Source organism: Vanellus vanellus (assembly GCF_965231255.1).
Source record: "Vanellus vanellus genome assembly, chromosome: 20".
Classification (NCBI taxonomy): domain Eukaryota; kingdom Metazoa; phylum Chordata; class Aves; order Charadriiformes; family Charadriidae; genus Vanellus; species Vanellus vanellus.
The window spans coordinates 7,997,430-8,069,518 of record NC_138925.1 but is presented as its reverse complement, the minus strand read 5'-3'; the positions used below and the strand labels follow the sequence as shown (position 1 = coordinate 8,069,518).

General features: G+C 39.6%; 3 protein-coding genes across 5 annotated transcripts in view; 2 read left to right on the top strand and 1 right to left on the bottom strand.

The window, feature by feature from the left end:
• GABRD (gamma-aminobutyric acid type A receptor subunit delta) overlaps window positions 1–7,198 on the bottom strand; it is a gene marked incomplete at its 5' end in the record, with an annotated part of 18,350 nt that extends 11,152 nt beyond the window's left edge. Inside the window, one exon of the mRNA XM_082493556.1 lies at window positions 7,131–7,198. Coding sequence (XP_082349682.1) covers window positions 7,131–7,198 — 68 coding nt within the window. The remainder of the gene's footprint in view (window positions 1–7,130) is intronic.
• Window positions 7,199–16,885: 9,687 nt separating this feature from the next.
• On the top strand, window positions 16,886–64,321 carry CFAP74 (cilia and flagella associated protein 74; the record flags this gene model as incomplete). Its single annotated transcript, XM_082493522.1, has 38 exons — window positions 16,886–16,985; window positions 17,978–18,068; window positions 19,422–19,568; window positions 20,363–20,461; window positions 22,273–22,377; window positions 23,548–23,721; window positions 24,145–24,255; window positions 25,489–25,591; window positions 26,330–26,487; window positions 28,418–28,628; window positions 29,735–29,917; window positions 30,976–31,149; window positions 32,286–32,404; window positions 35,118–35,184; window positions 35,630–35,719; window positions 37,157–37,327; window positions 39,207–39,381; window positions 40,685–40,797; window positions 41,655–41,777; window positions 42,916–43,037; window positions 47,022–47,150; window positions 50,228–50,315; window positions 50,919–51,092; window positions 52,414–52,547; window positions 53,172–53,448; window positions 54,032–54,139; window positions 54,777–54,931; window positions 56,205–56,339; window positions 56,712–56,821; window positions 57,206–57,261; window positions 57,983–58,102; window positions 58,357–58,509; window positions 59,339–59,468; window positions 60,016–60,170; window positions 61,365–61,503; window positions 62,286–62,413; window positions 62,906–63,040; window positions 63,899–64,321. 38 exons carry the CDS (start codon window positions 16,886–16,888, stop codon window positions 64,010–64,012), a joined length of 5,076 nt encoding a protein of 1,691 aa, XP_082349648.1. The 3' UTR covers window positions 64,013–64,321.
• Window positions 64,322–69,479: 5,158 nt separating this feature from the next.
• The window catches only part of TMEM52 (transmembrane protein 52), a 6,056-nt gene continuing 3,446 nt past the window's right edge, over window positions 69,480–72,089 (top strand). The window contains exons 1-3 of one of the 3 annotated variants that reach the window (XM_082493382.1): window positions 69,480–69,685; window positions 69,897–70,054; window positions 70,430–70,551. In XM_082493382.1, coding sequence (XP_082349508.1) covers window positions 70,529–70,551 — 23 coding nt within the window. In that variant the 5' untranslated portion in view covers window positions 69,480–69,685; window positions 69,897–70,054; window positions 70,430–70,528. Of the gene's footprint in view, window positions 69,686–69,896; window positions 70,055–70,429; window positions 70,561–72,089 lie in introns of all 3 variants that reach the window. The other 2 variants (XM_082493380.1, XM_082493381.1) reach the window with 2 other exon arrangements.

Genomic DNA, 72,089 nt, shown 5'->3' with positions numbered 1-72,089 from the left:
ATTTTCAGCTACATAAATTGGAATAACATAACTGATTTAGACAAGGGCTTTAAAGATTTATAACAGAAGTTGACACAGTTTTTTCCTTCTTTATTTGGTCTCATCAACTATATAAGCACTTCTTCCTATCAGATGGCTGTTTTCTATGTGCTGGTCTTTCAATCATCCAACTGTCAGTATTTACTTAAATGAAATTATAGTTTCATAATACTTGGCAAGATCCAGACGCTAAGGTCTGGCTTTCCCCTGCATTACCATCAAACATTGCTGTTCAGAAATTCTTTCATGTATTTTCTTTTACATTCACTACCCTATTTCTGGAAAGACTAAGGCCATCAGCTAATACAGAAAACAATTTTTTTTTTTTTAATTAAGGCCTTGGCAGATTAGAGAATATGAGACTATGTTGAAAGTATTTTGTTTAAAAATGTACTTATTTGTAACTTGTAAGTCTCAGCCATAGATATGCAATGGAATTCCTAATCAGTAAAATATTGGAGCTCCTTTCATAGGTAAAGAATGATACTTTAAGTCTTCTCATAATTTGAGTAAATAACTAGAATACACTCAAATGAATATATCTGCCTAAAATCTCTTTGCCTTTTCAGTAGAAGATGGTGCTTTTCAACTCCTGTTGCTAAAACTGCAGTCAAGTTCTATAAAGTGGTTTGAAAACAATACTCAAGTCAAAAGGTGACTACAGCGTAGTGACCTATCTTGCATGCCTCATCTGTGAGGGTGGGAGGATCTGGCTTATGCTTCCTACATACACAGTAGTACGAAAGTGCTAGGTACAAGTCATTGTAAAATTAGAATACCATGTATATTTGTGAGTACTCAACCTGAGAAAAAACAAATTCCGCCAGTCCCCTTTCAAAACAGGTATTGTTACTTGCGTGTATCAAGAACTCATCCCCAGATAACTGACTTACAGTCAGTCACTTGCTATAAAAGAAGTAACGTCACTATAAGAACTGCCAGGAGCCTCAGCTTTTTTGAAAAAGCATTTACAGCATGCAGCGCTTATCCTGTGTCAGTATTCTAATTTAATGGCATTAAGGAGAGCCATAGAGCTCAAAAGAAGTTAAAATGATGAGAGTTGGGTTAAAAACTGTAGGCTGTAGCTTGCCACATGTTTTAAGCATATTACAATCTAGAGGGAGTTTTACTTAAATATCCATGACACAATTAAAAAAATCTTGTTTCTATTATTAATAAGGCCTTAGGGTCAGATCATCAGTGTAACAAATGTGTTGAAGTTAGTGGAGATATATGCACTTAATACCAGTGGGGATTATTAAAGTATTACAGCTGAAATAATTTTATTGCTAGATTTACTTTGTTGGTGTTTATACTACTGGTTCATTTTTAAATTTCTTTGAAATGGGCAACAAAATTACTCTTACTCAGTTACTGCCATTCTCACACACTAGCATGGCGCTCACAGAATGGCTCCTACATACTCAAATAGCACATATGAATCAGAATAACCTACAGTTTCCTTTACAAACAGTTATCACTGAGTTACCAAAAGCTTTTGCTAATATTAGGCTTTTTTCATGCAGATGATTAAGGGACTGGAGCATCTCTCATATGAGGAAAAGCTGAGAGAGCGGTGACGTTTTAGCCTGGAGAAGAGAAGGCTCGGGGGGGGTCGTCTCAATGTACATAAGTAGCTGAAGGGAGGGGGTGAAGGCGGCAGAGGCAGGCTCTTTGCAGGGGTGCCCAGAGACAGGACCAGGGGCAGCGGGCACAAACTGAGGCACAGGAGGTTCCACCTGAACATCGGGAAACACTTTTTCCCTGTGAGGGTGATTGAGCACTGGGCCGGGTTGCTGGGAGGGGTGGTGGTCTCCCTCCTTGGCGACGTTGAAATGCCGTCTGAACATGGTCGGCGGCAAATGGCTCTGGGTGGCCCTGCTTGGGCTGGGGGGTGGACCAGATGACCTCCAGAGGTCCTTTCCAACCTCAACCATTCTGTGATTCTTTGAACCTCTACTGTACCTTTAAACTACCCAGTGATCACAGAACAGCCATATTCTTCAGATTACATTTTGTCAGACTGACGTGGAGGCTGATGGAGCAAGGGAAATAGTACAGACGTAAGAACTAACGTAGCAGGGGCTGTATGCTTGCGTGTACAATTCGGCATGGTGTAAACGAGTCCAAGTTCTGCTTGTGTCAGTCTGATACATGCTCTTTAGGTCTAAAGTCATCCCGGGTCCTCCAGCATAGTAGAAATCTCCCATTCCCCTCTTTTTTGGCCCTCAAGAATATTGAGGGAAAGGAGAAGTAACAAACTCAAGAATATTATTCCGCTTATAGTATTTTCATTTCTTTTTTTATCTGGTGAAGACAAGAGTGTGAATATTAGCAGACAGTACAGCAGTCCTCAGTCAAAAATGATGACTTTGGAAAGCAGACCTTTATTTTCATGGCGCTTTACAGGCCAGTTTATGATAACTCCTTTGAGCCATTCCTCTAGACTTCCGTACATCAGATCCAGTGCTTTAAAGTTACATGAAGGACGGTGGGACAATGTCATTCATCCTTGATAAGCAGTTGGGATTATATATGGTCTAAAATATTATTCATTTATTGTACCTGAAAAAAGAAGACCAGCATAGAAAAGACGCATTGGAAGGGATTAACTTTTCATCGTGTAAGCAGTAAAGATGAAAAGAAAGGAAACTACTATTAGTTGATTCAGCAACTTCACTTCCTGACGTAAGCTGCTGTAAAGCTTGTTTTAGTAAGAAAAGGACTTTGTAAAATTAAGCTATTGGTTTGTAAAATTCAAGGGGCATAACAGCTCATCAAAAAGCTTATCTTTACTTCGCACCAGGCCAGAGGGGGGGTGCCTCGCTGTAGTCATGTGTACTAATACCACTCTGGAAGTCATTCCCAAATCTAAAGCTGAAGAAGATGTTTTTTCATCCACACTTTGACTCTGCACACATCTCACTTCAAGCAGATATTCGGTGAATATATTTGCATCTGTTCATATCTGGAGTTTAAGCATTGTGAGAACTTTGACAGAGCTTGTTGTTAGCAGTAGAAAACAGATTACTGCTGGTTAAACTATGAAAAGACTAGTTAGTTCTCTTGCACACTAGACAAAGGGGAGAGGAAATCACCATTGATAAACCTGGCAAAACTACGAAGTTCTTTGCCTAACGAAACTGTCCTTGACGCAGGTTAGGGAAAGCAACTCCAACCAATGAATCTCAAACAACAAAGAAATGCATGTTTTTCAGAGCTAAGTACTATCAGTTCTAGAAGAAAAAGTACATATATCCCAAAATCCTTTCTATCCAAGCTGACATCTTTCTCCCAGCTGCTGCAGGACCACTGCGTTCTACTAATGTGGAGTGATCTGGAGGAGAAGCATCAATCAGTTTGGGCAGCACATCTTTAAAGGGCTTGGCAGGCAAGTGAGGTATTAGCCCGTCTTCACTATCTTCCAGAACACTGGAACTACACCGCAGTTGCTAGAAATTTATCAATATTTCTAGAAAAAAAATTAGGAAGTATTTAAATTACACCAAGGAAAGAGGCAATCTATATGTTTTGTGTGAATGAGTGCACTACAGCAGCTGAACAAAAGATAACGGTAGCAATATTATTTTTGCACAGCAGTGCCAAAAGCTCCAGCAGCAGTGCAAAAAGCTCAGCAGCATCTTTAAGTCAGTGGCCAATGAGATACTGATTTCAGGTCACACTTGTAGGGAGAGTGCACGAACCTTTTGACAAACACGTATAGCAGTAAGATGTGGAAAATCCCTTTTTGCATCTCCCGTTTCTTCTTTAAATCTGCTAACCTGATTCTTTTGGGGACTGTGCCATAGTTGGTGTATGAATCTTTTAACCTGGTGGATGGAAATAGCAGTTTGACAGATACTGAGGGCTGGGATGGAGTACATTTCATTTTCTTTGAGATAATCTTTTGGGGGCAAATGTTGCAGATGTCATTGCCACTCAAGAAAACTTTTTCTTGGGAAAAAGACAAGGAATATCCTGCAAGGCCAGTGAACAATCTGGCCTCCGTCAAACTCCAGGATTAGCCAGAGCAGTATGTGTATCCTTCCCATCTGCCATTCCTGACTACGTGAAGCTCACTGTAAATATGTTTTGTATTTTGAAATGTAATTGAAAAAGCATTAGGCTTAATTCATGGCAACCTTTTGAACATAAAAGCCCTTATTTCCTCTCTGTGAGTTTTAAGCTACAGAAAATGGACCACTCTTTGCATATGTTCACGTGTTAAAGCTGCTCTGTTTCCATGAATAGAATTAAAAGGCTCAGGGAGACGCACAACAGGACAATTCTATGCAAACGTATAAAAGTCATTTAACATAGTAGAATCTTAAATAAAAAAGATACACCTATTTCTAATTACAGACTTAAAATCTCTTTCAGTAAAGAATTACAAAGTATGGACGTACACCCCAAAACTCCTATCAATAGTACTCGTTCCCCATGCAAATGAAGAAATATTTCCCTAAGCATATTTCAGCAGATAACCTCATTCACTATGACACATTTATTATTGCAGCATCCACAGCATATCAAACTCTGATAAAATAATGGAAGCTACAGTCTTTGCCCCAAAGAGCTGTCAGTCATACAAATGCCAAATTTCTTGCCGCTAATCACTGCCTCAAGCAGACCAAAAAATACGACTTACATTGTAAAAGTGTTAACCTGAAAACAGCACTGGCATAAGTGGGATGGGCTGACTTAGGTTGAATTTGGCTCATTCACTTCAGTCAAATAGCACACATGCCAGAAACCGCTTCAAACACAGCCCTCTAAAGCACCCTGGAAGGATATTCGGAAATGCTGTGAGGAAGCAGGCTACGCGTACGCCCTACTTCCATCCTCTGCCAAACCCTGACGTTATTTGGGAAGTCTGATGTCATACTGAGTTCAGAACTCGCCGAAATGTTCTTCCTTATTTGAATGTGTTTTTGCTTACACCTGTCAACATAGAGTCCACAGAACTCACAAGCAGAGAGCTCAGTGGTTTTGGATGGCTTCTGTTGGCATAACCATGAATCACATTACATTTAGAAAACAAAATCTGAGCAATAAAATGTAGCTATTGGCAGTTTTGCCCATTATTATAAAACCCCAGGATTAATAAAATACTGCTTTTCATAAAAGCATCTCTTACCAAAATATGTGTAATATCACATTCCAGAACCCCAAGGAAGAAGAATAAGGAAGTTAATGTGCTTCCCGGGCCCTTACAAGGGGAATTATTTCATAGGTCATCTAGGAAATCACTAGTGTTACTGATGCAAGCATAAAATTTTGGTTTAGTTCTGTTTAACTGACCAAAAGTACACAAGTAAGCAAGGTTACTCACTTTTTACAAGATTAAACAATGTTCTGCAATAGCCACACTAAATCCTGAGTCTGCAGGAAACTTGTATTAAACAGAGCAGATTTCTTTGGCCATTGAATGTCGCACACTTCGGCATGTTTGGAAAACCACCACAAAGTGACCAGTTGGAATTTCACAAGCTGGAATTTGCCTTGCCTTACTCTCTGCCACAAATATTTATATTTCTAACAAACACTATTTCACTATTGTGTAATTGGAGGAAGAAAGTCAAGTAACTAAGTAATTCATTCAAATATAAAATTATTTATCCAACAAATTAGAGGTTGCACATATCCTGGCAGTTGCTATGCCAGAAACAGACCCTGAAGAGAGATGCTGAGAAGGCTGACTCTGCCTTAAAATCCTTTTTTTTCTTCTTTTATATGCAAAACACCACTTTTCAACCAAAATACTTAATGCTAGCCCAAGCACAGACAAACAGGATCACTGAAGTTATGGGCAAGATCGTGGTGCCCTTAGGTCATAAGCAGTGTTTTCTCTGCCTTCACTGTAATACTGGATCGCTTCAGAGCATGAGGGTGTCAGGATCTGACCCTGGATAACAGATTCAAGGTCATAGGATAAATCATGATGTCAGTCCTGAACAGGAGCAGTTGACTTGACACTTCCTCTAATGCGAGATCCTTTCCCTTCCCAGTGAAACAAATCAGATCTCACTAATTAATTCCAAAAACTGTAACAGCAATGTTATGTCTTACTACAATTACCCCTTTGCTTCTTATACTCCTCTGAAGCTATTAATAATGTCTATAAAGTAGAAGTAGGAAAACCCCTTTAATACCACAGCCATCTCTGCTGTGGATGATGTGGGCATGTTTTTACATGCAGCAAGTTCTTTTTTACTCCCCCTTATATTTTCATTGCATAATCATGGCAAGCTTTCGCCACATACAGCCTCCAGATCTGTAGAGAATATATAGAGAACAGAGCCGGTTGCCTAGCTAACACCTTCAGAATAAATGTGACTGAGAATCGCAGACGTATATCTTTACAATTTATTATTTTAAGAAATGGTTGGCGTTCTTCAAACGTTTTTTTCCAAGATCTCTGCCAGTCTCTTCTTCTTACCTCAAGTTCAGGAGACTTAATGAACCCATTAGAAAGGAATGTCTGTATTTGGGGTTTTTTTTAATCGTGCCCATGGAGGCCCTAAGCAAAAATGTGCAGTTAGTACCCCACTGGTCGTGCTGGGGTTTCTGGAAGAGTTTCATGTTCAAGCAGGCCCCCTACAGAGCTGTTTCAGGGGATGAGGCTGCGCTGGGATGTGCAGTGCCCTTACAAAAAGTGATTGCCCCCAATTTAGAGTAAGTGCCCTCAGGAAAAGGCTTCCACAGGCATCCTGTTAAAAACATCCCCCTCGATTAACCCAAGGAACTGCTGCTCAGTTGGCAGGAGCGCATCCTCTGCTAGAAAAATAAGAAAGAAAGAAAAAGATGGGGCATATTGAGGGAAGTCTTCAGTCAAGACCCCTTTTGCTGCCGAACACTCACTTGAGCAGCCGTAGCCCCTGAGCGGTGCGCAGCCCTGGGCCGAGGCGGGAGTGGGAGCTCCGGGCAGGGGGTGACAGCTCCGGGCTGGGGGTGACAGCTCCGGGCTGGGGGTGACAGCTCCGGGCGGGGGGTGACCTCTCCAGCCAGACCCTGCACTTCTCACCCCAGCCACACCGAAGGAACGGCTCTCCAAGGCCAGGCTACAAAAGAACGATAAGGCGTTTCCTTACCTGATACACCTGTGCTGTTGGGTGCATAGTAGAACCAAGGCAGGAAAAACCCAGGTAAGAAATTCCATTTTACTCCCATTTATTAGACAGCGGCAAACGAAACCCAGGTTCCCTGGCTCTCTTGGCAGCTCCAGAGCTCCAGTAGCGTGTCCATCCTCGCTCGCTGTGACAAGTTGAGGCTTAGTTTCAAGCTCCGTATTGTGGCTCAGCAGCCGCGGCCCCCCCGGGCTCTCCGGTGCGCGGGGGCCATGCCGGCGGGCGGCGGGGGCAGCTCTGCTGCTGCGGGGCGGCCCCTCGGCTGCGCTCCCCCCGCTGCCCCGCTCTGCCCTACCGCCGCCTCTGCCGCTCCGGCGGCGCCCGGCTCTTCCTCTGCCCGCCCGCAAGGCTGCTCGCCGAAAATAACCTCCCAAAGGAGAGATTAATCCCACCGAGCGCGGGGGGGCGGGGGGAGCAAACTAAAAGTGCGGCGGAGATCCTAGACATGTCCTGCGCACGGGGAGGAGGAGGGAGATGCAGCCCCGGCGGAGGGCAAAGGCGGTTTCGCCATGGAGTGCGGGGGGGGGGGGGGGGGGGGGGGGGGGGGCGGAGGCAGCTGCAGAGCGGGTCTGGCCGGTACCGAAAAGGGGGTGCCGGGGTGGAGGGACCGAGCGCGGCCGTGTGCCGGGAGCACGCCGCCGCCTCCCCCCGCCCCCGAGCCCCCCCTCCTCCCGCCCGCCCTCCGCGAACGCCGCCTGCACGGCTCCGGGCGGGCGCAGCTGCAGCCCGGCTCCCCGCCGCTCTCCCGGGGAAGAGGGAGCGGAAAGATGGGGGGGACTCTGGCGAGGGGGAACTGCCACCTCTTCGCTTCCTATCAGCTGTCCCAGGCTGGCGGTACGGAACCGAAGGAGGCAGACTCAAGGTTTTACAAACTTCTGCCTCGTCGCTCTCAGCTTCCTAAGGGGCTGCGCTAAAGTGAGACGCTTCGGGTGTACTCCAGCAAGCCGGCAGCCGGGAAACTGCCTCTCCAACGCTCCATCCCGGGGTGGCTCGGGGGCCGGCAGGGTTAGCGGCTCGGTACCGCCGGGCCCCTTCCCGCCGCCCGTGCCCGGCCGAGCCCCGGCACCGCTGCGCGCTCCGGAGGAAGGGACCGGCCGCCGGCGGGGCGGGGGCGCCCGGCCAGAAGGCTGCTCGGGAGTTGGGCTTCGGCTTGGCTTGCAGGTCAAACTCGGTTTTCTCCTCCATATTCGCTCTTTTCTTCTCTCCTCCTCCGCCTCCTCTGCTTTCTGGTGCTGTTCAATCCAGAACGACAATTTTAAAAGCGAGCCACAAAGGAAACACTGTGAAGAAGGCGTTTTAAAGAAATTGTGTTGTAAAGCAAAAATGAATGTGCAGATCCCTTAAATCAAATGAAAGGATGCACCTGGGGTAAAGTGTTTGATTTATCTTTTTATATGCTTAATTTTGTATTATTATTTAATACCAGCATTTCAAATGGCAACTGAGGGGTGGCAGGTGAGGGGAGTAACAACTCTGTGGGATCCAGGAGAAGAAATGTACATATTATCTATGGATTGTGTACAGACATACACAAAACATACACAAACGTACGTACACACACATATAAGATCATATGTGATAAACGTGTCAGAATGATGTGGGGGGTTATCTTCTTTCTGATCTTTTCCTTCCTCTGCACATTTCAATGGTCACACCTGCAACTAATGCATGCTAAGGAGGAAAAGACCTAAATTTAAACTCAAGTAGTTGGATTGTTGTGGGAAAACTGGTTTTTTGGAGGAGGGAAACCAGAAGATTTTTAATGGAATTTACAGGATGTCATACAGAACAGAATGGTTTTGTCTGTTTGTATAACAGAACAGATTTACACCTTTCAGAGTATTTTCAGTTGACATTTTTTCATTTTTTTTGTACTCTTAAGGATGGTGTTCCAATGAGCTATGTACCTACTCTGAGAATTCCTTGGTGGTGTTCTTCTCTGGCTAGACAGCTGTCATCTAATTTTCTAGTAAAAAAGAACAGTTTTCTATGTCTTCAGCATACACCTGTAAAAATAGCAAAAATCAGCCGATCAGGCAAGTTGTACATTCAGAATGAGTGTATAACACATATGTAAGTGTGAGAGTGTGTGTATCTGTGTGTTGGTGTAAGTACATCATGGCAACATGTGCTCTAAAGGGATAGAGACGTTGGTACAAATTTGACCATTAAAACAAGTAAAAATACAATGGCAAACCTCTAAAAGAATGATTACCAAATGAATGGTATTTCTACAACTACACTTTCAGCACTTACTCACTTTGATCCCATGGAAAAGTTCTTTGCTGTCAGTGGTTCTGATATTGCAAAGAAGAAAAAGAGTATCGTTGACATATTTTCTCTAAATTCATTAAGCTGGTTCTCTTCCTTACTTCTCCTTCTACCACTATGCTCCTTTTTCAGCAGCTCTACAGCCAAAAACCAGTAAGATGACTCCCCACAAAATCAATTCAATGCAATTGCAATGGAAACATGTTTAGCTTCAGGGTTTTAATATTTTTTCTGGAAAAATCTGGTGCTCAAGGTATATTATCAGGGTTCTGATTAGCCCTGGAAAAAATTAACTGTCCCATTCATTTCACTGGGCATTGCATAGGGATATTTATCCAGTTGTTGAAATCATCTTGAATGATCGAGGTTTTATACTATCGAGTTGGATTAATAATGTCATCATGAATGAAAGAAATATATACGGGGAGTTTTCCATCGCCACCCTAATAGTGCCTGGGTTTAACAAAATCTCGTGTTATTTTCATAGGACTGATTTAGCTATTGCTTCGTGTCTGTACTTCAGAGAAAGTGATGTTCTAAGATCCATTCCCACAAAATCCTAAAATAAGTGTGTAACTTCTCTCAGATAAATAAGTTAGATTTGGTGTATATGGGCCTTAATTATATCCTCTATATTATACAGAGGAAGGACAAATGCTAGGTCATTCAGCCTTGGGTTTAGGTGATTCTGCATACAAATAGATAATTAAGCAAAATAGGCTGTTACATATATATAAACACATATATATATGTACACCCCCACTCCAAATTAATAATTCCTATTAGCCAAAGGGAAGAGAGGGGATAAAATAATAATGATCAACAATATATTTAATTTCCTACTGTTCTAGCAAAATATCCCAAACTCTTTACAGTCAATGACAGATTAAAATTGCTCAAGAGATAGATTAAAAAACAATTAAAATTGCTATTAATACATCAAAACAAAACAAAATAAATAAGCTCCCCAAATCTTTCTCATCTAATCCTCTTGAAAATAATTAAAGCTTTCCTTTAGCTACTGGCTTGGAACTGTCAGATATTCTTAAAAAGATGGCCCATGATACTGTATTTTTCTTAAGCCTTTTTGTCACTCTACTAAATTACTCTCTCTCCTCAATCCGTATGGCTGCAGGCACTCGCTTTTATGGAAATACTCATCCTATCATCTGACCTGGGTATGGAGCTCAGCTGCATCACCAGAGACTGTGTGAGATCAAACCGTGCTCCAACGCAACCAGGTTGTCAGGTCAGAGTGATGCAGTTGGGAACAAACTTTCATCTTTGCTGTTGTACACATAAAGCTGTAGCAGATCTGGCGAAGCAGCGTAATAATGACCCACGGGATACCTTGGTCTGTATTTCCATATTATCTGACCCTTCTGGTCTATCAAAAGTTGATGGGCTCTGCCCACATCTGGACTATTTTACAAGTAAATATCATTTAAACATTATTATTTATTAAATCATTAGTTGGTATTTTAAGTATATTTACAATTACCAATTTTTGAAATATTTACCCTTTCTCACGTAGTAAGCAAAGGTCACAACTTTGAAGTAATAGTTTACTATAATTAAAACCAGAAACCCACATTTCAAAATCTGTCAAGTATTTTTCTTCTGGAAAGTGCAACAGGTATGACTTTTTCCTGATCATACTCATCCATGTTTTTGTAACTGCTACTGTAAAATAATTTATTGGAGGGCATAACTTGATGGGATTGAGGAGAAATATGCTCAGTGATTTGGGCCAAATAACAAGCTTTCATAGTCCTTTATTACCTCAGGATTTTGAGAGCGTATCATTATTTAAATTTATTTTACAGTTGCACTGCATTACCTGATATTCTTAATAGATCGTTTTCTAAACAGGACAGGTGGTTTTACTGCCTGCAAAGTAAAGATGTCATATTGTCACGTATAATTTTTAGAGGCAAAAAATGTACCACATGGATAATTAGTTTCACTCTCCCACGATTCCACATAAACAGCTCGTGAAAGACTGTTGTGGCAACGTCGCCAAATGTCTCTAGATATATAAATTACACACACATATGCCTATTTTTATAAATGAGATTTGGGAATATCAGTAGCAATCGCACGGTGGGAATATTTAGCTCATTCCAGAGGCTGTACTGTACTTGCACTGTATGAATGCCCCATCGCCCCTGGTATTTAATAAATATCAGTATAACCACAACATTAATTTTCCTGTCACCTAAAGCGCTGGCTAAGAACTCTAGTTTTTATCTGTTTCCAAATGTTGTGTAGAACATCCAGTTCCCCCCTCAGTCTGCATAGATTTTTTTGATAACCATGAAGCGCGGTGCGGCCAGACACTTTGCCCTCTTTGTCTTGTCTCCGTGTGACAGATCTGGGATGAAATTCCCCACTTTGCCCCTGCGCCAGGGCTAGTTCCAGGACTGGGGATGACTGTCTCACTCCAGATGCGTTGCTCTCAGTGGTGCGCTCCCAGCTGATGCCATCCCGCGTCTGTGGGGTGCTCGGAGAGCAAATGCCCCTCTCATTCTTTCTTACTACATCTGTAAAGATCTCTCGGTAAAATGCATGCCAATGTTTTGCCATTGTTTACAGTCCAGCATTGATCCGTATCAATATACACCCAAATAGGAGCACAGAAGTTGTTTTATGTAATCTGATATGAATCACACTGCAAAAATTAAGATTCCATTATTGGCATATCTTCCTGCCTACAAGCTAGAAAGCTCCATATATGAGCTACTGTCACCTTGGAAACGTTCAGAAAAGAAATACCAACCGCCTGTAGAAGTGCAGTATGGAACCGTATAGCAAACTGAACTGTCCGGTTCTACTAAGTTTCAAATTGATTGTGAGGTGGTACTAAAACAACCTCACTGAAGTGCGTCTAAATTTAACTTCACAGTAAGAAGCCAGCAGGATTTTAATTTAGGCAAGCTCGCTCCGTTACCCAGCTTCTCAGAGGTGTATCACTGGTGGTCAGTGCCTACAAAGTCTAGAAGAGCAGTACCAACCAGTGCCTTTTTGTAAATCTCCTGGAGCTTGACGCTGGAACAGATACACTGACTTTTAGTGCATAGACATAAATTGTGGATTGGAAGATACAAACTTGCCTGGGGAGCCATAATTTAGCATCTTCAGAAGAACTGCAGCTATCTTCTCTCTTCTTGTATCTATACGGGAGATGAAAATCTCGATTGCCTTTCCCTAGTGACAAAGTATTCACCTGACACACAATCGTGACCAGCGGCCACGAAATCATGCCGTCAGATGTAACTGTCAGCGTACACTCTGAAATGACTGGTGCTGACTGGAAAGGGGCTGGTGTAAAACTTCAATAACAAAACATCTGGTATTTCTGTATTAAGTTGGATTGGCAATTTGAACTTTGTTCCAGTTCAGAGTGAATACTTTGTCAACATTTCCTATGGAACGACAATTCAATTTCTAATCATCTGCGAACGCCGAGCCTCTGGCTGCAGCAGTGGTTATAATCCGATATGGTTCACAGCAAAGTTACAAATCACCTATTCTTTTCTGACTCAAGTGCTGGTTAGGTTTCCAGGAAACTTAGAGGTTATCCTCGGATTTATTTATTGCTAAAACTACAGTCACCATTTTTTTGTTGTTGTTGTTACTGTTATGGAAAGCATCCAAACAGTTGTATACTGGGACTGAATAAATACCCTGAATAAAAACAACACGAGAAACTGAAAATCAGTGATATTACCAGGTGTTCTTACACGTGTTTTCTTGAGGGAAAAAAACATGCTTGAATCTTTTACATCCTGACTCTAGGAGTGTGAGAACTGGCAGGTTCAGAGTTAACAACAGTTTTATCTATTCTAGATCTGCAGAGAGAGCTATACAGTTAATCACTGCATATTTTTAGCCTACATCTTGTAGCTTTAATCCTGCAAATGTCTGTATGTAATTTGTTTTATGTAATATGAATAGATGCCATAAAATCAAGATTCCACCGTCTGTGGAGCTAAGAATGTCCGTATATTTCTAAAGAATGAGGACCAATAGCATACATGTAGGACAATGAATTGGTCACTGTGAGTAATATATATGTTACACTGTGGGGACCAGTGAAAATAAATCCTTAGATTAGCAGCATGTGCTTATATCCATGCTATCAAAAAAAACAGATCTTACTTCTCATGGCAACTATAAAAAATTACACACATATTGCTTACAACTGAGGAACATTTTCAATTAAAGAACTCCGAGATTGCCTTCTGTCTCTGTGTATGGATCCGTGTATATTTTGGTATAGAGCTCTGCTTAAAAAATAACATCCCAATATTTTAATAACCGAGTCACTTCGCATCTTTGAATAGCTGAATTTCTCCAGCATGGCCTTTAGGCCTGGTGCCAAGAATAAGGGGACAAGAATCTGCTTTTCTGTGAATCGAACTGCACTGTTCCTTAACTTTGTCAAGGTAATACGTGGAATAAAATAGCAAGGAAACCTCGTTAATTACCAATTAAGAGCTAAAATCGGATAACTGAACACATGGGAGCAAATACGCGGGTTCAGAAGATTCCTCTGAAGAACAGAGTATTCCAACTGAGACACATTTTCCAAATACAGACATTTAGCTTTACTACTTAAATTACCGAAATATCATCTAAATACTTTTTCACTCGGTGATTTTGTGCATACTTGTAACGATTATTAAAGTGCTATAAGGAACCTCAAAACCTGCAGTTTCTGCTGAAGCCGGAGGAAGTATTCACAGTGTGGCATTATAAATGGGCAGCACGATCAGCACACATGATTTTTGCTGTAATAACCTTTAATTAGTAACTAGTGGTGACATCCTATTGTCAGAATAGCACAGGCTTATTTCTGAAAGGACATTTAAGACAGCTTCGTTCTGGATTGAAACTGGGAAATCTTCTGTATTCTGGAAGGCGGTCACCGCAGCCTCCAGCCTGCCTGACTCCTGCGGTGCCCAGAGTCATGTCAATTTCATTAATTGTTTTTTAATCACAATGCCACCAACTTGCTAAAAATTTACAAATGGATGTAGAACAAATAGTAAGCTGAAATTTCGGTGCAACTTCACGTGGAGGAGCCCACACCAACCCAACCAGGTGCCACCGGCGCTCCCGCCCGGGGCCCTCAGCCACATCAATGCAACCGGAGCCTTAACGCCACCGGGTTTTTAAAGTATCACTCATCTTTTATGTATTAGAGAACATGTCAAAGGCTCACAAAAACCTATAAAAAATCCTTGCCAATCAAATCCGGAAAGACGACGCGTGTCATAGTAGCTCAGATTTTAACGTACACTACTAAAAATAAAATAATCGTCAAGGGAGGGGTGAGGGGGAACCCTGACCAACTGCTCATCTGGTTCCGCTCTTTGTAACTCATTGGCTTGAATAAGCGCCTGAACACCCGCCCCACATCTTGTAATTCAGCTACTGATAAGAGCGCCAACCCGCCTCCCAGGCACTCCGCCGCCATCGCTCGCCCTGAGGCGCTGCCCGCGGCACCGCCCGCCCCGGCACGCACCACCCCGCGGGGCGGGAGGGGGGGACACGCTGAGCCGCTCCGCCCCCTCCAGCGGCTGCGGCCGCCCGGGCTCTCTGCGGCGCCCCTGCCGCTCTCTCGCGGTGGTTCGCTCCGTTGCCGTGGCAGCGGCTCCAACGGCCGCTGGGCGCAGCCGCGGCGGTGGGCGGCGGTGAGGCGGCGGAGTGGGCCGCGGCCTGAGGAGGGACGGGGGTGGCCGTGAACGGCGGGAGTGGGGTGCCGCGGTCCCCGCGCCCCTGCCCCGCGCAGGAGGCAGCGCTGTGGGCCGGCGGTTAGCTGAGGCGCCCCGGGGCCGGAGGGGTTGCCGCGGGCCCGCCGCCGGCGGCCCTGGGGCGGGCTCTGGCGGTTTGCACGGTTGTGCCCTGTAGCTGCGCGAGGAATTGCTGGGGTACGGCGGGGCTCCGGGGTCGAGATGGTGTTTGGAGGAGGTGAGGTTGAGGTGCCATGTGGCGTTCTGTGGTGTGAGGAATCGTGGGAGCAATGTGGCTCTTGCTGTCTGGCGTGTGATCTCCTTACAGGAGGCCTTCGGGCCTTCTGCCATACTGTAGGTTTTGGGCTGATTTAGCCAAAGTTCTGTTGCTGTGTGAGCCAAAACAGGCAGGACACGGGAAGAACCACAAAACCACAGATGAAATACAAAGAGCAAATTTAATCTCGATACCTTGCGAACGGGGGGAATCTCTGAAGCAGCACCCGGGCAGAGGCACACAAGTGGGAATGCAGCACTGCGGAGCGCGGTCCTTCCTAGAGAGAGTTTTTGCTTGTGAGAGAGTGTGTTCGAACCTGCTGTACATCAGGGATTCAAGCAGGTGTAGTTCTCCACTGTGCTTTGATCTTTTCCGACAGCAGGGCAGGGATCTCAAGCATGTGCAATAAGGTGTCTCTGAGCCCATCACAGGGCTGTGGTATCTAAGTGTAGATGCTCTACTTGTTGAGCACACAAGACTAAATGATGAGTAATGTGATATATGCTGTTTTTGACACCCCAGGGGCAAGTCACTTGAGTGTGTTTACAATCCTTCTTGCCAGTCTTCCATTATTTTTCCACAGTTGCGTTGGAGTTCCTCTGCCTGACAATGCAGTGCCTTAGCAGAAAGTGTTTGGGCAGCTGCTGGTGCATTGGCAGCTCGTTCTAAGTCTGTGTTACTTCTTAGTGCCACTAACATCTTTAAATCAACCATAGCTCAGTGTAGGAATTCTGGCTTGGTTTTAAGGTGGTTCTTATTATTTAGTTAGTCTATTCCGTACTTCAAATTCCATGCTATGTTTTCTCTGCTCCTTAACTAGAGAAAATAGATACTCGCTTCTAGTTTATGTTTTTGAGTTCTGCAAAAGGATTTACATAGATGCACTCAAAGCTGAGCCGTCACCTTCATTAAAATTAGTCATATGTGCAAGCCTTTGTATGAGTAAGATCTTGATGAAATGCTCAACCATGTGGTAATAACTCACTCTAGATGACATGGAATTTACTGAATTCTAATAAATTGTATCAACATTTGAGAACAGTTTACTTAACATCGAAGAACTGCATAAGGCACAAGAGCAAGTAGTGTTTGTCGGAGGTGTTCCCTGATCATCCTGGGTAAACTGGTTGCCTACGTGGATAAAATAGATTCAGAAGTCTTATTTTATCATCAAACTAATTGTTATTAAAAAAATAAAAACATGGTTGTGTCCTTTTTTTTCTAGAAGAGATTTATTAAAGTTGATACTGAAAATGTGTGACTACTACAAAGGTGTGTGATTGTATCCAGTTATTTCACATGCATTAAGTATTTACTGAATTCATCTCAAGATATAGTCACCATAAATTCTTGGAGATTATGTATGTAAAACGTGTGCTCTTCTCTTTCTTAGCCTGGTTGTTTTGAAAAAGCTCAGTATGGAAGATAAGGAGATGAATTACAGTAAGGAAGAAGAGCAAAAATCTCTTCTACCATTTCTGGAAGAGGAAGAAAAAGCCCATCAGTTCTCTAATGTGGAAAAACAGTGGGAAGGTGAAAATAATGAATTGTTTGATAACTCACAGAAAACTAACATTAATGCAGCTTCTAACTTAGTAGCTGGGAACAGTACGGTTCTAGGGTTGAATGATATTCCAAGTAAATGCGATGACTCCAGTAAGTGTTCTCTAGCATGTGCTACACAGCTGTAACTAATCCAAATCTAACCCGTTCTGTAGCGGTAAATTCTCTACTTTTTACCTCTGTGAGGCATTTTGATTCAGTTATTGATGGTAAAAATCTAATATTTGACTGTATGGGCTTGATTCAGTTGCTCGTACGTTGGCGTCTAGTGCCACTTGAAGTGGTCCAGACTCTCTCATCTGGCTCCAAAATGTCATAGGTCTTCCACAGATTGAACTCTCTGAAGGTCTTGGATACCCTAAGACATCAGAACTGGCACCAGATACCTCTCAATAGGCAGCTGATTTCTCTATTGTGTCCAAGAGTATTTTTCAGTATATTATGTGAGAAAACATATCTGCCATTTTAATGATTATTATGGATGGTGTAGTGCTGAATACTGATCTTTATGTTAAAAGCAGTTCTTAGGCTATTATTTTCTCGTTGTCACTGTCTTGATTGTATAAATACTTAACAAAAATCTTCTATCTTCATGGTACAGTAGGATAAGGTAGTGTAAGATAAATTAAACAGGTTGGCCAAAACCTGTCAAAATATTAACCTTCCCCACTCCGTGCTTTTGGGGGTGTTTTTTCCACATACACTGGCTTGTTGGTGACACTTCGATAATGAAGGCAGGGAACATTTTCCTGGTTTGGTTTGCAGCTGTACAATAGTAGTCCTGTGTGTTTTGCCATGTGATTTTTTTTTTTTTTTTTTTTTTTTTTTTAATATATAGGCTGCAGGAGTGCTATAAAATGTCATCTCTGATTCTCCACACTTTGACTTGACAGCAAGTATGCCAGACCTTTGCGTTTTAAAGCTTAAAGTCTCTGTTAAACTGTTGTTTTAATATCTGTTAGACTACAAGCGTGAAGAAGAGTTGGCTGGTGGTGGCAAGATGGGAAACAAGGATGCTTCTGAAGGAGTTGGAGACAAATCTGATTCTAGCATGTAAATAACTTGTTTTGTTACCAGTTTAACAGTGATTTCCTTTATAGGATTAACTTACCTTTTCAAGGGAAGGTTTGGTTAATTCAACTATGCATTATCAAATTAATTATAGGCAACATAGACCTTTCCACAAAAAATAAATTGGTCACTACTGTCAAAACAATGAGCTGAGTAAGAAAAAGACAGACTTGGGACACTTTTTAATCTGAAGCCATTATGGGTATGTATGTATGTACAAGACAATGATTGCACCACATTAACGTGGGCTAATTGGCTCTCCTCAAAGGAGCATTACACTAACCAAGTTACACTTTTTTGAAAACCCAGCCAGCTCTTTGTAATAATGTGTAGTGTTGGGTTCATATCCCTCAGTACTTGTAGAACATCAGGAGCTGTTGGAAAAAGAGCAGTTTTTCTGCTGAAGATTATCAGTGTTGGATTGTAAGGTTTTTTAATATATATTGAGTTTTGTAGCCCTGTATCAAGTCAGTTAGCACAGAATTGGTATGATGATAGATTAGTACTATGTTGATTTTACAAGTAGGTGATACAGCGGATTTATTCCTGAAGAAATAAATTTACATCAATGGGTCATGCATGAAAAAGAATTTGGTGGTTTGAATGTGGCCTTAAGTAGTTGCTGCTCTGCGCAAAGATCAAAGCACAGTTTGGCTTACTTTGACCAGACTGTTAATCTCTGCCCTGGAATGACCTGGCAGCCGGTTATAAGGCATGATGAAAAGCTCAAATAATGTTTATTAACATACATCTGTGGGAAGTTGCACAGCACATATGCCTACTGCCAGCAAAGGTTGACAGCGTTACAATTATCAACAGAGAAATTCAAAATACAGCAAAATGATTTAAAAAAAACAAACCAAACCTTCAGACCTCCTCTTGCTATATGTTTAAGCAGACCAAAAAGGTAAGAGATTAGCTCAGCTCACAGACCGATCAGCTGTATATAATGTTTTAAGCTAGTTTAGAATGTTCCCTTTAAAGTTTAAAACTATTGTTCTGGGAAACCAGAATTTGCAAACCCCGGGTATAATCAAGAGGAGCCGCAGGCATTTCAAAACAAAGACATATAACTAATGCATTAAATGTGGGTACAAACGTTCAACATTAGATATCCAAGTCTCAAAATCCTGGCTTAAGTATATGTATGTAAACATGTATGGACTATGTTCATTTTTTCCCCGTTATTTATATTGGTCATATTTGTAACAGTTCTGCTAGAACAAGAGTAAAATGGAAAACACCATACAAAGGCATGAGTGGATGACGTACAAACTTCATGTAACTTTTCAATTTCTCATTATGTTTTCATTAATTGTGTGTTTCAATTCAAAGGGAAAGCTTGGAACAGTGTTTGGGTGACATTAATAATATTCAGGCTATGAAGTATACAGATAGAATGTCCACGTTAACCTTCCGGAGGAACCTGAAAGAGCTCAACGACATAGCCAGAGAAAAGGAGCTTGTGGTGCAAAAAGCCAGGTCAGTGTTTAAGTGAACTTAATCCATCAGCATAAATCACCATCAAATACTGGGATACTGTATCTGTTAAAAATATTTGAGTTTATAGAATTTTTCCATGAAAGTTACAGGATGCAATCACTTGTTTAATATAATATATTTGGTATTTCCCCAAGCCCTTGTAAAGAATTAAGGATCAAGGATAAAAATTAATTACATACTTCAAAAAATGAAACACATAATGAATGAATAATGAATGTTAAAGAAGAGGGAGATGTTAAATTCATCTAGGAGAATTAGATGCTAACGTCTGCACAATCCTGCTGGTTCAACAGTCAGTTGGAAACATCACGTAGAAAATTCATTATAGAGATTTTCTGAACTGTGATGGAAATAGTACATTAGAATCAGTGAAGTTATTCACATGCTTTAAGATAAACACCTGTATGAGTGTTTTGCTATGTTAAGGTCACAAAGCCATTCTTTAGCAGCAAATATATCTGAAGAAGGCTAATGTAAAAAGGTGCTGTTTATGCTGTTGTAATTTTTGATATCTGAACTCTGGATGAAGTCAGGATAAACTCTTGTTACATTTTTTTTTTTTTTTTTTTTTTTTTGGTGAAAATGATTGAAATTACCAAGGGCTTCTGAAGATCATGGTAATAAGACCTGAAAAGGAAAAATGGGATGGTGGTGGGAGGTGGGTTGGGAAGGTCGAAGGAGTCCTAGCTGTGAATCTTGCCCCCAAAAGGAAGCATTTCATGGGATAGAGTAAAGAACTTACAAAATGTAAGTAATCTGTTTGTTTCTTCCAGAGACAAGCTGAGTGCCTGTCAGCTGCAGATCAGGCTGCTAGCAAAGCAGCTGGAGTACATAGACATTGAAATAGAGACAGAGGAGGCGGCTGGCAATGTGTAGGTAGAGAGTATTTCTGGATACCAAAGATTACAGGCATCTACTGTGATTATCTGTGTTACTAATAAGATAAGCTTTCCTGTTTTCATCTCTTCATGTTGTTGAACAGTTGATAGAATTTCTGAGCACATATATTAAAGATGTTCATAGATCAGTGATGGCGCCCACTGCCATTCTCAGGTTAAGATGTGACTGCAGTAGCTTGGAAGGCTGTTCTGATACAAGGGTATTGTGCTTTTGCGTAGTGAGCAGAGCAATGCGCTCGCTCCCATCTTGGGGAAAGCTAATGTCGCAGTCACTTTCCAGCTGATGTATTCTCAGCCATAATTCCTCCTTTTGAAATACAGAATAATGGTGCATTGCCTTGGGAATCATCGATCTCTATGCTTTCTGGTCTAGAGGTAATATTTTATAAGGTGAATCGGTGCAGAAAGCTGGAAATATAGGAATGGACAGGAAAGAGGCTTATATTTTAAATACCACAACAGGCTGTTAAATCAGCCTATCCCACTACTGTCAATTATGTTTATCAGGGTCTCAGTCACTTCTATTTGGTACGATGAACCAACCCCAATGTGCTATGGCAGTTTTAGAGGTTGTGGTTTTGCTTCTGGTAGCTATTACAATCAAGATTTTTATATATATAAAATATATATATATATGCATGAATGCCTTTCAGGAGTAGTCCTGTGTACAGGAGCTGCTCTGAAACACTTTTGCTATAAAGTGGGAGGCAATTTACTGTACTCTTCACATTTGGCTTAAATAGAAAGAAGTGGGTGGCTTGTGTACCAGGAGCCAGCGTATTGTGAACAAACTTCACAGCTGCATTTTATGACCTGTGTTAGTCTTCGGGTTAGTATATTGATGAATGATAAAGGTAGATTAACTGCCAAAATGGAATAGCTGCTTAAACAAAAATGGTGAGTTGAATGCTCATGAGACTCCTGTGATGGGTGCTTGTACTCCCTGTTCAGGATATCAGAAAAACAGTCTTCGTAACAAGAACCAACAAAGACAGAAAAGCATTGTAGTTTCTATGCTTATGATGGATTGAATTGTGAGGTCTGGATATGCAGAAAAATAGCAATTCTCACATTCTATTATATTTAGCAAGTGAGTAGTGGACTAAGAAGACTTGATAGATTTCTGGCTTAAGAAGCTCAAAGGCATCATGTTTTAGCAATAATGAAAATGTTAGCTGCCATTAGCATTACTGATGCCTGATAACAAAAAATTCAAAGTTAGAGTAGTAACTGCAGGTAGAAGAGCCATTTCCAATTTTCATTTTGAGGGAGGGTGTGTATGCTAAATGTAGTCACTTCACTGTCTGTTCATTCTGTAGCATATGGTCTACTAGTTTTCCTGGCTAGAGAAGACCAAGGAAGGTAATCAACTGTGTGGCACCGCTGCCATTGTAGGCAAAGTACATGGAATATTGTAATGCCGCTTTAAAAGCAAAATCAGTCTAGGTTCTCTAGATTCACCAAAACTTATTTTCACTAATAATACTACTTTTATCAGCTTGAGAAATGAATAGTTATGTTAAACTACTGGTCAGTGCTTTTGAAACAAATGCTCCTCTGTAAATTTCAACCAATGTCTAATAGTTTCAAGCTATGCCTTTGAATGAGGAAGGGAGACTTAGAAGACTAAGTGAGACTTAATAAATTAGTGAAATTCTAATACATAAATCTCAGCCTCAAAGCTATTTTTTATTGTCGCTAATCTTGGTGGCGGGGGGGAGGGATTTTTTTTAACCTTTATTGGTTCCAATTTCTTTCTGATTGTTTCTTTTTAATGTTAACAGCGCAGCCTTGTCCCGCCTTCGGGCAATGCAAAGACGACTGTGCACTGAACTGGAGAAAGAGAAAGATTTTGAATTGAAAATTTCTTTGACACTAAAAGAAAACATGTAAGTGGAATGAGAAGGGAAGGGAATGAGAAAACAGTGTGATTGGAAGTCACTCTTTATTATGGTCTTCATGTGCTGTTTAATGGATTCAAAAGTTAATCGCTACAAAAGTTGCTTGCAAATACTGAGCTATGTAATTTGAGGTCGTGTGAGGTTGACCGCAAGGCAAAGGATCTTGAGAGCAACTTTTAGCCTGAGCAGTTCATTGCGTAGGAAATTGGTTGCTGTGGCTCAGCTCCTGAGTTTGTCTTGCACACAAATGAAGTTTTGATTTTATTTGGAGTTGTGCATACATTGTGGACCTAAATGGGTCTCATTTTAAATGGAAAACAAGCTGGACCAAAGTAGACCTGTCTGTGATAATGATCTCTGATTGAGCATAAACATTCCTCAGTGTTTTTTATAGGGCATGAAGGAAAAGATTGAAATTGAGAATGATGGAGACATTGTGTATTTTTATGCTAAGCTAATATTGCTGCTTGTAATTAATCATTCACATATGCAGAATTATTTATTTATATAAGACAGAATAAAACTGTCTTTTGCAGAAGGCAACAGCCGAGTATGTTTATATTGTGGCACCAAAGGTACAACTACTGATGCCACCACATCAAAGCAAGAACACACGCCTGAGCTTATAGATGTGATTAACCAGAATACAGTATGTTCTGTTGCAGTGGTGTATAATAGTGTTAAAATGCTTGACTTGTTTATTGTGTTATTAGCAATAACTATATTAATCTGTTTATAAGTAACCCTATCTTATCTAAATTCCTTCAGTAACCTATAGAAGAATAAAAGCAACAGCCTGTCCCTGAAGTTATTTAATGTTGAAGAAAAAGCTGTTTTTCTAAGTTTTCTTGTTTTTAATATTTTCTTCTGGGTAAATGTGTATTTGAGAAACAGAACCTTGAGCTTTAATTTTTTTTTTTACTTTTTTCTTTACCGATATGTTTGATGTCTCTAAAATGAAATATGCTATTAGTTATGAGCCTTAGTCTGAAAGGTAAAATACCTGTGTCACTAACAGGGTATGATTTACAATATAATTTAATAAAATAAAACATGGCTAGATATTAATTTTCACCATAGTCTTACCTACTCAATAGCCTTAAGTAAGTGAAAAAATCTCAGTATTTTAGAGAAAACAACTCACACTTTGTTTTAAAGGCTTGAGTTGTGGCAGATAGAAACTGAGCAGGGAAAATATGAAATCCTCCACGACCAACTTAAAAAAGATGAGGAGGAGCTGGAGATGCAATACCAAGAACGAGCCAAAGTGCGGATTTGGAAGGAAAAAATAGCAGCACTGCAAGCAGAAGAAAATCAGCGGTCTAGAGAAAAGTAAGTGCATATAAGTCAGACTCTGCTTCCTTTCAGTGTGTTATTTGTAGCCAGTTCACTATTTAAGGTCTTGAGAAGATTAGCTAATTCAAATACCAGGGGTATTGTGTTTCTTAGCTGGGTGTTGCTTCTGGAATATTTTATGAGGGAAATGGGATTAAAATAAGGTTTGCCCACATTGTTGCAGTTATGCAGGTAAAGATTTCTGATCTATGAAAATAAACTTGGTAAAGACAAAACTGTGAATGCTTTTTGTCTATGGAAATTAAGTCTATTTGATCAGAATAACTGCATGTGTCTGTGGTGGTGTTGGCCACCAGGACATTATTAATAAAGCCCCAAACTCCACTGTTAAATGTCATTGTGTTGGAATCAAGGTTTCCGTAATCCTGCTGTGCCTCTTGGTTTGCCTGTGTTTTGCAGAAAAGAAGAGGAAGCCCAGAAAGAATATGAAGAAAAGCATAAAAAAATGCTTGATGATGCCAAAAGGAACCATGAAAAAGCAGTATCCTTCCTGAGAAAAACCATGGCAAGGTTATTGTCCACTCCTTTTCTGTCATTGTACATTCTCTGGTGTACAATACTCTATCCTTTACTCTTTGAAAAACAATTTTTCTGCTCGGTGTATCTTCTCTTAGATTTGGCAATCTTCTGCCACAGTACCAGTGCTGTGACACATTCAAATCTTAAAAGGCACAAAGGACTTGGAAAGAAGAAAACCCACTTACTGTCCTGGTATGGTCTTCAGATTCCCTGTAGCTGAAGGGACTGTCATTTTGATGAGATGCAGAGGGGTTTGACTACTTGTAGACATTAATAATGATTTGACACGTTTTATATATGCGTGTGTCATGAACTGAAGTAGTTTGAAGTAGTATAACTAAATTCCAAGTTTGGACCTTGCATTCTGCTATTCTATACCCCCTCTGAAATGTGGAAAAAACCTTTCTCGCTGTCTGGGAAAATTGGTTGATAGGTCATTTCTTTGTGCTCCTGTTCTTTCCTGGTTGATGGTAAAGGAAATGTTCTTTGCATAGGTTTATGTTTATATAATTGCTGTGGTGTTGAATTATTTTGCTATTAAGGAAAGTGTGAACATTTGTTACTTCATTTTTCTTGTATATTAGGACTTAATTGAAAAAATGATTGAAATAATTGTACAGTTTCTGTGTTAGTTTATTTTTCATTAGATGGCATGTGCAAACTTGTAATAATTAAGAAAAACAAACACCCAAATAAGATTTTTATTTTTTTTTTCCTGAGTAATGTATCAAATATACATCTTACTATTTTTTTCTAGTTTACCATTATATTACTTGGAATACTCTTGGATTTGATTCATGCCCACATATTTCCAGCTTTTAGAGTTTCTAGGGTTTCTTTTTAGTGTGGTTACAGGTGGTCGGCTCATAAATTTCACTACGTATTTGTTTAGCTATTCGTTATATGAGCAACACCTGAATTCTTGCTTTATTTTAGCAACTAGGCATATGTCATAATGTGGAACACATTCTTCATATTCAAAATTTTAAAAAAAAAAAGTTGTTGAGCAAACTAGTTGAAAGCCTGTTGGCACTTGTAGCTTGAGAGGTACCATATATAGAATAGTCTTCCAACTGTTCCACTTTACCCACACCCAGTATCATAGTAAACACAGCGGCTTACAGGAAGAATGGTGACATTGACAATTACTACTTGTCAGGTTAAACATTCTAATACTAAAAGCTTTCCGGGATATGAGCCTGAAAGATTTTACTTTGCTTACAGAATTCATGAAAAAAATGCAAAGGAAGACGTGAAAACTCAGGAGCATATGGAGAGAAGGATACAAGCTGTGCTTTCCCTGAAAACCAGCATAACTTCCAATAGGGTACTGCTGCTGTGCCTTAGATGGGGAATGGAGAAAGTGACTTGCTAGACTGCTAGGCTTTAATGAAAGTAATTTTGGTTTTCATTGCAGAATTGTTGTGTGATGCTGTCGGATCACCAACCAAATCTCTCTTGAAACTGGGGAGAATTTAACTATAGGAGTAATGGTGTTAGATTTGTACAGGCAGAGTTTGACACTTCTGGAATTTTTTTCTGTCAACAGTCTAGTTGTTCTGGTAGGGTAACTCTCTTGAAAATAATGCATACTACAAATAAGTTCTCTGAAATCTCGGCCAGAAGCATTTCTCATTATTTGGATGCCAGTGCACAAGTACTTCATATGGAGAAAACATATGGAAGAAAAACAGCTACTTAAGAATTTAAGTAAATTAAGAATTTCTAAGCTATGCTACTTTGCTCTTCTACTTATGTTCTGTAGAATCTGAAGGAAAGTTCTTAATTTAATACTAATTTGATTAGAACTGTATCTTTTCACATTGCTTCATTGAGTAGCATTTCCAGGACAGGCTAGAGAGGTAAAGAAGTAGCCCTGACCTGGTCAGAGCTTTCTGTATTTCAGCACACCATGACTACTGTGCATATTCAAACCAAGAAGTTCTACTTCGGAGAAATCTACCACAAACTTATACTTGGATAAGGGGACTAACACTAGATTCTCTGTTTTATATTATATAATATGTGAATCAAATATGTAACTGGGGTTTGTATGGCTTCATAGGAAAAACTCCAAACTCTCCAGGTTTGGAACAAAGCAAAGGCCTTTGAGGTAAAGAAGCAGGAGATGAAAATGAGGGAAGCTATCCTGGCAGAAGGAGGCAATGTTGCCAAGGAAATTTTTCTCCATAAACGACTGCTAGAGCATGAAAAAGAGAAACAGTAAGTATTTGTATCTACATCAAACTCAGCTGCTTACTGATGCTCGTGCAGGAATTGGTGCTCTTAGTCAAATTCTGAAAACATAACATCTATGATGCTGTCTCAAGGGAGTGAACTCATTCTTATGCTCTGTCTGTGTGATAGTTGTATTGTCTGTTTTAAGCGACTTGAACTTCTAGCTTAGGCGTTATTCAGAGAACCAAAGTTAGGAGCCCATGTTCTACGGTTAGTGCAGAGAAGTTAAAACTACTCCAGGAGGGAAATTCAGTGACGTAACTGTACTTCTGCCTTTCCTGAACGCTGTCCCTATAAAAATTGAGTATCTTCCTTAGGCTTTTAGAGACAATCCCTGGGAGACTGCACTGCAGTAGGGTCAGAAGCAAGGTACTCACCTTTGTGCTTTTTTTTTTTGATTGAAATTACTCCTCTACCTTTGTAGTAAATTTGATAGAAATGTGTCTGTATCTCATCTGCTGCAGTGCAAAGATTAATTATTGTTTTTAACCATTTAAGAAGATGAATCTGAGCTAAGATACCAAACAGAGGGGCGCTGAGGTATGTGTTTCTGCTTGTTGACTCTACTACAAAGGCACTACCTGTAGCAAATGTTAGAGATTTAATAAGTAAAGGTTCAGTAAGTCTTGAGTTTTCATTAAATAAAGCTTCAGCCTTGATAGCTGCATAACAGTTTCTGCTACCCCTAAATATCTTCTAAAAATCATGTTAAAATAATCATATCGGTTTGTAGAGATCTGCTGGAAATATCCTTCTCTAAGTTTAATCCTTTACACCTTGCTTGCTTTTTCCCTTTCACTGTTTCCTTTTGCAGGCCAACGTAGATCACAGTTTTAGTCTTAATGCGAGCTACATCATGCTTCTCACAGCAGTTTTTTTTCTAATTTGAGCTACCATCCTGCTAATCTGAAGAACTGCTTAGTTCTTTCTCCCAGAGTACTACCTTTCTCCTCTTCTGTGAAGGGATATCCTCTGTCTTCTCTGAGTATATTTCAACCTGAACATATATTTCTGAATTATATGCAAAAGAAAATAACTTTTTAGTCATTAAACCCATTATATCACCTGTAAAAAGATTCTTAAACAACTGATCATAGGAACTGAGGATGGCTTTATACTTAAGACAGATAGCACTGGAAGCTGGTACCATTGCTGTGTCTTTGTAACCATGATTATCTTCTTTGTACCATGATTTTCCAAAAATACATTATAAATACAATGTCATTTGTTTGCTGCAATGGGGTATCATAAGGCTAAATTCAGACAGTAAAGTGCTTCTGTAGGCAGTAGCCTGTATTTAAATGAGAGGTGATATTTTCTTTACTCCTGTTTAGAATGAGTAATCACTTATATGGATTAGTTGAAGAGGTGAAAGTCTATATTAAAAGCGATCATTAGGGTGGATAATATTTGTTGCGGAAAATTGCGTATTAAACTGCTGATATTAAAACTGAGATTAAATGATCTACTGTCACTTTTGTCCCACTACCCAGTGTGTCATGGAATTGGTAGTCATGTATAGCTTTGGATTCCTGTCTTCCAGGGTCAGTACTTGTGGCCTTACCTTTAACCATTCTTCCTCCCTGTAATAAATCCACTGGATTTCAGATGGGCGGTTTTCTTTAAATAGCTAACTAGTTTACGAAAATTATTTAATTAGCTTATTGTTTTCAGTGACAACGACTGGTATGCTTTGTCAAATCCTCAACTTCTAAAACACTGTAATTGAGTATATTTAGTCTGCAAAAATGTATAAATAGCCTCTGAATTGCCTGGTGTCTTGACACAAATTACCACTGCACCCAATTTAAAGACTTGCTATTTAGCTTAAAGGCTCAAAAATAATGGACTGAAGTTAATATTTTTAGTAAACAACTATGGTTGGTTTAATATTTCTTACAACATTGGATTACAGAGCTTCCAGAGAACGGCAAAAATCAAGAAAAATTGAGATTGTGTCTCAAATTTTGCGAGAAAAAGCTTCTGTTCACAAGCGGGAAAAAAGCCAGTCCTGTACTAAGGCAGTCAAGGCTGGTGGCAAACTTGAGGGTTCTTTACGGTGGAGAATGAAAACATGGCAATATATTGAGAAGACGTGCAAACATTCAGCTGGAGCCATATCACAGGTAAACAAAGGCCTTAGAATTAACTGTCTTTAGATTATTATTATTTTTTTTTTGTCAAAGGTGCAGTGAATTCTTCTGCCTGTGCATAGCACAGGCTACAACCAAATACCAGACAGTACAGAACAAGTGCGAATTCCTCCATAGACCTCTTAATAGAATCATAGAATCGCTGAGGTTGGAAGGGACCTTTAAGATCATCAAGTCCAGCCATTAACTTACCCTGACAAAACCACTTCTAAACCATGTCCTCAAGTACCACATCTACCCTTTTTTTAAACACCTCCAGGGATGGCCAATCCACCCCCTCCCTGGGCAGCCTGTTCCAATGTTTGATAACCCTTTCAGTGAAAAAATTTTTCCTAATATCCAATCTAAACCTCCCCTGACTTAACTTGAACCCATTTTCTTGATTATTGGTGCTTGTATGAATAAAGACGTTGTCCTGGTTTTTAAGGGCATTTGTAAGAAGAGGTGATTTTTTGAACACAAGTCACAACAGGCATCAAAAAACCACTTCCACTTTAATTACCTTCATCCCTGAGTAAGGATTCAGATCACTTTGGTAGCACAAGATAAATGTTTCGACTGTATTAGAAAGGAGGCAGTGGTTCTCTCTAGACATAATCTTCCTGCATGGTTTATCTGCACAGCATTCCAGGGAGTTCTAGCCTGGAAAGTGGAGGTGGAATGAATTGAATTCCCTGCTGAAACTAGTGGCTTCATGCAATCTTTAGGTATTTAAAAGAAAAGGGGTGGGGGAGAGATATTAGTAGAAATAATCTTTAATCGTATGAAACAACAAAGTCCTTGGTCATTCTGTGGTATACAAAACATTTAAAAAGTACAGTCAGTATTCCCATGCCTGAGGACTAGTTTCTAGCCTCCTATGGTATACAGTTAATGTCATATAGATGCTTTTAGCATAAAATTTTGTCTGTATTCAGTGCTTTAATAAGGGATTGACCTAAGTTGTCATCTTTGGCCTCTGAGATTTATAGACCTGTCATTTTTGTATTAAAAGATCTCCTCAGAAACTCTTAACTGTTGAAGTAACTATCCTCTAGTCATTTTTAACTGTCTTCAAAATTTATGTTCTTTCACAAAAGTCGTGGTGCTCTCCATCAGCTTGTTCCTCAGCCAGTGAGAGAACTGCTTCTGTAGGAGAGATTTCTGAAAAAATACCCCGTGATGTGCTCCGTGAAAGTGGTGAAGATGAGACAGAGAGGGACAAGACCCTAGTAGAGCCAGAGTTCCCGGGGCTTTGGAGTCAGGAACGTGACTTGTATAAGGTAAATATCATGATATCTCTTATTAGAAATAGAAAAGAAAAAAAAAAGTGGATGAGAACCTTTTGTGTTTGACTCATTGTGAAGTTAGTCTTTACCAAATTTTGACAGTATCCATAAAAGTATTTTAATGGAATAGAAGTTTCATTTGCCTCTCTAGTAGCTGTATGTATCTGAAGTAATGACACTGGCAAGTGCTGTTTTCAGGACCTCCCATAAAAACAATAATTACCTGTTTTGCAATTAAAACGCAGACTTTACTACATAGATGTAGAGATTCAGATACGAGAATATCATCAGAGTAATTGCTGTTTGATACTGTTCCTGTAGCGTTTGCTGTCCTAATACTTCAATTTTAGTTCAGAGATACGTGAAGACATACATCATGTTCACTTGTTTGAGTTTAAACAAACTAAACATGACTTTCTGTTGAATTGGCAACACTGATTGCTTGATGCGGAAACAACTTTTTTTGTACCATACTAGGCAAAGAAAAGCACATCTAGCAAAGTAATAGTGTTCTGTACTCTAAACAGAAGTAAATAATGTACTCTTATAAAGTGGAATTGTGGAGTTAAGATACTGAGTGTTATTCCAAGGTATACTTGCCTATACTGCTTTTTTGAGATGTGGAAGACCTTTAAGAGCAGACATTATAATCAATCAAAGAGAAGTAATGTCACTATATATACTTATACTTGCATGAAAGAAGCACTGGACCATAACTGAAATGTTCCAGTGAAGTTAGCTGATTTTTTTCTGAATGAGTATTTGTTTAAGAAGTTGAGGGGAAAAAACTCTTTAAGTGCATAAGAGCTAATACTGTCATTAAAAACATTATGTCATAGTGTGGGATGATCATAAGCTACGGAACAGGCAGCTGAGCATAAATTAAATTCTTCATACAGAAGCTGGGAGGCTGAGTTTGATCTGGAGAGAAACGGACGAAGGCTGCCCAGATACTAAAAGATTCCATTGGCTGCCTTTGCTACTTTGAACTATGGATTTTGTGATCGTACTGATTTACAGTCATGGTGGTTTTTACTGCTGTTCCTTATTAGGTATGCAAAGAAGAAATGGATCCAAAGCAGCTGACTACAAGGGTAGAGAAAAAAGAAACTTTTGAGAAAAAAATGGAGGAATTCCAAACTGGAGTTATTCACAAGCAAATAGTGTCTGGTCGTGAATGTAAGGGACGTACTTTCTACAGTAAACCAAGCTGCATTCATTTCAAGGTTAGTGGCCATTCTGCATAGGATCTGTAAGGATGATGTGTACGTATCTACTACATCTATATACTGATGTTTTGATCAGAACTCTGTTGCACTGGGAAGAAAAAAAAATATTGTTGTCTTTAATAGGTCTTTAGTCAAACCTGAAACAGTACTTGCCTTTTTCTCTAGCAGTCTCTTAGGTAAGTTTATAGTCAGATTAAACAAACTACTTAGTTTTACTATTTAAGTCTAAATTATGAAATATTTTCTTTATGTAGGGGAGTTTAAATACTGCCAGAAAGGTGAGCAAATGATGAATCATCTTGTTAGACTGTGTTCCGTGCCTTTTAAAAGGCAGCATAACTGTCACTTATGTATCGTTTGTACATACATTATTACTATAAAATAATGTCCTTAAAGAGGTCATGACTACAGTCCAGTTAAGATTTCAGTTTGCAAGTGACCGTCATATTGTACTGGTCATGAGGAAAAGGAGCTGCGATTTGTCTCTGTATTGTAATTAAGAAGTGTACCGTGAGAAATTATAACGCTGCCTAGTTCTTCTCTGTACTTGAAATAGCGCTAGTGTGGCGTATCAGACAAGTCTTCGCACTGCATCAGTGTTTATGCTGCCGGTTCGCCTGCAGGACGCTTCTTGTCTGTGCGTTGATGGATGCGTGCAGGTATACAGCAGGGCGTTCTGCTTTTACTGGGAGCTGCAAGCCTGTGCCTTGCATGGGAACAGCAGACCTCCACTGGAAGACAGTGGCATCTGGCTCTGCATTCAAAAAATCTGTATTGTCTTTGCCACACACAGTTTAAGTTGTTAACAACTCTGTTAGACCACGAATGTGACACAATGTCTTTGACATTCACTGCAGGAAAAGACAGAGCAGCTCGGCGCATTAGCTGCGCATAAACCTGGGTAATGTTGCCCCATCCATGACGCACGAGTTCCTGGCTTTATGGGCTGTATGTTTTAAAAGGGGTTGTTTGGAGCACGGCAGTGATTTATGGGTTTATACGATATTTTGCACACAGGGCTGTGATCCCAGTAGAGACTGTGAGCACAACTATGGTAAAAGTAGTTGGTTTTGTCATTACGTGTGTAAATCCTTCCTGTAATTCACACCATCTGGTATGTTTGGTGTTCCAAGGATTTTGATGTTGGTCAAATCTACAAAAAGAAGATAGTTTTGATAAATGCATCCTACAGTGTTAATTTCTGCAGACTAGTGGGAATCAGTGAATGGCTCAAGGACTTCATCAGTATTCAGTAAGTAAAATTAGCTGTAGACTCGTTGCTTGTTTTACCTTTGTACCACAACAGGAGATGTAGACAAATTCTGTAGCAAATGAAATAGATTTCAGTAAATACATCTAAATTATTATATTGCATTCTTGTGTGATGCAAATTAATCTTGGTTTATTGATAATTTTATTTGACTGTTTATAAACAAACAAATGGAAATATCCCAAAAATGTTTCTTTTTAAGAATAATTCAGAGACTAGCTTTCCCTGGAGATATTTTAAGCCTTTAAAATGATAAAATACTACTTTTCATAACTTGCCTTAACCTAAAAAATGAAGTCGAGAAAATAATATGTTTACTTGGAACTCTGTGAAACGAACAAAAAATTGATTGTAGTGTAGCCTAAAAGTGAAGAAATGCCAAAGCTCTTGTTTGTGTGTAAGTGAAACTTATTGACAAATAGGAGACATCAGAGCGAATTCATTTGGCTTATATAGAAAGTTAAGGTTTCAACTCTTATGGCTGGCTGACCTGAAGAAACCATTTCTGCGACTGTGTGATCGTGCCCCAGTGAAGCGAACGAGTTGTATTACCACATTGACTGATTTCAGACTCTGGAGAGAGTTTCACAGTTCATACCCGCTGCGCTTCGTAGTGATAGATTGCCCTCAGAATGTCTAGCTAGCTTGGTAAGAAAAATTATGGCGCCTAGTTAAGCCATTCCTTGCCCACGTAGTCCCTCCAAGAGTGCATTGGAATGGGAACGTACTGCAGTTCCTGACTGAACATCATCACTTGAGGGCTATAAAGTCCGAGTCCAGCTGCTGTAGAAGATCTTGGTGAAGTTGTTTAGCACTTTAGTCACAGACTAATGGAGATGCATAATTGACCACAATACAGCACAGCACTTAAGCTTTTAAACTTCTTCTGGTGCTCAGCTGAAGACGAGTGTAGCGTTTTGCTTGTTTTGAGATCATTTATATGTATTTAACTTTGACCCACTTACAATACATGTTCAATTTCCATTACGAAGGCTGAAGCTGCTAATCTTCTGGCAAAATAAGGGTCCTGCTCTCAAAGATTGATGTTTGGGTTTTTTTTTCTCATTTAGTATGTTGGACAGTTACAGATTTTAAATCAGCACCTTTGATTTGTGACCAAAAATGAAACAACCCTTTCTGAAAGGCCTAAGTCTTTTCTTGATATAATTGCCTTTTAAAGTACTCTCCAAATACAAATTAAACATCAAGTATTTGAATAGAACGAGTCAATGATTTTTTTGATGTCTGATGAATGAATTCATGTTTTTTTTCAAATAAATTGGTTACCGATACATTTGCCAGATAGATAGCTGGCAAAAACAATCTATAGATCTTATTATCCATTGTCATATTAGTAATAATTTGAACAGCACAGATCAGATTTGTAGATACTGATCTTACACCGTATAATGCTGATCTCTTCTCAAGTAGAACCACACATAAATTGTTTGTTACAAAATGATTTTACCAAGTATTTTGGAAATAGCCAGTACATCTGAGCTCTCATGGTGTCAGCTGTCCTCTAAGTCACTTGCACAGACAGTTATAGACATAATGCTTGAGAATGGTTATCAGTGACAGATGCTATATTTGTTAATGAAAAGCTATATTCTAATGGTTAAAATGAACATTGTTACATCTCCATGCAATGGGAGTCTGTTCTTACCATAGTGGTTCTTTGTGTGTTTGGCAGCTTAGTCTCTAAATCATAAATCGTTTATCAAGGTAACATTTGAAATAGAAGGAGCTACTCCTTAAAGTCTTTCTCGGTAGAAACTGCTAGTGATGTGTTCTGAAGGTCAGTACACAGATGCTGAGTTCCCCGTTCACATTTTAAGTTCCTGAGTGCTGAACAGTTGCCCTTTTCTGTTTGAAAATGTCTTGTCTTGCTTTTGTTTAGTTTTAATGTTGTTTTGATAAAATTGTGATTAGCACGTATGTTCTGTGTTTCATTGTGCTTGGGTATTTCCATGGCTAGCCGCACTTGGTTCTCTGCTTTGTCTAGCTTCCTTTCTGTCTCTGTCAGGCAGAATAGGTCGCCAGTAGTGCCTTAATAATTTCATTTAGAGTGCAGCTTTAAGATTTCTTGTCTTCTGATGGGCATTTTGCTTACATCACAGAGACCATGAAACAAGGCGTTGAAATAAGTGGCAGTTTCTATTCAAGATAATTTTGATACAGTTTGCAGCAAGCAAAGCAGCTCTCTCTAATCTTTTTTTTTTTTTTTTTTTTTTTTTTTTTTTTTTTTTCCCTGCCCCCTCTTTGTTTCCTGTTTGGCCAGGGGAGATGTTACAGAGCAACATGCGGAGTGGGAGAAGGCTGCTTCCTAGTTGTTAAAATAAGCGATTGGTCCACCCTGGTCTTGATGATATTAATGAGCCTCAGCTTCACCTCTTTGGCTACAGCCTCTTTGTCTGTAGCATGCAGATAATGATTCGTGCCTTCTTTTAAAAGCACTTAAAGACTTCCTGAGTAAAACCTCAATAAAGAATCAGCCTTTGTAGTTTTACAATTGCAGCAGGGTTCTGTAGCTTTTCATTAATCTGTCACTCATTCTGACTTTTCTAAGTAATTACTTCAAGTGTGTGTGGGGGAGGGAATAATAAAAAAAAAAATCTGCCATTGTTACCAGAATAGGAGCTGGATGTTTCATACATAGCTTTAATTTGGAGTTTTATGTTAATTATCTCCATAGCTTTGACCCACCTGGCAAAATGTCTGCTGGAATGTCCTGTGAAATAATGGTAACATTTAAGCCAATGGTAAGTGCACCCGAGTGCTAAATTACACAATCCTAGTATAATCCAGTAGTCCGATTAAAAACATCGTTAATTTAACTTATTAACTGTTAACAAGGAAGCAAACTATATTTCTAGAAAAGGCCCTGTTGTACTTGGACAACTGTGTGCATGTTGAAGCTCTGTTAAATTGCAATAATGCGTATTCTCAGGGCACGTTTTAGAAAAACACCTGTCCCTAAGTATTCTTGGAGTATGTTTTGAAACTTGCTCCAAACAAAAAGACTTATAATCTTGCCTAGCTCAAGTTAGCCAGGCAGTTACCAATGACTGTTTTAAAGCAGAAATGTAGAATCTGTGGAGATACATTTTCATGTTACTCAGAAAGTGAGTGAAAGTATTTTTCATCAGACTACATAGGCTAAATCTTTGCAAATTACTCGATTTGACTTATTTTATTTTTTTCTAGATAAATGAAACGCTGGAAGGAGAAGTCATGTTTATGGCACAGACGGGTTCTTTTTCAGTTCCATTGAAATGTACAGCCAAGAGATGTGTTGTAAGTGACTTTTTTAAGTATATTCAATGTCAGTATAACAACAGTAATAGAAAATGTGAGATAGCATAAACACTATTGAAAATATTTAGTAAGAAGTATTTATGTTTCTTTCTTTTTTTCCTTTTAAATGGAGAGTCTCTTTCCAGAAAATTCATTCCTTAGCTTCCCAGATTACACTGAAATTTATACAAAAGTATCTTAATGGATTTACTTAACCATGAACTGTAACTTTAATGTCAGAGTGGAATTAACTGCAGTAGTTCTGTTTAGAAATTGATGACACAATGTTACATTGTGAATGGAGAGGGAAGAGAAACGGTGACTGGAAATGAACTACCTTTTTCCCATGTAATTTTTGGAAATTCCATCCCTGACGTGTAGTGGTTTAATCTTAACTTTCATTTTCTATGTAGACAAAAATCAAAGTAACACAGTATCTATCTATCTTTTCTGACATTTATAAAAAGCATACAATCTCTCTTTCAGCATCTCAAAATCTATTGAGAATTCTATACCGAATTTTGAGCAGAGAACATAATTTTCTTACTGTTAAGATATTAAAGGATGCACTTAATTTTAAGCGCTTGTAGGAAGCTAGAATGATACCACATCAATATTGCATACTTAAACCTGACTATGTGTATAGGACCCTCTGATGGTTTTCAGTTAAAAGACCTCGAAGATGAGAATGCACAATGCAGTAGAAAGCCAGCACATGAATCTTTGATCAGAGGAGTAGTTATCTTCATTTAGAGAATTCGTACCATCTTTGTGCGCTAATTACGTGCAGGAACTCCTTTCTTTATGCTGTGAAAGTGGGAAGAGTTCAGCTGTAAGCAGGATACTACCAAGCAACCAAGTTGTCTTTCTCTTTTCGATGCTTGAACTTGAATTACAAGCCTTTTGTTATCATATACACAGTTCCAAAGTCATTAGAAATTCTATATAAAGTAGCGTATTACTTCTTAAACTGGTTGTAAACCATGGTAGCTCAAAGAAACAAGACAGGATGTGTTATAGACTGATACATAGTCACTGTATGATGTTAAAGGCAGCTTGCTTTTCAGCTTGATGCTAGTAAAACCATTTTACTGTAACACGAGCAACAATGTTGAATCAGTATGTAAATATTAACTACTTCCAGAGTAACTACCTGAAGACTTATGCAAGCTGCTACTATGAAGAATTTAACCTGTTTTTTTTCATTGTCATAGAGTGGACTGAAAGGGAATTGGCTCAGTTTAACAAGACATTGTTTTAATGAGTTGGCTTCTACAAAAAGGCAGAAAGATACCCACCATTCATGTTGTTATTTGATACCGTCTTTGAAATGATAAGAAGAACATTAAAGTCCTGTTCTTGAAAAGGTGGATGCTCATTCAGTTGACATTACTGACTATCTAGGACAGTAGTAATTAATGGTTTATGTTCTCACAGCTGGCACTAGATAAAGAGCTCATTGACTTTGGCAGCCATGTGGTGGGAGAGACAATTTCACGGACCATCAGCCTGACAAACAGTGGAGCTTTGGGAACAAGATTTAAAGTTCAGGCGTCAGCAGGTGACAGTCGTACATGCAGAGCAACAGCAAAATCTTCTGGAAGAATGGTAGGTTCAAAAGCATTTCCCTAAATCGATAGAAACCTTCTGCTGGGCAAAGTGTAGTAGAATCATACAGAATCTTAGAACAGCTCAGGTTGGAAGGGACTTTGGAAGATCATCTGGTCCAGCCTTTAGTAGTTTGTTTATGTTTGGGTTGGCATATCTTAGTATAATCTGTTAGACCCCTAAATATCACAAGACAAATTTAAGAACAGTTATTTGGCGGGAAAGGGGGAAACCAACAACAATGTAATTTATTTTTTTTTTTAACATTTTAGTCATTTATGTCATGATTCCTATTTTCTCCACATCCAAGAAAATTAGGAAAAAAAAAAAAAAAAAGAGATTCTGACAGAGTAATTTAAAATCCCAGTTCCTGGGCTTCAGAAAAATGCAAACTGTTGCAAAATTGGCAATAAAGTAATGAGAATTGGGAGCAGTAGTCTGTCATCTTCCTTTAAAATTTCAGAGTTGTTCAAATTTTCTGTCAAATAAGGACAGTCACGGTTATGGACAAGCTGTTGCTAGAAGGGAAGAAGTCGTCTTAGTCAAACTAAGAATTACATTGAGGGCAGTTGCCTGAAAACTATAATAATAACCCGTGTTAAAAGAATTGAAGGAAGATCTCTCAAATCAATAGTGGAATGAATGCAAATTATTGTAATATTGTGTCCTCTGGAATGTGGGATTGAAGAAACATACCAAAACTCAGACACTTGGTGCGGAGCTGACAAAATGTATGGTGTTTAGACCTGATATTGATTGCTCCTACAGCATGCCAATTCCAAAGTTGACAGAAAACTGAGGAATCTTAACAGCTGTACACCTCCATGTAGTAGATAATTTTAAGTGAGAAACACAAGGAAGCACGCAGTCATCTTTGCATGTCAGCACTGTGGGGCAGATTTTTGAGAAGACTGAAGAGCTTAAGTCTGAAGATGTACTTGCTCCTTTTCTAAATAAGTTGTGGATTTTATTCTTAAAGTGGGGAAGTGTTTAGATAAAAAACAAACAAAAAAAAAAAAAAAAAAAACCCAAACAAACCACCAACACAGCCAACAACCCACTGTGGAACTTGTGCTTTGTAATTCCTGTGTTGATGAATATCATTATCATAAATGTTCCTTTTTCCTCAAGTGCTGCGTAGGTAGTACCCATAAATAGATAGATTTCCCAGGTCCTTGACCAGAGACAATATGACTAATAGGTTACATATCTTTGCGCTGAAGTGCCTACATGTTCTTGGAAACGCTGTGCAGATACTTCATCTTTGTTACATCAGTGCAGTCTTTAATTTCTTTGATTGTTGAAGAGCAATTGGCTCAGATGGTTTTCAAAATTCTCTACTTGATAATCTAACCCAGTTTTAAGTTCTAAGAAAAGGGATGACCTCTCTTGAAACACCACATTAAATAGTGTGTACAGTGAAAGTGCTGAGCTGTTTGCCATGGGTTTTGTACTATCCTTACGTTAAAAGCCTGGTTCAAATAAAGAATTTGTGAAATAACAGTCTGTATCCATGGTTTTCCTTCTGTATTCTATCCTTTGTAGGTGTGTAATAAACAGAAGTCTAATTTTAGCAGACTTAGTTTTCTGTGTTTCTACTAGAAAAATGTTAGTTCTGTTAATTGTAAAATAGCTAACGTTGTATTGCTCCCATTATATTGTTTACCTGTTTTGGGCAGCCAGCAATAATTAAATCTGCTCATTGATAAAGGTCTTGTGGAATGTGCAGTTTTTAGAAAGTGCAACACAGTTCTCCATTTATAATGTGAAAGAGTTGCAAGAAAACATAAGTCTAATTTGCATCTCCTTGATAAAATTGGAGATGGTTCAAGCTAGATGAAGTCACAGTAGAAAACGTTTTTTCTGTGTTTTCTAATAGGTTACTCAACGTTTCAGTGACTGTGTCCCTAAAAAGAAAGTCAGCATTAGTCCTGTGACATCTGTAGTTGAAAAGAAGGAACAAATTTGTCCTGACCATAGTGAAGAAAGGACCTACAGTGCAGGCCAGGGGGAGCAGCAGGGGGCTGAGCCGAGCCTGAGCACGACTTCCGCAGGTGAGATGGTTATTTTAGAAAACCGGCAGTGCAGTTTCCCAGGCTAAGCATTATCTGTTTGTAGAGTTTCCTGTACTGAACTGTGGGATTCGGTTTGCAAAGCTAATCAGTAAATTAAGTAGTTCATCATTCTAGTATTAATGTTATATTTCCTTGTATGCTGCCTCACAAAAAATGACTAAAAATAACGAACTGACACCATTATATCAAAACCAGCAGAGAATCTCACTTCTCATTAGCGATCAACAATTCCGTCTCAGAAGAATACAGAAAGCAACTAGCTTACAGAAACTGCAAAATTGTTATCATTCTTGTCTCAGCAACTGAATACCACTTCTCAGAATAGAAATCCACATGACAGGTTTATTTTTATAGTCTGTAATTCTAGGAACGAAGAAGCAGAAAGATGAACCTTCTCAGACATTTTTCATCTCATTCCTAATGTTTACTACATGCTTAATAAAATGCAGTCTTGTAGAAGAAAGACTTCCTGAATTTCTTTATTATCTGTATTCTTTAATATTTCTTCTGGATATTGGTCGTGGCAATTGCAGGAAATTAAAATTTCCATGAAAAGGTTGTGGGTGGCTTTTCTTTTTAAATCCGGGATCTGTAATGTGAAATGGAGTGATTCTGTAAATCATGGTAACTGTCTCCACAGAACACATACCTTTACAGATGTTTTCAGACCTTAAAAAAAGAAAACAAAACAAAAAAACCCCTCCATTACTTTGGCACACAAACATGTCTCATGACGTCTTGATCTTTTTCCTGGTTAATGTGAAGCATACAGTCCACAGTTGGCTTCATCTCTCTCGTGATGCATTAGTTTAAGGCACTTCAGAGCGCTGGTGGGAGACTGTTTAGTTAAAAAGTACTTATTGCAGTCACTTTGAAAATAAAGTGAAGCAGCACTTTCACTTGCTTTGCAGGTCTTCCTGACTGCATTGCGTTGTCCCACTGCAGTTGCTCTTGAAGCCTAGTTCACGCTTTTGGCTGAATTTGCATTCCTTGATGGAACAATCTCCAATATATACTTTATGCTACTGAAACACTAGTATTGTTATTCTGTAGTGGAGGGCTCAGGTGCTTGGGGTAGACCTCTCAACTAGGGCAAAGTTGTATGGCCAAACGGAAATTTCCTTCTAGATGTTTGTATTTCCACATCATTGGTATACATTATTGGATTTGCAATATTGACCAAAATCAATGTATTTCTTCAGAGTTTATTTTTGTTTATTGACTATATGCAGACCTACAGCATTTTGTGGGGTTTTGTTTGTGTTTTTTTTATTCCCCCCAGGACAACTTGGTCAAGATGTATTAAATTCCGGATCAGCTCTAGACAGAGATGATGCACATAATTTAGTGGAAGTTGCTGCTGAAGGAACACCTGTCGAAATTATGCTTGGAAAGGTAATGAATATCCCAAGATACAGACAAGATTTTCACTAGTCTAAGCCTACATCAAATAAATTGCTTTGGCTCTGGTGGGAAATGCTTAAGTACATGAGCAATTTCAAGCCCACTGGACTTCACCACATCACAGTTAATTCACATGACATATTTGCTCTTTCTTTTGATCTATAAAGACTTATTTGAGCTGAAAGATTCTGTAGAGATTTACATTTCCCATAATGTAACTCTTCCTTTTTTTTTTTGTTTGTTTTTGTCAAACTGATTTTTCCTGCTGAGTCGTTCTGTGGTTATGCAAAGTCTAGTGACAACACAAAAGATGGAGCAGAAAGAATGTCTGAGAAACATCAGACTTGAGCCATATTAAAAAAAACTGGGTATGAGAGTCCAGATACGAGCTCATACTGGCATTGATGGCTTCTGCCTGTGCACACAAAAGGCAGGTGGACCTCCTGCTGGAATCAGTAGAGCAGATCTTTGAATGGTGGCACAAGACAGCTTCTCCATGTTTTAGTTACATATTCACCAATATATGATGGAAACACTTTGGTAAACCAAACAATCTACCTGTCATACACAGGTAGTCTTGCAGTAAAAGGAGACTCTCAGTAAAGTTCTGACCATGCCTGGTTGTGAAACCATGTGTCATGCCGAGTCTTTTCCCCACGCTAAACCTCCTGAGGAGCTACTGATACTGACTTTTCCCTTGCATAGTGTGTTCAACCTAGTTACAAACTAGGTGTAATGGAGTGTTTGTATAGTATGAGTATATACTGCTGCTTTATTTCAATACAATTTATAGCTAACTACAGTAATACAGTCAGATTCTCATTAAAAACATGTTACTTCTTGTTTAGGTTACTGAAGGTGAAATTGGACCCTTCAGCTCAGTCAAACTTCAGATTATATTTGTCCCAGCTGTCCCCGGGGATGTGCGGGCAGAGTTTGTGATCATGTTTGACAACCCAGACTGCAAACCAGTGAGTGATTTTGTGCAAGACTTTCTTCAAAACACTGTAAAAAAGAGTTTTAAATCCTCCTACTTCTGCTTTTCTCAAGAATTAAAATTGCTCAGAATCCTGTGTTAGAAACAGGAGAAGGAGGTAGGGGAAGATGTGTTTATGAACATTATAAGAAATAGCAGCAAGGTACCATATGATTATGGATTATGTAGTTTGATGGGAGGTAACTTTGTAAATCATGGCCCTTCTTTCTGATGCAGTATGGTTATTAAACCTGTTGATTCTTTTAAATTTCTGTGTAAATAATCCTGATATTCCCATTTCATCAGACATCATGCTGGAAAACATCTAATGTCCTGCAAACAAATATGAAAGTATTCTTCTCTATTCCCAGCCTATGTAGTTTATTTTCTTTCTGATATATCAGAATTGGAATTATTTAGCATGCAGTAGTGAAACTGACTTGTGAAAGCTGGAAGAGATGACAACTTTAGTTACCACTTCAGCATATTTTGATTCTGCACTTTATTGGAAGCCAAATTCTGCCTGGGAACAGTTCACAGAAGCTTGCCAAAAAAATAAAGAAAAACTTCCAAGCAGCTCAGTAGGCCATTCTTGGCTCTCCCCACGGTCTACAGATGGGGCAGTCTCCAAAAGGAGCTGCAGGTGCATGCTGAAGGCTGCTATGGGTACCCTCTTTTTCAGGATCACTTTATCCAAGTCTGAGCTATGTAGTCACTGATGTCAGACCCAAGGCCATTAGAGGAATTACAACACTGTGCTGCCATTGCAGCATTTCTTTGCTGGCTCAACGAGTTGCAGTCTCTTGAGTTTCTGTATTATGGCACACTCATTTAAGCTAGATGCATGTTAAATATTTCTTTTCAATATCATGGGCAGTATGATATGCCTTAATGTTCTCTGTCAAACAATCCAAACCAAAGTATAATTCTTTTTTCTGCTAGGACGCCAGAACATCTAGGTTTTATATTACAAATGATATTCATAGCTTTGCCTAATTGAAGAACCTGTTGCAATATGAATAATAAAATATTTTACTCAGCTGTAGTTTATAGCAGAAATTCTTGCTCTGTCTAGATCAGTAAGAATTTGAGAATAACAAAATTAATTACACTCTTGGTTTGTGTATTAACAGCTGTGCTTTAGTGCCATTGGCGTTTCTATTGACGTGCCGATTTGGGTGCCCAATTCCAACGTTGATTTAAAGATCTGTATGTATGACCGACTTTATCAGGATTGCATTGTCATTCAAAGCAGGTGAGCTACCCCTTCGTTATCAGCTGCCTTCTCTAGCTAAGTAACAAGATCTTAAGTCACTAGGTGATGTCTTGAGGTTCCAGCTTGTCATCATAGGAAGCTGAAGAACAGTTTGGGTTTTTTTCCTTGGTATTTCAGGAGTTCCTGATTACAAGCCCTCTGAGTTCAACACTTCTGTGGTAATTGGACTTGGGTATTCTGCTATCCCAGATTCCCAAGACCAGCCATAGCTATGGAGTGTCTGGGTCAACAGATGCCTTTCCACTCCTACAAGTTTCCATGTACCTGTTCTGTGGTATAACTGTAAAGTCCCTGGGGAATAGCAACCCCACAGAGTCTCATCATGTGGAATTTGCACACTAAACATTATGGAGATAAATGTGTCTAAAGTTAAATGCGCATTGGGTGTAATTGATTCAGCCAGAAAATTTTATGAAAAAATATTTTGTTATTTCTCAGCTATTTTACCTCTAATTAAAGTCCATGGGAGACTTATGATCTGGAAGCCAGCCTCATGCCAACTGTTCTTTATTGAGAAGGTCAATCACCAGTCTTTGCAGACTTGGGATATGATGCTGGATAAATCATGTCGGTCCTCTTGAATTTACTATAAGATGGGAAGGATACAACTTTTCCTAACCCATATAGGCATTAAGCACTGTAGCAGAGTGACAGATACCTTGTAAGTACATGGCTAGTGACCAAATACCAGTTTACAGGGGAAAAAGTATCCGGGTGCTTCGGTAGTCCAAATCAGTCACATCTGAAGGCTGGGTCTGTTTGCACTGTAATTTAACAATAGTGTTTCAGCTCATTGGCTCCCAGAGATTTCATGCTATTAGAGTGTGGTTACACGAACTTCTACTCTCTTAATTGTCTTCAGGTGCTGGGTGTCTTCCCTCTGCCTGATGCAGTCACTACTGAATGCTTATTTTAACAATTTGCATTTCTTAGGTTCTATTTAAATAGGATTGGGGTGGGTTTGTGGGAGGGTGGGGGAGAGATTGGTTCTGTAGAAAGCATCCATTCTAAACCTCTTACCAGAATTACAGACTGCAGAGATTCTTCACAGTTGGAAAGAAATGAGTAAAGCTGTTATCTCAAAAATTCAGCTTACAGATATGACAAGCACAAGTTATGTAAGTGATTTTACTTGGTCTAGATAACCCAGGGATAAAACTTATAAGTATAGCTGCAGAATAACTCTCTTAATGAAAACTTAAGATTTCAAGGGGATCCCAAAGATAGAAGCTGTCAAATTGCTTAGGGCAAAACTTTTTAATGGAGGCAAAAATCCTTTGCCAGGTTTCACTAAATTAAGAGCAGTTAATATGTATCATACTGCCCTTAGTACCTTGGCAAATCAAGTCTTTGATTTATCACCCAATTCTCCATAGTTAGTAAAAAATTGTTTTAGTTATACAGTCGTGTGGGCTGAAATTCAAAATATTTCATATACAGGAATATCATGTCTCAACTTTTTATCCTGCAAAAGTAGCTAGACTTCATCCATCAGTTAGGTGTGGTGCCTGAGAAGTTGCTTCCTCTGGTAACTATTGAAATTTTTCTATAGTGTGTATCAGAAAGAGGATTCCTCATTGTTAATGGTACATGTCAAACCACTTCTTGAACAGAATGAATTTAAACGGCTGAAAATAGCTATAAATTACTATCAGCCAAGAACAATTTCTTAGGTTAGACTAGCAAGTAGCTGTATTTTAATTGCAATCATGAAAAACGGGGGAAAGGGAGTCTTGCTGCTAAAGTCTGTGGTCTGGAACTATGTACCAAGGATCCAGAGCCAAGGGCAATTATCAGGCTAGCAAAGAAGCGTCCAAACTGCTGTCAACGTACAAAGATAATAGTTTGTTACACACTTCACACCTAAAGCTGTTGTATCAGCTAAAGAGTTACAACAGTGCTGTCGGTGAACTACTGCTGGTAGTGACCAAAGGTGAGGTTGCCCCAGCCCAGCTGGAAAGGCTGCTGATCTGACAACCGCAGAAATGCCTTAGCTAGTGAGAACTCAAGTTCAGATCCAGTAGATGTGAAATCTTATTAGCATAACTTGTAGAACACACATTCTTTAATTAAATGTTAATTAGATACTTAAATAATCCCGCTATTCAGCAATAGCCTTACATATTTTTGCTCCAGTCCCTAACCAATTATAGGGGAAAAAAAAAACAAAACCAAAAACAACAAAAAAACCCAATTAGTATCAAGAGAATTCTTTAGATTTTTGAGGCAAAGTCTGTCCCAGACCTGAGGGAGATGATGTGTTAGAATAGCCTTTCGTTCACCACCAGTACACACAAACCTCTGAGAGAAGCAGAGCAGAAAGAACTTGCCTGTATCTTATTGCGGTTGCAATCTATGACATTGTAGTCTGTAGCTTAAGTAGAAGATCAAGTTTTCAACTTAGTTAGCTCTGGCACCTAAGCGCCCCAGCAAGCTCTCTAGAATTGCAAAATGTTAGTTAATACTGGTTTTGGTTTGGGTTTGGGGTTTTGGTTTGGGTTTTTTTTCTGGTCACATAGAATATGGTAATCGGGAAGCATAAATAAGCAGCGTAAAGGATGAAAGTGTCTTATCAGAATCTTGTTCAATATAAATCGCTTTGCAAAGTAATTTGTTTGGCAGGTTATAATCTGCACTGATTTAGTGAAGTAGTATATATTTCTCTTAGATTGTCAACAGTCAGAAATCATTCCAGGCTCCCAGTACCACATGCTCTAGCTGTTGATTTAGAGTAGACCATCTGGACCGACAGCTTGTAAAATAGTCCAAGAGAAGGAAAATGACAAGCTGAAATATTTGTAAATTTCTTGGCAATTTTGCACATAGGTATAAAATTCCAAAGCAGAATATGGTTTGTGGCTATCGCTGTATTATAGCATGGCCAGAACTCAGTCAGCAGGGAGATGTTGCCTGGCTTCCAATATGTTATTCACTGAGCAAATTGGTCACAAGTTTTAGCAGAGGAACCCTATGACTTTTAGCCCTGTAGAATCTCTGCTGTTAGAGGAGATGTTACAAGAGATCTGTGAATTCACATTATTTAAAAGACATCACCATGGTTTTGGGGAGAAAAACCCAAGCAGTGGCACGCTTAGTACATTTGTGGCATAAGACACACTACACACGCGTGCGTTTGAGGGTTTTTTCTGCCTGCAGAGGCTTAACTTTTGGTATTGAAGGTTTTGGATAATTATGATGATAATGAGGATGAATGGAATTCACAAACTGAGTACATGTTGATGTTTTAGGTGTATTATGCTCTTTCAGGTTTATTCTTTTGATTCTTCTGACTACAGGCTGGGACATTCAAGTGCTTGTGAGCCACTTAAGCAGCATCTAGGTATCCTTGGCCCCACCTAGGGGTTGCTGGTCTTCATTTTCCCATTTCTCAGACAGAAAAATAGGTTTTTATTAGTTGCATCTTACCCACCACCAATTGGTACGTAACCCGGATCCAGCATTACAAGAAGATTACTCCTTTTCCATCTTGAGTGGGTTCTGTGCTGCAGCTAGGACCAATTAGGTGCCTCAAACATTAAGTGACTGATTGCTATTGATTCAGTTAGTGGGAATGTATGTTAGGAGCATAGAATTAGCTGATATTTCACAATAATTTGGCTTTGACTTTCCCCTGACCTGACCCCTGTGCTGCACTTTGATAATTATGTTCCCATCAGCTTTTGCTTGAAATACAGCTGGGTTTACTTACAGTACGTCCGAAATCTTGTTTTCTATGCTTATCTTAAAAGACAATACAACTTTGTGATTTTGCTGTAGCAGTCTTACCATGCCTATTGTTTTCAAAGGAAGCTTGGAACAGTTACAATCGTAATGCAGAGTAGAGATGGGGATCGGGGAGAGGGGAGGGCGGTCCAGAGGGGATCAGACTCCCAGAGCAAATGTTGCTGAGGTGGCAGTACAGGTAGCCTCAAAGCCACCTGAGCACATCTGATCTGTTTGCAGAGCAAAAGCCTCGCTGCGTTTGAAGTTTGAAGTCTGCAAAGAATTGAGTAAGCACATGGAGCTGCTTCCAAGAACGGGTTACATTCAAGCTCAGTCATCCTTCAGCGTGCAGTTGAAGTTTCTGCCCAGGTAACCTAACAACATTAATCTTTGCAGTATTTAAGGCCGTATCTGTAGGAGACTATCAGTGGAAAACCTGAGCAGGTCAAAGTGTTTTTCTTCCTTCACGCTGTAGCAGGCTGGACGGCACAGTGCTGGTGTCAATGCAGTCCTGTCTCCCCCCTCTCTCCCCCATAAAAGCTGCCAGATGCTCAAGGAGGAAATTAACTTGGATCCCATACCTGTGAGGAAATGCTTTTCCTGCGGTGACAGCAGTAGTGTGAAAATCTTAGCAGTTGCATTCCTGGTAGGCTGCCCCCGTTTCTGTGGGGGAGCTATTCTTATACAAGAGAGAAGCTGTCTGGGCCAGGTGGCTACTTCATGGATCACTGATTAAATAATTTCTGGACAAGAAGTCCTGTGCTTGCTAATTAAGGTAAGAATGGTTGGGCTTCCTGTTCATATCTCTCCCACCCATGTACATTTTTCTCCAAAATATGAATGTATTGATCTTGAATGTCATGTGGCGTTTTATATAACATCATCTAAGATGCTAAAAGCCTTATCCCAGCAAGTTTCTCTTCTCCCTTTCATGACACCTCTACCTATACAAACATAACTCACTTAAAAGAAATAAAGAATTCCAGTTTTTAAAAATTTAAAATTCAATAGTTCCTATTGACCACAGTTAATTTTATTTACCTCATCATTGCCATCCTAAAGAATCTAGTAGGACATTTCTTTTCAAATACAAATTAAATGATATAGATCTTAATTTTGGTGTACAGCCAAATACTTCAGCAGCTTCTCCATTGATGGCTGCTGCAAACCTGCTGCGTTTTTCATACAGGTTATCTAGTCCTATTGCTGTAAGTATATCTGGATTTTCAGTGGTGTGCTCAGCATCTCTGGATCCTAAATTGAGAGTCAAATCACTGATTTTGACCTTTTCACTAGGTTAGGAGTCAAAGAACTGAAAGTATTTATAGTTCTTCCGACACCTCAAATCCTATCAGATTACAACAACAGTAACCATTATTATGACATATTTCAGTTCCTAAACTTCAGATGCGGTAAAGCAGTGTTACGCTTACTGAGTGGATGGTAGCATAGCTTGGATTTAGAACATTAATCTTCCTTTGAAAAATAGGGGAGCTTCAGAAAGGAGGTTTGATGAGATTAAGGCTTTTCTGACACACGAAAAAAGTATCTGGCTGTTTCAGCATACAGATCAGTTTTAAACGACCTACCGCACGGGGGAAGTGCGTGAGTGACAGAAAGATGAGCTTGCTACACGGTGATGTGAGGTACTGAGCTAGTGACACGTCTCTGCAAATGCCACCTCATTGATTTAGTATGCTAAGCTATATTACCAGAATACTTATAGTAAAGGTAACTCAAAAGTAAAAAGAAACACTCATTCAGCAATACGAAGTGAACGGATAGATGCCTGAAGGCTTGGGAAGTTCTCCCGAGTATTCTGTGCATGCTGAAATGCATGGTCAGATCTTACACTACTCATAACTTTCTGGGCGTTTGAAGCAGACATTTTCTGCCTATTTGAAGGCAGGTTCTCTGATCTGCTGACTTTCAGAATTCCCAAATATCACATCTTTTAGTTTTTCTGCATTTGGAACTAGCCCCGCAGATGCTGGCAGTCTAAACCTTATTTGTCTTTCATGCTTCTCTTTAATTGCTTTTAAGCATGGAAATGCCATTTTCAGAGAACTAGATGAAGGATTTCAGTATCTTTTCCCCAAGCCATAACAGCTAATTTAGAGTCCATCGCTGTGTATGTACAGTTACAGTATTTTTCCCTCTGGATTGTTTTGTAATAGATTAATTTCTTCTGCTATTCTAATGTCCTGTGACAAAGGCGATGCTGATACTTTATTCCTACCTTGTGTTTAACTCCAGTTCCTATCTTGAAACAAGTTAGCAATACCTTTGAACATCACCTTCTAAAATCACATTTCAGACTTGCAAAATAAGAGCTAGCAAGATTTCAGATCACCATGGTGACTGAGTGGGTGCTATTTATTCATTAACCATTCTTTAACAATACATTAAAAAATTGCATGTAATTCCAGTAGTAGTAGTAGGAACATTATCGCTGTGGAGACCTCAGAACAGGAAGCGATTCACTCGGATGCTGTAAGATGCTATAAATAGACCAGCAGAGCTAAAAATGCTAGAGCTTTTGTATTGGCTTGGCTTCCAGCTCTGAAATTGAGCGTATGGTAGCGAGATGCTTCAGCTACAGAAAAATGCATATTTCTTATAAATTACTAATCTGGTATATAATCAGACACTATTGGTCTCTAAGTTTGTTTCGCATTCTTTACGTCTCTGCTTTGGGATACAGTTGGTTCTGCCTCAGACACTAACGTCAATGTCAAAGGGAAAGGATAGCCTGGGTTAGGCTGGTTGTGTGCTGTGGTTGCAGCAAAGGTGTGGAAGGTTTATATTCTTATTATAAAGTAAGCTTTAAATTTTTCAGAACTTTTAAAACACCATCCAGTCATTTAAACAGGATAAATAGATGCAGACCTCTGTGAGTAACTCCCTAAACTCCCGTGTCTTTAAAAAAAAAAATCCAACATTAATGTATAAGGCAAATTATTCTAATGTCATTGCTAGACATGCTTGCAATCCGTGTGCACCTGCTCAGAGCAGATTGTCTGGAGATATGCCATTATGCCATTGTATAGGAAATCTGTGACAAGTCCATAAGATTTCTGATCTGACTGCATCTTCTTTTTCTTGGTCAGAAGGTGGAACTCCATGGGTCACTAATTCTCAATTGGCATTTTCTTCCACCGTTTTCCCCAATACTTGCATATCTCTTGCATACAAGATTTTAGTTAGACTTCACTTCAGTGAAGCATTGGAGATGATGCTTAACTATGTCTGTAAATACTCCTATTTGAGCACAAATAGTGTGTTAAGATTAAAAGCTGTAAATAATAAAACTTTTAGACCTTAAGTAACAGGCTTGATTTTTTTCTTTTTGTTCAGAAATATGTCCATGTGAAGTTTATTATTCCACTTAGCTAGAAAATAGTCAAAATATTTTTATGAAACTGAATGTATGTTTTGATTTTTAGGCGCACTCTTCCTGAAGATGCAGGGAGCTATTTTAATGAAGAGACAGGAATTCTGGAAGTTCCAGTGACAATACTGATTGTGGATAAGGTTAGTGATTTCTATCATGCTGGTTATGAGACTGACAATAGATGTAAATTATTTTAGTGAATGTTCACTTAATGATACCTAATCTGAAATTATTCTTTACTAGTTGAAGTCCTGTGATAATAGTAAAAGGTGCTTAAAGTGATAATACAGATTTGGTAGTTTCTTCTTGTCAGCATGTTTACAATATAGAAAGTTAAATCCTTTCTCGTTAGTGCTCATCTATTCCCTAGTAGTTTATTTTGTACCAGAGAGTTATCAGAAATCATTGCGCAATTGTTTTATTCTGATCTCTACTGCAGATGTAGCATATTCTTAGGAGTTTACATTTCCTGGAAATGCAGGTGTGATTCTGTTCTAGCATATGGAATTAATAGCTATTATATTTTTTCTTAATTTTGCATATCAGAGATGTTTTCTATTGCCTGTTTTTGGAGAACAATGAGGCTGAAGTTTTAGATATGTTACATTTACATATGTTAATGTCAAGGAATGGAGTAGAATAACTTTTATACAGTTATTGTTTTGGATGATGTTTCACTTAAATCCTGTCCTTACAATGCTACGGATGGAGGGGTTTATCCTGTGCTCTTGCATTTGTTTCAGGCTAAAAAAGTTAATTTTATTGTCCACGCAATTGTTACTACTTCAGATTTGGAAATCAGTCCAGCACAAATCAATTTTGGATACTGCACAATCTATGAAGCTGTGCGGGCAAATGTCAAACTAACAAACAAATCCATCTTGCCACAGGAGTTTGGATTCGTGGGACTTCCAGAGGTATGTAGTTATCCCCCCCACACCTCTTCTAGTATCAAAATATATCTAATTATTATGAAAATATGTTTCAATGTGCGTATAAATAAATCATGACTGTTTCTTGCAAACCCATAGAGATACTTCTGCCTGAAGCACTGTACAAACATTGAGATTAGTTCTGGTACCAGTTTGTGTAAATTTCATCTTATTTTACCCTAAGCATTTTCCAAGCAGTGTAAACATCTTGAGGAGATTTTACCATTCTCACCTACATAATGTTATTAGGCTAACTTTATCCTATTAGAATATCTGTTTTTTACACCAAGAAATCTACTAGCGGAATACCTGCTGCACATTCCTTTCAGCCTCGTGGGTCGATTATGCTACTAACTAAAGCAGGCTTAGGGATGTAGCTTTGGCCTTGAGGCTGAGCAATATCGCACAATTTTTATCCAAAAGCCTAAACACTTTGTCTTGAAAGCAGGATGGCCATGTCCAAACTGTTTATTGGGAATCGTTTCCTGAACCATGCCTAGGTATTTTCTGACTGACTGTAAGTTGACGTGGAAGCTAAATTAATCACAGGATCTGCCAGTTTTGTGTGGGCTAGGTCTACTGAATTTTTATATTTTTTTGCAAAAAGTTAGCTGTTCAAGCTTCATAATGGCATGATGATCGCAGTGTGAAATGGTTTGGCATATTGGAATTGAGCTAGAGGAACCTGACATTTAATTAGGTATTCTCTCTTTCTCTGCTGGTTTAGGGATTAAAATCAAGGAGTTAGCTCAAAGAAATTGGCATCTTCAGCTTCGTTAAAGCTTTACTTCACAGTATGTGATTAGCTTAAAATGTTATGGCGAGACATTCTTGACTAATCATCAACTCAAACACAAACCAATACAAGTTTGTAGATATTAAACTGGTACTTGTCACTGTGGTATCTGCACATCACACAGGAATCAGCTCTTCAAAGATACAGGAGGAACTGTTGAGATTTTTATCATATTTCATACAGTTTTCTCTGAAGAGTATATAAACATCATTAGAGAAAGGTGATTACCATAGATGGTAAGAAGCTGGTGAATAGATTCTACTGAAGTCTGAGTTAGTGGATTTAATGCCTTTCAAGTTACTTTGAGATTAGAAATCTGCACATCAGTCAGACACTAGTCACTAACTCACGTGAAAGCTTCTCACTAGAAGGTTTGTTTTCCTGATATTTGTACAACAAAATTTTCTTATCTTGCCAGTAATGTCTTGTTTTAATTTATTAATAATTTGATAATTTAACTAATAATTTCTTATTTTAATAACGATAATTTCTAATCCTACCATTTTTAAGTTTGTTGAAATTCAACCCAATGATGGACTTGGAATTCTTCTTCCCCTTGAAAGCCTGACATTGGACATAATCTTTAAAGCTAACAAGGCAAAAGAGTACAGCTTTGAACTAACCTGCAAGTCGGAGATTAATAGGTACGTTAAGAAACTGATGGAGTAGTAGGTAATCTAGAAGTCTAAATCACACTGGATTTCCACTATTAAGCTAGTTCAGAAATGAAATCCCTCCCTCCTTTGAAGATGTGTGGCTAGGATAAAAATGGGAGGCAGGTAGGAATTCTCCAGTTGTCAAGAGTTGCTCAGTACCTGTTAGTTTCATTCTTCATTTACATGTCTGTCTTTACTGAGATGACTTTTCCTATCCCACCTGAAACTTATCCTTGTGACATATCCAAGCTGCAAGTTTGGCCCAGGTTGTCTTAACCTGCGATGTTCTGCTTGCTTTTTCAGCAGAATTATTGAAGGACTCTTTTTGGTAAAAATGCTTCATACATTAAGCTAATGCTACTAAAATAATGATGGCATAAACTTTGATTTGACGGGATGTATTTCCAGAAGTTCACAGAGGAAGAATTCAAGTAGGGACTCTAGCCAATTGTGCATTAAAAATAGATAGTATTATTGTTCATCTTCAGGCAAAATTCCCATTGCAAGCTTGAAATTCTGCTTAAATAGGGACTACAGGATTAGTTCCCTATTTTCCGGGCTGATTAAGAGACTATTTTATGCTGAGACAATTTATCATGTGTTTATTTTTAGACAATTCAAGCTGTCATGCAAAGCAGTTGGAGTCCACCCACCTCTTGAATTGTCTCATTCCTTAGTTCGGTTTGCTGCAACAGCTTTAAACGGTGTGTCCGCAGCAACACTGTATGTGATGAATTCCCATGTGAGTGTCAACCACTTTACTCATGCCGCCCCAAGAATTGGCAAAGGGGAAGTTGCCCCTGTTGGACCCACTTCCTTTGAATTCCGTGTGCCAGAAGACTGTCCAGTGACAATTACACCTTCTGTTGGAACTGTGTTGCCTGGGAAGGTAAATTCACTTTAAACATCAAGTGTTCTGCCAAATCTTTTGAGCGTCTACATCCCTACAAATGTTGTCATTTGTAAATGAAGCTCAAAATGTAAATTACTATTAGAATAGCTGGAGTATTTTGCATTGTTTGAAATAATGTTTCAAATTGGACATGAGAGGTTAATCATCTAATCTGGCTAATGCTTTATGGGAGCTTTCACCCTGAATGTTCTTTCCCCACTGTTGTCATTATGATGTATTTGAAGAATGTTTAAATATCAAAAATACTGGTCGTGTAAAACCAGCCCACTGCAACACAGTGGACTTCCAAAAAAGCTGCAAGTGACCTTATGCTTAGGATCTTCTTATTCACTTGGAAAAAAAATGTATTTTATTTAGAATCATAGAATCGTTTTGGTTGGAAGGGACCTTTAAGATCATCAAGTCCAACCATTAACCTAGCACTGCCAAGTTAATTTTAATTAATTAATGAACCGTTTTTTGCTGACATGTATATGCTCTTATTGAGCTTTGTAGGTATAGCACATGTATGAGGGCTGAATTTTGATTCTCATTCTTGTGTACGCTCTCACTCTCCCAGAAAAGCTTGATTCAAGTGTCCTTCAGACCAACACTGTCAGATCAGCTAATCAGAGAAGAGGCAGTTCGGAGGCTTTGCAGAGCAGCTGCGGCAGGGGCAGAAATACAAGTAAGGAATGCTAAGAACTATCACATGCTGTTGTTCTGTTACTTCCAGATATTTGTTTCTCTGGATGGTATTTTTATCATAAAATTATTTGCATATTAATGAAGGCTAAACTCATGTTCCATGCCAGACCTGCCTGTAAAGGACAAGAGTATGACTGTACTGTTGCACATCATGTGTAGTCTGTTCACTGAATGATTACTTAATTTCACGCTAACAATTTTGATAGAATTCCTAGAGGATTTTCTTGCAAAAGTATGCCTGAAAAATAAAAACAAACCAGTTTCTACACTTCTTGCAGGTCAGTTAATTTATGTGAGCACCTATGGTTGTCTCTAATTATGAGACAAATAGGTAAAAGTCCCATGAGAGAGACAGTCCAATAGAGGAACTCTTTTTTTAAGATGGGGTAAAATATGTCAATTTCAACTTAATTTTACATTATTAGAAATGTATGTTAAAACAACTGTGTCTGTGGCTTGTTACCATAATCCTACTGCTGTTACATTGTTTTGTGCAACCTGTCACCTCTCAGGTTCTGTATCCGTGGGCCAGGGACTGTGAATTTGGAAACTGATGTCTTGGTTTGGTTACCAGTGATCACCCTCTGTGCATAATGTCTCCCTGTGTGTATTTGCAGAAAAGGAAGAGAGATGAAAAGAGAGAGGGAAAGAAATCGAGCATGCCCATGAGCAGACAGCAGTCTTCCAGACAGCTTGTAAGGGACGGAGGCAGTAAATACCTGACTTCTGTATGTAGTTCTGACCAACCAAAATCCGAAGAGTTAAACCCCGAGTAAGTCAGCAAAAGCATCTTGCACTACATAGAGGACATTCTGTTTATAAATGGTTGAATAAATCTACTAAAACCTATAGGTAGGCAAGAAAGCAAACTGTAGAGAAGAAATAGCTTTAGCTATGTTGCAAAGGCTGTTTCCAAAATTAGTACTGCTTTTAAGCCACACAGCTGTACCCTCTCATGTAAGGCAAAGAATCCCTTTATGCATCAGAGGGATTGAAGACTTCAAAGAATATATCAGAAAGCATGAGATATGGCTGTATGGGTAAATTTGGCTGAACCAACAAGAGTATTATTTTAAAGGGTAACTAGAAAGCTGAACTTAATTACCAAAAGAAACTACTGCTAATGTACCTTTTCAGAATAGGTCTAACAGAGCAGGATACATTCAGCCCAGGTGGAAACCATTTGATGACCCATATCCATGGGTTTGGCTTAATTACTTTGTTTTTTTTTTTTTCTCTCATATTAGTCATGGTCATTTTTTCCCTCATATTAGTCATGGTCATCTTCAGTCCTGGAAATGTAATGATGCTGTAAACTGTGCATTTAAATAGTCATTTTACAATATGTGTACCTCAGTGAGAATTAATATTAATAATTTGTGCTGTCCAGAAATTTGGATACTTGGCTGCAAAACCCGATGCTCAATGTCCCTTGCTTAGGATATAATTCAACTTTTTAGAACCACACTTCTGCCTAAGCTGAGGAATTTAGAAGTGTTTGGAAGTAAATACATGCTTAAATACCAGGCATTTGGCTGTACTGGATGTTAGATATTTTTGAGTAAAATCCCATGTTCATTGCAATCCATTAATTATAATTTTTAAATACTTCCAGTCCAGCTCATAAAAATAAAATTTCTATTTTAAAACTACCGTTATCAAGTATTGCTTGGCATATTGCGTTACAGAAATGGGATCATGTGTATTTACATATAATTGAAATGATGTGGAAGTACTGGAAGACACTGGGATACTTCATGTATTCGACAGAAGGAAATCGTATTGAGGATTTTGCAATCTTTAGTGTAACATCTATTATCTGGGTTTATAATTTTTATTCCCTTTTGGTGAGCAAAGCAAACCACTTAGTAGGGTGGGTCCCTTACTGTGCATCAAGACAGTTGCTTAGTTTCACTGTTATGTTCAATTTTGAGTGTATGACTAAGAAACAGTAAACACAAATAGCTCAGTAGGTATTTATTTGATTTGATTTTTTTTTTCGCTCTCTCACGTACTGAGGTGATTCTTTTTCCTGGGTTTTTTAGTTCTGATGCTTATATGGCAGCCCAGGCTTTCCTGATGAGGAGTTTCAGTGGGAGGTTTGAAAAATACATCGTACCGTGCTTTGTTGCAAGTGGACATATCGATGAAAAGAAAGGCTCTGAAAACTTAAGCTGCAGGTATTTGCAATTAAATATTTGCAATTCATGGTAGTTCAGAAATTTGAGCATGTTAATATATTCATTTGGGGAGGAAATTTCTTTTCTTATCTTAATTACTTCATAGGTCAGTGGAAGAAACTCAGCAACCCACTAGTTGGATAAGAATCAAACACATGAATCTCAAATCAGCTTAAAGAATAATTGTATAAAAAATTTAATCCAGATGTAAATGATCTTTCTGCTTTAGGCATACACAAAAACTTCAGCCACCATAAATTGTTTATTGTTTTGTAATATCAATTTAGTTATATCCTATGATATGAATAGAATAAGAACAGATTTCTGTTTCTGTATGATCCAAGAGCAAAGATCCTTTTACTGTCTCTCCAGCCCTTACAACACCTTGTATTTGGAGTTGCACTGTCCAGCTGTAGCACCATCTGTTGTGATCACTTCGGATAATGGAAAAAACACCGTAAATTTTGGTGATGTTGCAGTAGGTAGGAAATTTGAATTCAAGTATTGACTTTTTTCTGTCTGACATTAATTTCTGCTGAGCATAGTTTTGCACTTTCTTTTACATTGTTTAGCTGATTTTCAGAAGTCAAGGTAGGAATTAGCCCTGTAATAGGTACTTAGGTGAAAAATTAGGAGCCTGTATGGCCAGCTGAGGCATATAAAAAGCAGACCTGATCCCAAAACATGGAATCAGGAGCTCTACAAGTGACTCTCCAAACTTGAAAGTATTTTGGTGAGCTTTGACTAATGTATTAGCCATAGAAATTGAATGAATGTTCGGGCCAGGTAGAGGCACAAGTAAAAAGGAGGAATGGTAGTGTGTGAGTGAGCATCAGCACTTTTGGAAATGTTTTCATTCCTGTCAGGGCACAGAAGGATGAAGCGAGTTGCAATACAAAATATCTCCCCAGAGAAGCTGGAAGTATCCTTGTTTGGAACATGTAAGTTAATCTGCTATTCAGCTTCTGTTTAATTTGACTTTTTATCTGTAGGAGGAACTGTTTGACACTAAAGCAAGTAGGAGGTAGCAGGTTTCAGACTTAATACACAGCTTTCGGAGTGAGTCAGGAGGTGATGTGAAGGATATATTGGATGAGCCTAGGTGACCTACTGGAAAGCTAATTCCATTCCACCCTTTTAACGGGAAATAAATCTGCATGGAGCCAAACTTAAAAAGCACTTAACTGCTGTCTGAAGAGTATAAGGTACTGATGACAAAGCTGGTTTCAGTACAGTGTGACGTACGTGTGAAACAGAACCAACAACTCATTTTTGCATAATGCCTCTCTGAATTTCTGAACACCTAGTAAGAAGAGGCTCCTACACTGGCTTTTCTGGGTTAAGCTGTGTGGGATAATATAGGAGAAGGCATGTCTCGGATCTTAGGGTGTTAACGACCCGTTCCAGGCAAAATCTGAAAATGGAGTTCCATAGAGATCTTATTAACTGGAAAGGAATCTGGCAGTTGAATTTTGTGGAAAAAAATAATTGGATTAGTTCTTTTTTTTCTTAGTTATTGATCTCTGAAAAAGCTTATAGACAGTTTATACATCTTTGGTTTGAACAATAATTAGAATCTGTTCTTATATCTTTTTCCCCTGTCTTTGTTTATAAACGTTTTTCCTTGAGTTGCACTATTTTAGCTTGGATTCTCAGTTCTGAATCCCAATGGTCCCTTCCTGTTGGTCAGACCAGTTGGAATGCTTGAGCCAGGTGAAAATAAAACCCTCATCATCTGTTTTTGTCCAAATGAGAATAAACGGGTGAGTAAGAGATACAACAGTCATGGGGGACAGAGAGGAAAGATGTAACGGGCTGTGTAATATACACATATTACTGACCGGAGTGAGGCTGTATAATAATAAGAAAAACTTTGTTGCTTGTGCATAGTCCTTCCCAACATTGGATCTTTGTCTATGCACTAAATCCGGAAGTTCGGCAGTAATGGCCCATTTGTGGGAGGGGTGGGGGATGTTTTCCTTCAGCAAATGTGCTAACACAGACATCCTCTTGGCAGTTTTTTGAAATGCTGGACATCCGGACGGCAAAGACCAATCTAACCCTAAGTATCACTGGTCATGGGGCGATGCCATCAATTGTTTGCTCTGTGGGAGAAGTGCTCAATATGGGATATGTTGTAGCCAGAGAGAAGGTCACTTCCACATTCAAGGTAAATCCCTCTATGCTGAACCAGAAAGCATATCAGCAATTTTTGTAAAGAGGAGGAGGAGTTCTGTAGACAAAAGAACATGGCTTTAGAAGCACGTCTGGCTGAGTGATTGACACTGAGACAGTTTCGGGCCAAAGGTAACAAAGCTGTGTGAGGAGGATCTTGTTAGCTGCTTCTGACCTGCCTGCAGGCTATACAAAAGAAAATAGAGATCCAGTACCTACTATAAAAGAAAAAGAGAAATGATCTGTGTGATCTTCTCCATATATCTAGCCAGTATGCAGAGATGTGAAGTCAGAAATGGCTTGGCTTTTAGCAGCGTTAGAAATATTTGCCCTCTTTCTTTACTGTGTCCATTATTGCTGTCACAATTGAGGCTGCTCTGTGTCCACACAAAGCAGTGACAGAGGCACATGGATGAAATGCAAAACTGGTCCTACAAAGAGCCCATGAGGGTCTGCCATGGTACAGGCTAGGGAAGTTTAACCCATTCACTCATTCATGTACTGCAAATTCCCACAGACTCAGAAACAGGCCAAGATCTAGGCATAAGTTTTCTCCTCTTAGTTTTTCTCTAAGTATGTCAATAACCAAACTACGTTACTTGCTGCCAAGACTCTTAGAAGGAGTCTGGTCCCTGTTGTTGGGGGGTGGAGGTTGACAGGACTCATTATGGGTACCAATAACGTGTGCTTTCGGTGGCATCTGAGTACACAGTTGTGCAGTAATGCAGCAAAATAAATTCAGCCAGTTCACAAAATATGGATCCTACAGGCCTGAGAATCAATTTTCTTAATGAAAATGCTGTTGTGTAAATTAATGTCATCAGATGCAGAACACTTCCACACTGACCCTACCATACGCCATACGACTAGATTCTCTTTCATCAACAAGGGACAAAGATCAGCAGAGAATTCCATCCTTTATTACATCCTCTTTGCGAAGAACAGAGTTTGTTGGTAAATTTGTTTTTTCCTTTACTCTTTCTTTTGCTTTTGTTAAAGATTTACGAAGTATAAAGCAGCATTACTTTGTCCTGTTAGATCTACACAACTGTCAAAACCTGGGGCATCACATCACTGAAATTAAAGACATAATTTTGTTTCCCCAGTAGGAGCTGTACTAATTCTTTCAATACAGGTAGCTGTAAATTTATGCAGCCTGAGCAAATATCCACAAGTAAGGAGATGCGAGTGTTTGAATCTAAATAAACCCACACCATAATTGCATGTTAAAGGTTATATTTAGGGATGTCCATCTCTGTAAAAACACATGTTAGAATATAGGAAGGGTTTGGTGATGCTTCTTTGGTCCCTCTAGAGATTAATGTATTAAACTGATAGACGTATTTATCTTGTATTTCTAACACCCTGTTTTGCTGCAAAACCATGTATCAGGTCTTATTTATTTGCTGTTCCAATAAAAATTAATTGGGTTTAAAATATATGAAGAAGTAAAATGGAGCTGTCCTCCTTTCTTATTTATATCCTCATTTTTATTTACCAGGAACACAAAACTATAATGGCTTAAGTGTGTTCAGCATCTTTCCAACAGAAGGAGAAATTGCTGCTGGGAACAGTCAGGATTTTACTGTTACTTTCAGTCCTGATCATGAAAGTCTGTACTATTCTGACCGTCTCAAGGTTGTGCTCTTTGGCAAGGTGAGACCATCAAGATACCTGGAATATGAAATCAAAGTCTAAATATGACCTACAGTGATTTTTATCAGCATAGGTCTTAGTAGGAGTTTCAGATAATTGTATTTCTGCCCAGGGAACTGGTGGAGTTGCCATCCCTGGAGGTATTTAACAGGTGGGCAGACATGGTGCTGAGGGACATGGTTTAGTGATGGTTTTGGCAGTGTTAGGTTGATGGTTGGACTTGATGATCTTAAAGGTCCCTTCAACCTAGATAATTCTATGATTCTATGATCTAGTGGACAGCATTTGTAGGCAGAAATATCTTTATTAGATGAACTGATGTAGGCAGGAGATGGCAGGTCTGGGGCCCACTGACTTTCTTTCAGGTTGTAGATATTCCATTATTAATTCATAACTATAGTGACTTGGGATTCAGTCCTGTCTTCTGCCCAGCTGTCCGCACAGTGTAAAGGAGAGATGATGGAAGCTAGGTTGCTGCCACACTGCAAGTAGCATTTAATGGCAGTGGAGAGGAGCTGTGCTGGCCCAGTGCAAACGGCAGGTGCGCTGAGGGCCAGGGAGCTGCTTCGGCAGTCACTCAGCGTGAGGAAGGAGGTTTCCATCTGTAGAGCAGCAGTTGAGCTTAGATGGAGCCCAAGTCAGGATATACAGGCTGGCAGCATAGCAGGTGGCTTTATGTTGTGTTCCAAAAGAGGCTGACCAAAAGTTAATGAAGAGTGCCAACTAATGACCATCAGCAGGCACTGCAAACACAGAGCAGAAACTCGTAGTGAGCAAATAAGTACCATTTCTCTCCTTGCAAGTGTTGTATCTCCAGATTATCTTTGGAATTGCGGTTAAGAATGCAAACCTGAGTAAGCTGAAGATGAATGGCGACTGGTCCTAGTTCACAAACTTTAGCCAAGTTTGGCGGCAGATAAATTTTGCCTCTTATTGTGGCTTTACTATAAATAGTTTGTCCAGTCCCCTCCTGAGGCACGTTGCCCAAGAGTGAAAGGTGGTTTAAAACAGAAGTGCCCAAGTGGACAAGACAAGGGGAGGATGCAGGATTCCTGCATTAGGGTACAGGGCCTCTTGGCATCTATATAGGCAGATGATGTAATAATTTCTATGCAACTGATGCTGTTCTGTCAGTATTCCGATTACATCGATACTAAAGCTGTAACCTGCATTTGAAGCATTCTTGTCGTATAGGAAATAGCCCATGTGATTCACCTAAAGGGTGCAGCAAGAGATCACCCGATGTTTGTGGAAGGAGGAGTTCCACTAGATGTGCCCGTTGAGTCCTTGGCCGTAACATTACCTACATCATCGCAGGAAGCACTAAAAGGAGGTGATGTGCTACCACTTACACTTTATTACAAACCAGTAAATGATGAGACAGAGGCATGGTCCTCATCCCTTAAGAAAATGTAAATTGAAGTTAACTTTTCCAGAATCAGAACAAATAAGCATTTTGGTATAGCCTCTATCCATAACACAAAAAATGCAGAAAACTTTCCCTTGAGGAAAGATTTTCTCTTCATTTTAATGCAGTTAATGACGATCTATCTTTGCAACTTACCTTGCAAAAAATTATCATTTAATACTACTACAAAGTATTAAGATGTATTTGCTTCTCTGACTTGTATTAAATGTTTATAAAATTATTTCATATATAATAACGTATCCTGGACTCTCGCAATTGTACTGTTATGAAACAGACACACTTTCAGAGGCTTGAATTTATCCTTCCTTAATTTCTTTGGACAGGATCTGCGTTCAGAGACAGTATGTAAGCAACTCCTAGCTCCTGAGCTACGAATAAACCCAAGCACATATCATGCACAAGTAGGAATATAGTGCACACAATGTATGTGCCATGGGGCTAGAAAACAAGCATGAAACTTGCAAACTGTAATTGTTAACTGTTTATCAATTGCAAATTATGCCAAACCTCCTTTTGCTTAATTCTTCACTAACTCTGTAAGAAGGATCTCCTTATCTATGCCAACTCAGGAATTTGCCACAACATCACTTTGTTTTGAACCATCCTGCTGTAATTTATGCTTGTTCCAAGCTGATAATCACTCAGTTCTGACTGTCTGCAAGTTAACTTGATTCCTATTTGTTTAGAGCTACAAGAACCAGTGAAGTCCATTCTCCTCATTCTGGAGTACATCGAGGGAGAGAGTTCTCCAGCGCCAGCAGTGACAGAACTGAAAGTTGGATCTATACAGTCAGCTCAGTTTGCGTCTAAGAAGGTGAGGAAAATAAAAAGTGCAGTTCTATGTCAGATGCTGTAAGGAATACTGAGAGTGTAAAAATGGCTACTAGTTCTTTCTATCAAAAATTCGGTCTATAAATTAAAAAATACAGCTTTCAGGATTTCTGATAAACTTTACATTATAAACGCATCAGTGTTCGAAAAGAAAGGATTCTTTTTCAGGGATTAATATGAGGAATTAGCATTATCATATTAAGTCAGCAACAAAATTAATTCAGCAGTTTGCTTCCCTAATTCTGAAATACAGAAGTTTGAGCACAGAACTGAACTACAGGTCCGATCCTATTATTTTAGTATAGTATTTTGTGACAACTTGACACAATGAACAAGGTGGATACTTGCAGTTTCAAAGGGCAGAAGCAATTTGGCGAGCAGTAGGCCCACGTACAGCATCTGGGCAAGGCAGCCTTTACTGTTTGAAGGAGCAGAAGAGGTTGTAATGAGGGTGCGTTGTGTGTGTCTCTCGTAGAACGTGGAGTTCAGTTTTGACAGCCTGCCACTCCTGCAGCAGAAGGGATTCACTATTGAACCTGTGAAGGGAACGACTGAGCGTGGGCAAGTGAAACGCATCAGTGTTTCTTGGCTGCCACCTGCTGACTTTCGGGTGAGTTGCAGTTGCTACAGCACGTTGCTGCTTAAACTGGGAGCGTGTGCTGCTGTTAACTAAAAGGTGCGGCTTCGATCACAATGAAGTGAGTTTTTTAATGTCCCCTGTGCAGGAGAACCCACAGAGAGTTCTGCTGACACATAACTAAGTTTACACAGATCATTCTGCTCCAGTGTTCACATTTCTTATGGCTGTAGGCTGCCTTTCCTTTGCTATAGTCCTGGAGGTCGGTGGGGCCTTTTCCATTTTCTGCTTTATGAACTGCTTTCTGAGCCCTGTTTCTCTGGCTGCTTCTGCCTTTTTGTCCTAACTTCTCTGCAGGGCTGTTTTTGCTCTTCCTGATTCATCTTCTTGGGCATTCATGGAGACTGAAAGAATTTACTCCCCTGCTTTTTGTTGTCAGCTGTGTGGGATGGCAGAATGAGTAGCTTGTTCCAAAATTAAAAGATTGTTGCTATCACGTGCAGAAAAAAGGCAATAGAGTTCCTGGCATGATGTATGAGGTTGACATCATGCCTCTTGGTAACCACTGGTTGTTACACAAGATTTAACACTAACTGGTGGCTAACAGGATCCATTGCTTTCCCAACCCTCACTGCAGCATGCCCAGTTGTCATGGTTGTAAAGTGGTGACAATATCTGTAGCACTCTGGAGATAGAGTGCTTAGTCATTGCTACTTTACGTACTGCAGTACGAGCATTGCCTGGAAATATAAAAGTGCCAACATAGTGGGAAGAGGTATATCTGGTATGTCTTACAACTGAGATGTGAAATATGTAGTTTAGAACTTGATCAACTAATCTGTTCTCTGTACAAAAAAAATAGGTTGGTTTTATGTGTGGATTTTTTTGTAGGCTGATGACCCTCTGCTTGTGACAGCCCTCCTGACCTTAAAAGGTGACATTACGGAAACTTACCGAATCCTCTTCATGGCAAAAGTTGTGTCTGCATATGCTCCCCCTCAGTGAGGGAACCGAGCTGAATGGAAAGGAAGATGGAGGCTTGTATTACTGGGAAATCCTTGGATCTCGGTTGAAACATGGAAAGATTTTGAGATTGTTGCAAATATGTCAGGGGAGTGGGGAAGCGGAAATGAAAGTGACATGTAATATTTCTGCTTTTTTTCCCAACAAAACTATGTAAACTCTGGTTCCACTAGTTTCATTTTCAAGCTGACTCCATGACAGTAACCTTGTGGTAGAAGAAAGAATTAATGAGGGGCCCAAGTAGGTACATCTGCTGTTAATCACAGTGTTTTCCAAAGGTGGGCATTCTCTCAGGAGTATCTTTTTTTACATCTACATGGGTGAGTTTCAAACAATGTATCTCTTTCCAATTTCAGATGCATTTTAGTGGATTTGGAAAATCCTTGACTTTTGCCCTTTTAAGACTGGAATAAAGCTTCTTATTCAAGTCTCCTCTAAATCATTTGAGCAGTCATTTTTACAATACTCCGTGAAATCTTCCTGATGACGCATGGTCAAGGAGGAAATAGTGACCGTGCTCTCCACTGAATCGCAGGGTATGGTTAGACACTTGCCCTAGATCACAGCTGTCCAGGAACTTTGTATTTCTTTATTTGCTTTCCTCTGAATTCTGACTAGAGTGGATTTCTGCCTGCTACTGGGGAAGCTGGAGTGCCCTGCAGGTATAACTCTGCCAGGAAGCAGTAGCTAGTTCAGGGAAGAGAAAAGTACAGAGGGACTACACTGTGGAGAATGAAAGGACTGGGAAGTCAGCAGAAATCTAGAAATGTGGATAGTCTTTTTCATTGCATATGATGCTCTTTCTTGAATCACAGTAGGTCTGTGACAAAATTCCCTCACCACCACTCCAAAGGCTTATTGCCAGTTGGCCCTGTGTAGCTCTTAAAATTGCTTATTTAGTTTATGCAGTAGGAAAATAGATTATCTATAAATTTCCATAAGGTAAAATGTGTCAAGTTAGTTGAACTGCAGGAAAAAGCAGTAAAGCAATTGTCACAAGAAATATTTTAACTAGTTTCCCCCTTTTATAGAGGAAGCTTGTGTCACTGATGAAGAGGGGTTCTTTGTTTTGCCATAGACAGTGTGTTTGATCCTTTCAGATCTCTTCTCCTTTAGTAACGGGTGAAGTGGCTGCGAAGTTAGTTAACTCTTAAGTCCAAAGCACTACAGATGCTGAAGCAATGAAGAGTCCCCATGGGAGGAGGCAGGTGCTGGGGGGTGGCAGTGCTAGCCCGAGACAGCGCTGCCTCGGTGACAGAGGCACGGAGCATCTCTGCTGGCACAGCTGGGGCAGTTGGGTTGAAGTTGAGGACAATGAAGTTTGTGTGCCGATTCTCTTACAGCCCTTGCAGCAGGGAAAGGGAGATTAAATACTGCTACATAAAATGACACTGTTGCAAATAGTACTGCTAAGTCGACAATTCCCTAATGATAGGGGAGTTTTCGGAAAGCAAGGAAGGGCACAGCACATTGGAGGGGAAGGTTTATTTCAGGCAGTTAATTTGGGGCATCCATTATGTGAGGATCCCTTGGATTTCAGTCTTGGAAATAGAAAAGTAATAGCTGAGACTAGTCTCCAGACTCTCATAGCCATATAATGTGCTGCAAACACCACCTCTGTTTTAGGAATCTTCCACTTCATAGAGGTCAGGTGCTATAAAAAGCATCCAAAGGATTAAAAAATTACAGAATACATGTAAAGACTGTAATCACGTTGAAAAATGCAGAGGTTGCTTGCAAGAATGCTTGTGATCATGTTGCAAATGCAGAGGTTGCTTGCACGCAGCATTATATTAGTGCAGTCAGAAAGTTAACCTGGTTATAAAGAGCAGCTGCCATTGACTGGCTTAAGTCCCTGTCTGTACTGAACAGCTTAAAAGGTAAGCGAAGAGTGTAACCCATTTTTAACTGCATTCTTTAGACTTGATCTTGAAAACTCGTATGAATAATTTCACAGACTTGAAGTGAACATAAGGTTCTGGGTTTCACTGGTCAGAGTTCCCATGCTTAAAGCTAAATGTGTATTTGTTCTCTCCAGGGGGAGTGTTGAACCATGATAATAAGAATAGGTTGCTATTTCTGGAGTACTGAAAATAAAGAAAACTATGCTTGCAGTACACCAGCTGACATTCTGTAACACGCTTATGGAATTCTGAACTCTCTTTCCTGAGAGAAAAGCCTGTTATTTTATCTTGGGCATTGAAAGTAATCATATTTGACTTCTTGGGGGCATAACGGCTGATCCTTGCAGGACTGGATTTTCCTTTCTGATTGGATTGATTGGCTTTGTTCTTTCGGCATACCTAGTGCAATGAGCCCAGCTCTTGCATGAAGCAGTGCTTGAGCAATGAGAGCCACAAGCTGATGTGAAAGGAAAAAACAAATTGTCTGGTGTGGGAAAGCAGATCAACTGTAAAACAACGCAGGCGTGCAGACTATGCTGCTTCATCTGCAACACAACTACAACTTAAAAAGTTAAAGCACAGTTACTTCTTCTGCAAAATGTAGTTCTTGGATGTCCCGCTGTCATTCAAATGAGAATTACCACATTTCACCAAGGGATAGAAAACAGTGGGATTCTTTCCAGAAAGAATCGACTAATCCTGTTATATTTGCTGCAATTCTTGGGCTTGATTTAGCATTTAAATTAAGTTTACCAATCTATAGAAGAGTGGCATAGATAGGTTTCCCTTACTAGACATCTGACAGAGCTTGTTTCTTTGACTAAGCTGACTAAAGCGGGAAACTCAGTGCCTAAACCCTGTGACAGTTGTATGCTGTTTCATCACTGGGACTTTTTCCTTGCCTAAAACCTCTTGCTTATGCAAATGGATGTTGAGCGAGCAAGCAAGCTACGGGTTCAATAATAGATCTGACTTCTAAACCAGAAATAACTAATAGAATTTCATTTACATTAACATAGTTACTTTCGCTATATTTTTAATTGGTGCTGAGCCTCTTTAGAATCTTCACAATGCAAATTTGCAATGATCCGAGGTGCACACTGTCAGGCTACCGAAAATTTAGGAATTCTATGTGGATGCTCCTACCTAAACAATTCTTATGTATAATGTATATGAAAATAGCTTCTTGATCTTTCTCCAATACAGAAAACAGAAAATTGACTGAGATGACTGACTACTGGAAACAATTGTCCTGCGAATTTAGACACACCAGGCTGAACTAGAAATAGTGGGTTTGTAGGTAATTCCTTGAGGACATAGTTGAGACTTATTGCATTCGACTTGTGTGGCTTAACGTGAAGTTCACAACTACCAGAAGCAGCTCAGCACAGCAGCTCTAGCCTTCATGCAAGCTGATCTCTGGAAGAAGCAAAAAATCCTCTTCAATACTGTGCTTCCAAAGCAGGTTATCAACAATCATACCGCATTTATATTAACGTTGGCAGGAGATTCTAAACATGTCATCTGATGTTTCTGTTTCTGTATTATAGGACTCCAATAGGGATGGAGCCCTTATTGTGAGGATAATACAGAAAATGTAGCCTCAGAAATATATCTAAGTTTCCCAGAAGCTCAAGTTTTCTGCTCCTCTGACTGCACTTCTGAACATTATGCTTTCAGACTGAGTTTTGCAACTGTGATTATTTGTGGATCACTGGACACAAACCCTTTCAGATTTGGATTTAAATGCAAACGTATACTTCTTGGCTCTGATGCAGCCCTAGTTTAGTAAGAAAACAATTAATATCCATGTATGATCTTTTATAATCCTTAAAAGGTAGATGTTTTCTAAAGCAGAAAGGAAGTGAGATAATAACTACTAGTATCATATGCGTCTTATTAATACATGTTCTGCTTATCCAGTGACTTCAGACATTGCTTCACACTTATGAATGCAGCTTTTCCTAAATGAGTAATGGTCCCATGACCCTGAGCAGTCCTGCAGGGAAATACTTCAGTCAGCATGCCGCATGCCATTACTGAGCCTTGAAACACTGTTTGAGCCTTATGGAGCAAAAGTAGTGAATATCATCTGGAGAATGGTCTGTTGAATCCGGTACTTCCAAGCAATTGCATGCATTGTTGCTCCCAATGGCATGATTGCCCGCAGTGTATTGGAGCTTATCCACGCTGCTTATAGAAGAAACCTCTGGCAACCCAAGTCCAAATATATTCTCCTGTTGCACTAAAATCTCAAAAAAAAAAAAAAAAAAAAAAAAGCCCAAAAGAAGTCAACCTTGTATTTTGTCCCATTCTCATTACTGGAGAAGCTTTTATATATGCACCCACGTACACATCTCTGTGGATATCAGGGACCTCAAAACGCCATTCCTTTAGTTGCTCTTTCCCTTTTTCTCCAGTTGAAATCTTTATAATCCATTAATTAGCTCCCCTGCTTTTCAGCTCTAGATGTCTCGTCTTCTTGTTGCTTATCGAGTCATGTATCACCATGACCCTAATCCTGGTCATCTCGTATTGACTTTTTTTTTTCCCCCCCTAACTGACCTCTGCTATATTAGTGCTTCAAAGGTGTCTGACCTTTAAGTCATCTTCTACTTTGAAGCAGAAATAATCCTTGCTCATTTGTATGGTGGATACAGTTGACCTTTGTCATGTTTTGTTCTTCCCTGGTGACAGTAAAACTTCTGTAACTCGTAGCAAGTCCTAACTGCTAAAAGGGATCGGGAAGCTTTTTAACACTATGGGATACATATGATCCCATTAAAACAGCTAGACTTCACCCCAAAGAGCAGGAAAGCTCACTTAGAGATGGGCAGAATTGCTATAATGATCAGTATAATCACAGCAATGAAACACTTCTCCATGAAATTTCTACTGAAGAATATAAACAGTAGGGCTTTAGGATAATGATATGAAAGATAACCATAAAAAAGATGGAAATATTTTAATTGAAATTCTACATTTGAAATGTTGGACATCATAGTTAATTTAATTTGGAGCAAACTGATCTTTAGAAAGCAGTCAATACCTTTTCATTCACATCCCGTGTGTTTTAACATGACTGTTTTAACCAGGGAAATTATCTTCTTTTCCAAACATTTGTTTCTTTCTAATATTTTTTATACCTAATTGCTCATTCCTTTTTCACTTCTTCAAAGTCTCTCATCCTGTTCTGCTGCTGGCATGCCTGGTGGGTTATCTTCTCTGAGAACAGCACCGAGCAGCGGTTCCTGTCACCGCAGGGAGATCTCGGGGAGCGGGATTCCCTCCGCGCTGCCTCCCTTCGCATCCCCTTCCGAACCCAGCGGCGGCCGGCGGAGCGGCGGGCGGAGGGGCCGGGGGCGGCGGGGCACGGCGCTCGCCCCCGCGGCCGGGCAGGGGCACGGCCGGCCCGGTGACGGCCCCCGCTTGATCACAGGCGGTGATTTATTCTGCTGCCGAGCGCGGGGGGGAGAGCCCGCCCCCCCCCCGGCGCGGGTGTCCCCTTTCGGAGGCCGCTCGTCCTTGAAGAGGCGCCCGCGGTGGCGCTGAGCGCGGACAGCGCGCACTCGGAGCAGCGCAGGAGGCAGCGGCCCGACCCGCGGCCCCCGCGGCAGCTCACAGCGCGGGGCTCTGCTCGCCGGTCAACGAGCTGCTGCTTCTCCTCTGGCCACCCGCTTAGCTGATCCTTTTTTTCCCCTCCTTCCAAGGCATCGCGCTCTTCTGAGAATAGCTGCAAGAACCCTCACCAGTGAGTAATCGAGAATTTTCAAATATCTGTTACCAAACCTGCTCCCATCGAGATGGAGTGACGTTACCAGATCAGAAGGATGACTTACTGACAGCCATCCGTTACTGCTGCTTTTTTGATCTCAAAGATCATTATTAATTTACAAATTTGCCTTGGCTGGCCTTGCTCTGTAGACTAAGGTGAATGATCCTCTCTTTCAAAATTACTTAAGGTGTCATCTTCTGAAAAGTCGGTGTGCAGATTCTCTTCTCCGGCCAACAGCCGTGTTCTATCACGTGAAATCCATTGCATGCGATTCACTACGTACAATACCGTTGTGAAAGCTGCACTCCCGCAGTGTAATAGAAGCTGTTCTCCTTTTTTTGTACTGTAAGTAGATCTGAAAAAAACCACTTCTGGTTGTATTTGAGCCATGAAAAAGTAATTTAAAAATAACTGGGGCAAGTAGGCAGTTGTCTTTGGCTGGCATTTTCAGACAGGTCTGTTACGTACCTCATCACAGTTAACTTTAAATAACACTCTGATATGTTTTTTGAGAATGCAGCATGTGTAGTTCTCTCTCCTAAGCAACAGTAAAATACCACTTTGTAAAAATATTGACTCGGAACGCAACTTTTACAGTAAGATTATTTCTATGTTCTCAGCCAGAGTAATGTGACAACTATGAAGAACAGTTCTCTGAAACTAAATCTAAAGGGATTTTGCTCCATACTCTTACTGATTGCTTTCCCTTTTTCTCCTCAGAAATCGTGTGAAATTTATTCCCTGTCATACATTCGCTGTTTGACTGTAGATATTTAAATCAGTGAATCATCTGCCTTCCTTCATAAATGCCCTCAGAACATGTCTAATTGGACAAGTCTGTGGTATGTCTGGTAAGTTTATTATTAATCTTACTAACCCAGAATAATTTAAAAATTATTATGAACAGTAATTGTTATAAGGTAATGGAAACGCTCTTCTCAGATGGGATGGAGGAAAGGGTTTCTCTGCGGTTTTATGAAAGCTACCAGTGGAATACATTACAGATGAGACCGCAGCGGGGTATAAGGTGTCAGGCAGGGCACAGCATTCGTCTAGGGCTGCGTCATCTTCCCTTTCTGAGTACCCCACAGTCTGACCGTAGAGCTTGTTTTGGCTTCCCAAATAGACAGCTCTGCTGGACAGGGGCAGCTCCACCGCAGGGACCCAGGGCTCGGCACTGCACTGCCTCATGCCCAGCACTCCCTGCTCCACTTTATGGCACAGGAGATCGTTGGCTTAGAGTGTTGTGTTTTCATTCTGAACACAAGCTGACCACTAACCAGTTTACTGGCTGTTTGAGTGACTGACAGGGGGAAAATAGCGATAAGTAAACAGGTAAGCTCTCATCACAAGTGGATTCATCTCTTGGCTAACACATACATTACAGGTATCCTAACATTATTTTTATAGTTCGCATTCTGTCAATGTATTAACTTTGACGGCAGCATGCAGAGCGAGTTGGTTACTTTTAGCTGTTGTTCAGTCTGGACTAATTTTTGTTGATATTCTTTGCTTCCTTAGAACTGATACATAGAACTGGTTAAAAATTCATAGTTACATAAAATATTTTAAGAAGGCTTCCATAGTTAGGCAGCATTGAAGTCATGGCAACTAATGAACTAGTGCTGAGATTTATACTGCTGACATGTCTTTACCTATGCGACTTCTGCCTTCATCAGAGGGCAGCAGTGCATGCAGGCGCAATGATTTCCCAGAGCACACTAGCATGCTGCTGGTGGAGTGTCAGGAAATCCCAACTGGGTTATGATGAGGTAATAGTCCAGTCGCACTGGAGGAATGTTTCATTGCCAGGTTCCAGCAGGGCAGCATGTTTTTCTCACACACAGTTTTAAGTTGCCTGAATGTGTTTTTCTAAAATGATAATTTGCAAGAAAATACATGAAATTTGTGGAAGTTTGAGGCCCTCAAATCCAACCTTCATACTGAGTGTAGTCTTCGTGTGTATCTGACTCTCATACTAGCAGAAATATACTCTTGTTAAAACTAAATAAATAGTTATTAAAGGAATGTTTATTTTGGAATCATGATTCTTATGGGCAAGTACTACCTTTGGTTTGGAAAGAAAGAACAGAATGCTACTGAGGCCATTTTTATACATATTTAGGGTAGAATACAATCCTAATGAGAAATTCAGGAGTGTGATCTGTCACACAGTGGTTCCTGTCAAGCCACTATGAATGTACTTCAACTTTGTCCTTGGACCTACACCTTTCCAGGACTTTCAAGCATTTCTTATTCCCTCATCTTCTCGTGACATGTCTTCCTGCTCCCCTAGCTCATGAGAAGCGTGGATTCATTTGAGAAACTGGGGGGCGGGAAGGTAGAGGAGAGGAGAACTGAGAGGAGAACCTGAAACGCT